This window comes from Ctenocephalides felis, unplaced genomic scaffold (genome assembly GCF_003426905.1).
Source record: "Ctenocephalides felis isolate EL2017-DRISC unplaced genomic scaffold, ASM342690v1 CF-g0.4_SCAFFOLD_01604, whole genome shotgun sequence".
NCBI lineage: Eukaryota > Metazoa > Arthropoda > Insecta > Siphonaptera > Pulicidae > Ctenocephalides > Ctenocephalides felis.
In genome coordinates this window covers 29,904,075-29,976,163 of record NW_020537758.1, presented here as the reverse complement: position 1 = coordinate 29,976,163, position 72,089 = coordinate 29,904,075, and the positions used below count along the sequence as shown (strand labels likewise).

General features: G+C 28.8%; 2 protein-coding genes across 2 annotated transcripts; both read right to left on the bottom strand.

Annotated features, from left to right (window-relative positions):
- Positions 1-31,529: 31,529 nt before the first annotated feature.
- LOC113373628 (ATP synthase lipid-binding protein, mitochondrial-like) lies at positions 31,530-33,488 on the bottom strand. Its single transcript, XM_026613912.1, has 3 exons — positions 33,450-33,488; positions 33,099-33,360; positions 31,530-31,693 (listed from the first exon to the last, which is right to left on the bottom strand). The coding sequence occupies exons 1-3, from the start codon at positions 33,486-33,488 to the stop codon at positions 31,530-31,532; spliced, it is 465 nt and encodes a 154-aa protein (XP_026469697.1).
- A 5,664-nt stretch (positions 33,489-39,152) lies between these two features.
- On the bottom strand, positions 39,153-44,786 carry LOC113373627. The gene is made up of 5 exons (XM_026613911.1): positions 44,708-44,786; positions 41,535-41,649; positions 40,619-40,826; positions 40,347-40,382; positions 39,153-39,488 (listed from the first exon to the last, which is right to left on the bottom strand). The coding sequence occupies exons 1-5, from the start codon at positions 44,784-44,786 to the stop codon at positions 39,153-39,155; spliced, it is 774 nt and encodes a 257-aa protein (XP_026469696.1).
- Positions 44,787-72,089: the final 27,303 nt, after the last annotated feature.

Sequence of the window (72,089 nt, the reverse complement as noted above, 5' to 3'; positions counted from 1 at the left end):
AATTCCATGTGAATGTCATGCTTTTGCAAAAATTATTTTACAATCCTGATTAAATACGAAAACTTTTGACGAGACTTGCCAAAATACTTAACTACAATAACTACAATTTTTTGAAAGGGCCTTTCAAAGTGGACCAATTTGGAAACTTGGGTCTATTTTGTAGTTATTTTATAACGTGGTCCTAGTAATAATATCTACTGTTACTTTTCTAAAGTTGAAATAAAATTAACCACAATATTAGGTCACAGATTCAAAAAAGCTCTATGCTGCACTTAAAAGCTCATAATCTTCAAACTGCATAGTATATTGTTTTCTACTTTTTTTCGTGTCACAGTCAATATCACTACGTTTTGGCTTTTTTTTGCAGGTTTTCGTTGTTTTTTCTCCTTTTATTCAATAACGTCTAAATTAATTACGTTGATGAATATCTACCAAAATAATTCAAATCAAATTCAATCAACACAAAACGAATTACTGCGATTTTTAAATAATTAAGGGATAAAACTCTGCGGTTTTTAGCAAATCGATATCTCTCAAATCCTATTTTGTTTCGAAAAAGTATCTCCTCAGACAGTGGTCGATTTATGCTTTTATCTAAACCAAACCATCTAATTGAATCTGCGCCCCGATGCATCTCGTACAACGCAACGAGAATATTATCTGATTGTGTAATTCCCGATTCGTCTGGCCGTCGCGGCGAGATAAGAGAAAACATTGATAAGAAGTGAAATGAACGAACCCTCCAGGCTCCCAAGTGGGGATTTTGAACGATTTTGGGGAATAATAATTGACCGTGACGTCACAACAGAATTAACTGCATACAGGGACAGGATATTATGCAAGGAAACACAGGAATGCATCTAAAAAATTTAAAAACAAAACTATAATACATTTTCTTTGCCGATTTGTAGCAACATGAGTTGGCCATGGATTACTAGTTAATATAGTTTTATACATTTTTACAAAAGTGTGTTTTGATAAATTAAATTTATACGTTGGCGACTCCGAAGTGATTTGTCTTATAAACTTAAAGAAATATGTTATCAATTTGTTATCTGTTCCTTTTTTACCTCATAGGCGGGGTAGAGAGGGTCGACCATAACGTTCAAAAATATAACAAATCTAATGTTTTGTTTTTGATCTAAAAAAATTGCGAAATGATAATTAATCGATTTGGAAATACAAAATTCATGGCCACATTTTTTTGCAAAGATCACAATGTATCTAAACTTGGTCAGGAACTCCTTTAGAAATTTTTATCAGCAAAAATGGAATAACTATTAATTTATTTATATCTTGTAAAATCGCTTTTTTAACTTTATTTACTTTTTTATTTACTATTTTCTTATTATTTACATCTGCCAGTGTGAAAGTTTAGGTGGCCCTCTTTAAACCAACCACATATAAACTTTTATAGAGGTCAAAAAACTGTTGAATCTAACTTAAAAGTAACAATACATCTTGAAAACAATCAAATATTGCATACCTAAATATTTTATTAAGGTGTAAGTCTGAAAAAATTACAAACGAAAATACTTTTTTTTATAAATTCTTATACATGTTCATTTATCTTGTGATAGCGATGTATGAAGGTTGAATTAATATAAATTATAATATTAGTACTTATTCATTTTAATAACAAATTTTTAAACAAAATTCGCAAAGTTACCATTCTTAAATAGGAAATAGTTAATTTAGTTAATGCAGAAAATTCAACTAATTTAGAAATACAAAAATATTACATAATATTAATTTTGTACGAGTCATTTTATTAGTTGTTCCGAAATACATTCCCGTTCCTATATTCTATGCAACTCACGTCAAACTCGGCGGTGTGATTAATGCAATGCTTTGTCGTTCAGTTTTCTGACAGAATAGGGCGATTAGCCCCTATGTAAAGGGCCCTTTGTTACGACAAAGATGCATATCAGAGGCCTCACATGACCCCCGTGTTTTTCATTCTCAAAGGACGTTAATCAGTCACTACTGATCGTACAGAGTAATGGCGAAATAGCAAATTAACTGCGGGAGGAGGCTGGATGAAAAAATCTATCAAAATTGGCAAATGGAATATCGATTTTATAGAAACCTAGTGATAAATGATACTTTATTAATTTATGTATTCATAGATTTTGCAATCGTATCGAAATTGACGAGTGCAAAACAATTTGTAGGTTTTTCTGTTATATAGTATTAAATTTCTGAATTAAATCGGAATACTGACAGTGCCTGATTGTTACTCTAATTATCTTTTTAGGTTTTTTTATTATGAGGAATTAAATTTCTCAAATAAATCGAAATACGGTTATCTAAGTTACGTTTTGATAGAACTAAAAGTATAATTAGAATTTTTACTCAAGACATTTGTCGAGATCAACTGTGCTCTCCACCGGAATTAGCGAGTGATGTACCATTACTGCCGACCATATAACGCCCCATGTTAATCCAGTGAATTCTAAAAATGATTCCCAAAATTTATGTAAAAAATTAACGAAAACGTTTAAGGAAAAGCAATTTCTAATCTTTAAATTATTTAAGATAAGAAATTATACATCATACATTTTGAAGAAGAGTAAATGTAAACAACATTCTGAACAGTATTGAAATTAAAGCCTCTCAAAAAAAGAATCTGCAACGATTTACTACAAAATATAATATAACATCTATGAAGCCGCTATCGCAGGATAGCGATCCTTCTCACGCAGACAAATAATATATAACTGTAACAAATGTAGCTGAATGTACTTTGTATAGCTTGCTATGAAAAATAAATAAAAAAAAAAAATAATAATTTTTATTAATTTATAAAAATTGCCTTAAAATCATCAAAAAATGCACATACTTTGTAACTTTTTGTAAATTATTTAAATAGAAAGTCAATAAAATTTATTAATTATGATAGATATGATTTAAAACAATAGAAGTCTATTAAGAAACCGCCAAAAAGTAAGAAAAAATTTCTTTAATAAATTTTGAAATACGTTATTTTTTCTTAGGAATGTGGGTTTCCTTAGTATGTTCTCACTTATTTTAGATCGAAGATCATCATTTTTCGTATTTTATGCTAGCAGTTACTTCAATAGTAGAAATTATAATTTTATAATAATTTGGTTTGAATGATCTATCAAATATCAATAAAAAAATTATGCAAAATATTTTATGGATGTTTCACACCAAAACGGTCTTATGTGGACAAGGTTCGCTCTGGACAACGTGATATCGTGCAGTGTTGATGGTAATTTTTACTGAAAGTCAAAAATATGTGTCCTTTTGAAAATAGCCCATTACGGACACTTCTATGTGAAATGGCAATGAAAAATTTCTTACACTATACTTCACTGAATCGAGTTGGAGTTTAAGTCAGCTCACGCATCTGCCCTAGGGAAGTACTATCTATTAATTTTTTATCGTAAAATTAGTATGAATTATATAATATCATGGTATATAAGTATAGATTACTAATCTTTTTATGGAATAAAATAGAGTAATTTCATCTGAATTAAATGTAATATAAATTTTCTGCTCTTACTGCACATTAAATCCTTCAAATTGAGCCGGCTAAAATATCCTTCCTCGTCGTGCATAATCGAAGTTCTACATCGTTTATCAACTAGGATTACGCGAAAAGCGCAAATGCCTAGTCAAACATTTTTCAGATACAGCAGAATCATTCCTAGCGCAAGAATCCCCGATACTAATAGCAGAGGGAGCGAGCGACGGATTCGAAAGTCAATTGCGTGTTGCTAATGCAGACGGAGGCCCTTTTTTAATTGAGCGGCTCCATTTTAGGATGCTCAAGCTATAAGGAATCGCGACTGAAAATTAGAATTGCGAACCCAAACTAGTAGTAGTAAGTAGTTCATGGCACAGTGCCTTAAGGGGGTTGTTCGGTTTTTATTTATTTTTTTTCGATTTTGAGATTATTTGATATTACGACAGCTAAAAACCTTAGAATTATTTAAAAAAAAAATCATCTCAATATCTATTTTTTGACGAAGTTATAGATATATATATATATCACTATATGTATGATCCTCTGAAACCGTTTTTTTCATCGCTCCGGAGCTATTGTATGCCAGCTGCTCTCTTTTTTATTATAATACCTAATGCACATGACCTTTTTAATGTGTCAGCATCTTTGAACACCATGGTGTATTTAGTACATTAAATTAAATGGTCTATTTAGTACATTATATTAAAAACTTTAAATACATTTTTCTCGAATTGAAGTCGGATCGACTTGCATTTTTTTTCAAACTGTTTGCGAAGCTTCTCGCCCCAAAAAAGGCCTTTTTTGACACTTTTTTTAAATAGCTGCCATTTTTTCCCTTCTTGCTCTTTTTCTTTCATTTTGGTTTCAAACTTCTTCTTCGACGTAGTTTCTTTTTTTTGTTTCAGGCGATGCGCAACGGATTTATCTGTGGCACCGCAAAAGAGATCGATTTTGCAAGGCCGACTTTGTCGCCCCCTGGTTAAAAAATGACAGCGAAAAAAAAGAAAAAGAAAATTTCTTAATATTCTATGATTTTGTCATTTTTGTTTAAAAAAAACCGCATGTCTCTGTGATAAATGCATTTCGAGGAAAACAAAAACAAATACCTTGCATTTTTTGTAAAAAAAAACGAACAACCCCCTTAAGGCAAATTGCTGGAATTTTCCGTACTGTAATTGAACATTCGCGAAATAAAAATAGTCGTAATATTGAAATAATTTTAGTTGATAATGATTTCTTTTATTATTAATGATTTCTACTTAGAACGTAGTATAAGTGATGAATAATTTTGCGACTATATATTTCGATCACCTAAACCCGAATCATATAACATTATCCATCTTCTCGAAACAATAGTAGCATAATAGCTTAATAACATACATCTCGCAAACCCTCAGAAAGGAATAAACAGCATTTTTATTTACCCCGTAAACAGAATTCAATGGTCGAAGTTTTATTATAAATATTTAACGATCGCATCTCGCGCAATATACGGTATGAACGTGAGACCTGAGCCACATGTCTACGAGTTTCTCCCTTATAGCGCCGGGAAACAAACCGACTAATAAAAAGCTACCGTCCCGCGAACACTTCCGAGGAAATTGTTACTTGTAGTTTATTGAAATGCCAAATTCGATTAGTTTAGGAACACGAGTAGTATTTATTCATTTTTTAAAACATAATTTATGATTATTTTAATGTTGTGGTGTGAATTCTAATTTTTAAGTTTTATTATTATACTCACACAATCAGTAACAATATGTGCAAGCTCGCTTAATGATTCTGAATGAAAAGTACTTGCAAAAACCATATTCATTTTATCTTTTTATTTTTTCAAATTCGACCAATTTTGAAAATTTTAAATTTACAGTTTAACAAATAGTTTAATTCTAGAAGGCTTGGGGCAATCGTGGTAAATTTTTTTAACTGTGGTTCTAAAAATTATATTTACGATTGCGAATCCAAAGTTTAAACAAACAAAAATAATTAAAATTCATTACAATAACCGAAAAATGATCACAGAACCAAAGTTCTAAGTTGCAGTTCCAAGCTTATAATTTTTAAACTACTACTATTGGATATAAAAACACTTTTTTATAATTTTTGTCATGATATTTTCGATCAATATAAATAAATATATATTTCTTAGTACTTAAAATGTTTAAAATCCCAAAAAATATGTTATTAAAATATTTTCTTCAGATTTATTACTTTTTTTGCACTAATGATTAGAAATTGGTTAATATGCCATTTCAATATAAGCAAATAAGCTCGTGAAACAAATGATGGCGAGTTTTTAACATTTATTACAGTTTAGCTTTTAAAAAAAGGAATTTCAGTCAATTTAAATATTCAAATTATATGACATTTCCTGACCTACCCTTAGGTTATATAATTCCAATAATCCTAAAGCAAATATGATCGAAATATTCAGTCATTTACACGCCCTTTTATTATGCACTCGGAAATGAATATAGACGTAAATGCAAAACGTAGCAGGGGCAGTGGCGTGAAATGGAACATTAGAAAATAATCGTAAAAGTAAATAAATCAGTTAGAGAGCATGACTAATTTAAAAGCCGTGTAGTTGCTTTGAATATATTTCATGATTATATGGAATAACCTTTTTGGCTCTAATGTTGATTACAATTCGCACGATGCTTAAATATGAGGAGTATTAATCCAAATAGTGACCGGCAGCATATATAGTAATAAATTACAAAATATTTGATTAACCGCATTTTCAGCTTTGTAGATAATTACAACGTTTTTAAAATTAGAGCAATATTTTTTTTGTCATTATAAACATGTGCAATTCTAACTCAAAATGTATTACATAAGTTTGGTAAATGTTACAATATTTTAATAATATATTATGTTCAAATATTAAAGTGATATAATATATAGTCTAAAGTCTGCTTGTTTTAAATAAATGTGTAAAAATAGGAAAAATACAGAAAATTTACTTTGGGAGTCATATGTACTAATAAATAGAATTTTGTTTAAATACTTGTTTGTCAATATAAAAATATACATTAATAGTTCAATGCAATACTTTTCTTTTTAAGTTTAATTCTTCAATTACTAGTACTGGTAGATACATTCTCTATAATACCAAAACAGTTTGATGTCGATTTTTTTACAGTAAAATGCAAAGGTCAAAACCTAAGCATAAATTATTGCTTTTAGAATGGGCTATTATAATAGAAACGTTATTTGATAAAACTATATCGAAATATTATATTATAAGTTTATTTATATATAAGTTATTGCTTTTAGAATGTGCTATTATAATAGAGACGTTATTTGATTAAACTATATTGAAATATTATATTGAAATGTCTGCCATTCTGCGTAGTTTTAATTATAATTAATATTATTTACTTCTCTGGGATAATGGAAGACATAAATTATAATCTCTTAAAAAACATAACTCACAGGTCGTTTAGCGGTTAAGTTATTTTTAGTTCTATGGGCTCATGAAAAACAAACATAAATACTTACAAGACATAATACAATTAATTTTATGACTTTAGTGTGTGCCTTATTGTCATATACAACACATACTTTTAATAAAACGAATGAGTGTGTATGAAAGATTTGAATAGTATTAAATAACATACTCTTATTTATTCATTTTTGCAAATATTTGAAAGAATATATGTCAAAATCATAAAAATGCATGTTCCATAAAACTCCTCACATAGAAAATCATTTACTTGAAAGTTATGAGTCCAAAATCGCATGTATATGAAACTGCAATGAAAAATTATGACACAAATAAACCAAAATACGCTACCAAGAGTCGAATTCATCAGTTCGAATGACTTCCAGGCGACGAAGCACATTGAAATTCATTAATCATTCTTATAATTTTCCGAATCGAAGTTTTCGTGCATCATTAAGTCCACCTCCAATGCACCCTCAAAGATGGTGATTCGATCCATTAGATCGAAAATAACGCCAAAAACATGACGGATAGCACATGGCAGGGTTCAACGTGTTACGTTTCGGCAAAAACATTACGGGCGCGTTCAGGGAACACTTGCATCTGTTAGTGGCCATAAGCGACAATGACGCGGAACTTTTAGAAGTTTATGCTTTACAATGCATTTGATCGGAGAATGGATGAATCAAGTGGGTACAATTCAGAATTAATTTTTCACGGTAAAGAGATTGTTTGTGTGCTGATTTTTATTGTACACTTGTGGGCTTGTGATCGCAACATATGTTGCACCGAGATGGCATTAAAATCAGATGACAACGAAAAACGAAAAAAGTGCATCTGGAATTTGAGATAGAACTTTTAACCTTTTACAAAAAAAGATTTTCGAGCTTTTGGAAATGAGAAAATTATCATTTAGTATGAATGACAATTATTTATATAATGGTTATTAGATTCAAGGCTTTAATAGACCTGTTCTAAATATCTATCAATAAAGATATTTGACATCGTGGATATTTCAGAGCAAAACCAAATATACATTTTCTAGTTAATTAATTTTATAAATATTCAATTCACAACTAGCTTAGAGTGTATTACATTATTTTCATCAACTGACAAAATTTCCACCAAGAATCGATAACAAACAAATTTCTCCATCAATTGCCTAATTATAGTGAAGACATACCGTACAATAATTTCGGAGTTGTCATCTCTTATCTCAACATATAATTATTAATTATAAGATTATTGACTATTCCCTAAAATTTCCAAATATTATTCCAATCTATTTAACCTTCTCTATGTATCTAACTATATAATTATGTATTCACTCACATTATTCACAGGGTGTTCCAAAACTTATCGTCAAGCCGAAACTGACCTTAATAGTCAACTTTGGTCCTTAACAGCGAAGTCTGGTCCCGAAAATGTTATTTACGGTTACAATAAAAATAACTGAAAAATGATAATTTTTCTGCCAATTTTAAATATAAACTAATAATTTAATTTTATTATATTTCTATTAGTATTTAAAAATTATATGATCAATATGAAAGTAGATTCAAGTCTTTCTTTTACAGTGCTTTCTGTGATAGTTATGCAACTTCAGGTAAAAATGCATAAATGTATCCTGTATTGCATACTTGATAGTTGTGTACTCTCTAATGAAATAATTTTTGCAATAACTTTGTCGTAACTTTTACCTTTCAACATGCAACGAATTCAATTACGTTTTCTTGATCTAGTTTGCACTGTTTGATTTTATATTATTATTATTCAATTCAATCCTGATCACGAAAATTAGTGAATTAAATTGGAATTAGGAAACTCATTAATTTATGCAAAGGAGTGCACTGTACAAGATTCTCAGTTGCTCAAAGCATTACACTTTCGAAGTTGCTCCAGTTCTTATATGTTGGATAATAGTGGGGAAACTATATTGCTTTTACAGTTTCGATAGAATGTGGATAAATAGCTCATTTTAACAAAATTCTACAGTTTATTTTGGGTAGGACGGGGCACAAAGGTCAAATTTGATTTTGAGCAGCTATTTTAAATTCCTAAATTATAATGTTTTATATATGTTTAGAGAAACAATGGTTACTACTTTAAATTACGCTTCCGCTTTCACTCAATTGTTATTTTTTGAAAAAAAAAACATTGAAAAAAATCATTCCCATTATTATAATTTTTTAATTCAATTAGAATCTACTGAATTCCAATGTACTAAGACCATAAATTAAATTTTCTCAATAAATATTTTTAATCAATCGTCTTGTACATCACTAATTGTCGCGAACATGCAACTGCATCGCCTACTGTGCCGAATTAACACGGAGCAGAATTGAATTTTAATTGGTCCATTATCGGGAATCGATAACCGGATATAGATTTCATCTCAGAAGCGATGTTGCACACAAATTGCGTAATGTGATATTCAAACACAAGATACAGCATCCAGGATTATTAATAGTTGCGCATGCATGTGACACTATTTGCCACGGTTGACTTATTTGCGAAGTGCATATGCAGATTTGAACGTTAGTTATTTTCGAAATATTATGACTGAAATTACTGTTAAGAACTATTTTTGATTAATAGAATAGTAAATAGAAATTGTTCATTATGTACTTATTGAAATATTGTATATTTACTGTCAATTATTTTATCTCAGACGTGATATCATGTAAAAACAGCATTCGGGGGCATTGCTAAAACGCACGCTCTATTGTATAATGAAATCGCTATACATAAGAGAATGATTACCCACTGGGTTGCCTCTCTGGGCTATATGTGTATGTATGCGTATATGAACATAATACAAATCAATAAAAACCAATATGATAACATGATGATTGCTATTATAATATTTAACAAATGTTTTCATCAATTAAGCAGGTGATCAAACAGCATCATTTTTGCACAAAGTCTACTCTCACCCCCCAGGGATATGTAAAAATCATTGTTGGATTCCAATCTAGCAAACAATCAATGTCGGAATTTCAATTTGTTACATGAGATTGTCAAAGCAATTCAAAAATAATTATCAAGACTCTTCGGTTACGAGGGTACATTTGCACATGTGCTATCCTATTAAATCGTCCGCTGCAGGTTTTTGTGAATTAATTACCGATCAAAATTTGTTCTTAATGGGATGAATATTTAAACAAGTATTTGGATTGCAAAGATCTTTTAACATTTAATAGAAATGTTTTTTATTCAAATAACAAGTTAAAAAAGAGTTTTACAAGAGATAATTTTAATACATAATTTCGGATGAATATTTCTTATGAAATACTAGATCAAGATTACATACAGTGTTATCTCTGTTAAATATATTAGGCATGCGTTAAATAATATAACTAAAATTTTTGTAAAATCTTTTTAAAATTAAAAGTCAAGCTTGGGATCTGTTTGACTCCTTGCCGTCTTATTTTACCCCGGGTAAACAGAACTAGATGATAAATTTTGGAAAAACAGAAAATAAACATGTTGAATTAGCTGGAAGTTCTACTGAACATAGTCAGATAGTTGTTCGTTTGATGTGTGTTATTTGTTGTGATATAATTTGTTTGGTTTGTATATATTATATATATATATATATATATAATATATATATATATATATATATAATATATATATATATATATATAATATATATATATATGTATGTATATATACAATTTTGTTAGTGCTATTTTATAAGTTAACCTTCAATTATTCATATGTGTTTTTGTAGCAAAAATTCGATTTCTTGCAGGGTTTCAATATAGAACTTCCAAAAAAATTCCACCGTTTTCCCCGTCGTGTAAGTACTTTAGATCTTCTTTATTATTTCGGGTTCGATCATAGCTCAGAGCATCTTCTGGAAGCGGGTGCTCCGCTTGATGCGTTGTGTTGTAAAGCTATCAAATCGATTGTGTGCGGTGAAGGGTCTCATCTCCTGCGCGCACTTCTAAATTGCAATGCCCCATCGCTCTCACTTTTACATCACACAGTAATTTACTCTAGTACCACAAATATATTCTCAAACTTTTTCTAATATATTGCAAATTAAACTCTTTGGATGTTAATATTACAGGTAATTTTTACATTGATTTGATAAGCTGATTAAAACATACTTCATACTATAGTTCAGCTTGTTTGCATTATTTGATTTCTTATATTTTCATTATTTGAATTATTATATTAGTATTATGTAAATTTTAGCCCTTACTTTTGGATCAATGCACGGGACATCAAAATTTATTTTAGAAATATGGTTTCTTCAGCAAAGTATCTTATTTTGATCCCTAGTATCCGAAAATCATATGTGCCTTAGCAACTTTTTTTAACCCATACAAATGTGACACAATTTTGTGTATACATGTTACACAATCTCCAAGCTGACAACATGTTCCTTTGGAATAAGCTTTTTTATAATAAAATATTTTATTAATTTTTATGTTTATTTTAATTTCACAATTATTTAAAATTTATCATAACTCGACGTTTTATCAATTTGTTGTTTCATAATTTTTTCGTGCAATTTCGTGTGTATTTGTATTTTTTTTTCAAATTTATTTGTATGCACTGGAGATGGGTCAAATCAAGACCCGAAACGTATGTTTTCTGAATAAAAACATTTTCTTTTAATAAAGCTGTTTTTAATTACTGGATGGATGCCCAAGAACAATTTTATCATATATATATATTTAAATATATATATATATATATATATATATGTGTATATATATACATAAATATATATATATATATATATATATATATATTATTTCTAATTAAATATTAGTTTAGTAATTAATTTTGTTAATTGTCATTGACAAACACATGTTAATTGTCATTGACAAACATACTCGTCTTGAAGGTGCGTTATAATTGATGGTATAATAAAATATATATAATGTTGGTATAATAAGAATAATATGTTATTCTTATCTAAAATTCAAATTGGAGGTGTTGCAATAACATTTTTGAATCAAGCAAACTTTCTATTTATTTCAATTTATATAAGTTACAAAAAATTTAAACTCTTTAAAGATTTTAACCCTTATTTTTAGATCAATGCCGGGACATCAAAATTCATTTTAGTTATATGGTTTCTTCAGCAAAGTATCTTATTTTGATCCTTAGTATCCAAAATTCATATGTGTTTTAGAGACTTTTTTTGACCCATACAATTCGACCCGCTCTAATATATATTATATCTAATTAAATATTAGTTTAGTAATTAATATAACCAGTTAATTGCCATTGACAAACATACTCGTCATAAAGATGTAATAATTAATGGTATAATAAAATATATATATATATATATATATATATATATATATATAATGTTGGTATAATAAGAATAATATGTTATTCTTATCTAAAATTCAAATTGGAGGCGTTGCAATAACTTTATTGAATCAAGTAAACTTGCTATTTATTTAAATTTATATAAGTTACAAAAAATTGAAACTTAGCAAAAAAGATTTACTGTACCAATTTTTAACATAAATAAAATACCCCGCCGGCGTTTAATTATTTAAATATGTAAATTTGCCTTTTAAACATGAAGGATTTAACATCGCCTTTCTGCGGCCAAGTTTTTCTTGTCATATTTTAGAAGCGGTTACCAAAAACTTTAGGTGTCAAGGGATTTGCAAACAAGCAGTAGCGGCGGTATGAGGCGACGGTGTCGGTTAATGTATAATGCAAGGTGTCCCGGCTCGCGCGGATGGCTAAGTGCCGCCCCTGGGGATAAAAAGGTTTACTCTCTAGGCAGAAGGGAAAATGGTGAATTTGCGGGGAGCGAAACCTACTAATGAGATATCGAAAGGGAATGCATCGATGTGCGGAGGGGTGTAGTCACAATTTTGAAATAATAATAAATAAAATATATTCCTATATTATTTTGAACGCAAATAATAATATTATTAAAATAATAAATAATACAATTTGGTATTTATGCATAAATCTTTTATATGCATCAAATAAAAGGCAAAGATTTAGAAGTTAATCTTTAATTTTTCCAAACGTTTCGACATAGTATTTTATGTCATCATCAGTGGAAATATGGTCTTACATCAGTAGCTAGCGCAAGGAACATAATTTTGCACTATCATATATACATTAACTTGTTTTTTTTATATTATTTTGTTGAACAGAGCATAGCAAAATATTTGTGAAATATATATATATATATATATATATATATATATATATGTTGAAAATGTTCAAATTTGATGTTGAAATGTATGATTGATTTCTTGGAGGGCGTAACATCAAGTAAAAAATAAGTAAGGTAAAGATTTTTTTAAAACATCTTTATTTTTCCATACGTTTCGACGTAAAATTTTACATCATCGTCAGTGGTTCTACAATTTAAAAAAAGAAAAAAAAACAGAATATAATAATATTCAATTTGTAACGTTACTTTCTGTTTTTTGAATAGAATTAAATTGTAGAACCACTGACGATGACGTAGAATTTTACGTCGAAACGTATGCAAAAATAAAGATGTTTTAAAAAAATCTTTACCTTACTTATTTTTTACTTGATGTTACGCCCTCCAAGAAATCAATCATATATATATATATATATATATATATATATATATACATATATACATATATCTTTTTTATATGTCCATATATATTGAAGCTTGCTCTAATATAACAACTATCACAATCTAAACAATCAACTTCATAAACTGAATCGATAACTCTATCAGACGGAGATTTTTATTATAAAGAAGAAAAAATAGAACTTAAAATATTAACAATTGGAGCTGTATTTTATTGGTTATTGGAAAACTCCCAATACATAGGCAAACAAATGAATCAACTCTAAAATATAAAACGATGTTTTCTGAGCATATAATTGATCTCAAACGTTCTTTTAATTTGGACCATCCTATCATTTAATATAAGAAATATTTTTTTTAACTTTGAAAAAAATAGCTGAAACTTATTTTATTTCTCTAAATTGCACTTGTGTCAAGAAACGAAATAATTTATTTCCTTCAGCCCTAATTCCTCAACCTCTGTAACTATATATTTAAAATATAAAATGTCTACATTGCTTAGTCATATTGTGTGTTTCCTCATGGACACACGTCCATGTTCTAACTTATTTACCAAGCCGTTGTTTATTTCTGCAACGTTTTATTTTCAGTTTACTTATTAGTGTGCCTAAAATTAGTTCAAGGTATTTTTCATTAGATTAGTTGTATCAATTGTATTTTTGTTAGTTCTTCTTTGTTATGTTAATAGATGTGTATCATTTTTAGCTGGTCTCAAAACGTGTAATCAAAATTAAATATTTCTTTTTCTTTCGACGCTTTGGCTATTTTACTACAAATCAATATGTATCAAAGTCGAACAAAAAAATCTCAATGGTATGTGTATGCTTATATGTTTGTGTTTGTGTCTGTATGCTTGGTCTGCTTATAGAATTGATTCTATTTCAATGTTCAATTATGTTTTCTGTTTTCCAGTTTCACGATGATAGTTCCTAGTTTCTGGCTACGTCACCCGCTGCGTCCGCGACTGAGACGTGCTAGGGTTGTTGGATGGATTTAAAATTCACCCTGCGGGAGTCTCCCTTGCGGTGAGTAAAGAGTGTTCAATTCACGCGCGCTTTATACACTTTGCTCCTATCCGTCTCCGAGCAATACTCGTGTGTTGGCAATACTCCGATGCGAGTTTACCGCAAGAGGCGGAAAGTAGCCGCGGGCCAAGAAAGAATCTATGAATACGTAAATTCCGTAAACATCAATACGCCCCCATAGATATATCGTACTTTAAAATAATACGAAAGTTTTTTCTTTGTGCGCCGGAAGAAAAAATGGAACGTAATTGCATTGTGGTGTACGTATACAACGTAAAAGTTTTGTGACTCTGTTCAGAACTTATACGTCGACGCAACGTTTGAAGATATATTTTGAAGATATATTTTGTTATGCTCACATGCATATATATTAGGGTGGTCCTTAAAATGGTCATTTTCGAATTTCCTTGCTTCCAGGGGCTCAAATAATTCCAAATAGATAAAAAACAATTCTCTGAAAGTTTCAGCTAATATTAATGATTAGATAGAGCGCAATTCAATCAAAGTTTTTTATGGAAATAGCATGGAAAATTTTTCAAAAATTTTAAAAATGTTTTTTAGATGTAATTTAGCGTACAAATTAATGAATAAAACTCATTTATTTGTCGCTAAGTTATACCTAAAACATTTTTTTTTAATTTTCAAAACTTTTTCCATGCTCTTTTCATACGAAGTTTGATTGAATTGCGCTCTATCTAAACGTTAATATTAAGAGCTAAAACTTTCAGAGAATTGTTTTTTATCAATTTGGAACCATTTGAGCCTCTGGGAGCAAGGAAATTCGAAAATGACCATTTTAAGGACCACCCTAATATATATATATATATATATATATATATATATATATAAATTATAGAAAAATTCTGATGGATAAATTCTAAAATAACTAGATTATGTAAAATTTATTTTATTCATTTGCTACGTTTACATAAGTTCTGCTCAATTGATTATTTTCGAGTAATTTACATCGCATTGAATCTGCTAATCCCAAAGACATCTTTTGATGTTAACTTTAATTTAATTACATATCTATTCCAACGAAATTTAAATGAATTCATAAGTTATTCATATCTACGTGCTGTCCCCTTCCTTTGCCCTTAATGGATTACTCATGATTGACGTAAGTGAATGTGTAACTTCATCTTGGGCTATGGTGTGCATGCGCCCTTTTAACTTCACTCCTGGGAGGTTTGAAATTCCCGGTAGTCTATCGGGCCTCTAAATTGAATTAGTTTATAAAAAATAACACGTGACCAACTAAGTGCAGTTTGGAAAGTTTTATTACTATATATAATGATTATTATAATTCAAAAATTAGTGGATTCTTCAAAATCGTTGGTTTTGTTCATGTTAAAGAATATGAGCGGCAATATTCTATAATTAAACTATAATTAAAAATTAGTGTTATCAATTGCTATAGGGTAGATCGAGATTTGAAGGTAGGCGAGAAGAAAGTCTACACAATTATATCAAAAACAAGTCAAGAATGGTTTGTTTCGCAATACTATGTTCAAGTAGAGGGCAAAAAATGTATAACTAGCCATCGCCTTAAATCCACTTCAATCGAACGACGTTGCTATTATGAGATAAACAGTTGTTATTCTGGTTTTAAGCACAGATGTTCAGTTCAGGATATCCAAACATGGTTTTCAAGTACGATATTTAATTGTTTGATAATATATATTGATATTTTTATGTTTGATTCAACCATTTTCTTCATATAGCGTCTATATAAAGCTTACGAAGGACTAGCTGAACCTCTACTCAGGCAAAGATGTAAAAAATATGAAAACAGAAAATCAAGTTAAAAATTGCATTGGTTAAATAATGTATCCATAAAACCCTTTTGAAATTAAAAATAAGTCTGAATCTATTTGCTCTTTGTCGATCTATGGGGGAATATAGCAAAAACTATTTCTTTAATTATTGATTGACTGGACCATTTTTTCATAGAACGTCTATATAAAGCTTACGAAGGACTAGCTGAACCTCTACTCAGGCAAAGATGTAAAAAATATGAAAACAGAAAATCAAGTTAAAAATTGCATTGGTTAAATAATGTATTCATAAAACCCTTTTGAAATTAAAAATTAGTCTAAATCTATTTGCTCCTTGGCGGTCTATGGGGGAAGGAATGTAGCAAAAACTATTTCTATAATTAGTGATTGACTGGAAGTTTTACTAAACATAGTTCAATAATAGTTTGTTTGGAATGTTTTTTAATGTAGTTTGTTTGGTTTTTACAGTAAATTAGTCTGAAAGCCAAATTGGGAGTTTTTGCTTCGCTCAACCATAATCAATTTAGTTTGAAATATCTTTGTTGTATATATATATATATATATATATATATATATATATATTAATTTGAAAATATGAACAAACAAAACTCTTTTTTGCACTAATTTATTAAATAATAATTTTCACAAACGTTTCGAAACTAGGTTTGTCTCATCATCAGTGTGTTATAATTTAAAATTTATTTTTTTAATTAATTTTTGATTAATTTTTAAATTATAAATTATAACACACTGATGATGAGACAAACCTAGTCTCGAAACGTTTGTGAAAATTATTATTTAATAAATTAGTGAAAAAAAGAGTGATGTTTGTTCATATTTCCAAATTAATATCTATTATCCACTCAGAATACATTTGTTATATTATATATATATATATGTGTGTGTGTGTGTGTGTGTCTGTATATTAATCAAAGTGAAAGTATTATTGAAAAAATGTAATATATTTCCCAACTGTTCCTTTTCAAGTTGATTAGTTACTACGCAAGATTCAAGCAGTTTGTCAGAGAATCGATTCGAAGTTTGGAGTAGCATATGTGGATATCACCCTCATATGAAGATCTTAGTCTTTGTTTCATCGGAGGAATTAAGCTTTCTTCAGTAGGTATGTCTCCGTTTTGCTCTGAATAGACACGGCGCGACGAGCACGAGCGCCGCGTGAATTCATTTAAGAACAATACCTCATGTGAAGTGTTCCGCGCTCTGCCTCACAATCTACTACCAACTAGTTACAACTAATAGCTGCCTCCTAGCACTTTCGTGAGCGCCCCTTTTGTCTTTTGCCAGACGGACTCGCAATAATGAGAAATATCTGTTAAGGAGTCGACAAGACTCTACCAAACTCTTGTTTCAAAGTCTTGTATGAATGGAATGTACGAGTATATGGTGTCATAACTGCTTGCTAAGAGAGAAATGTTGTCTATGAGGAAGCTATTTGATAACGTTGTTGCTGGAATATATGAATTTATATTAAGAAAAATCATATTTTGATGTATTAGTCTCAATTAAACATACTCTATCATGAGAGTCAAGTTATTCAATAGAAATCAGTACTAAATTTTAAATACATACTTAAATTTTTAAGTATATGATGCAAATATCTGAATGTGAGTTTCGCGTCAGTTTCATATTATCAGTTTTTATGAATATATCGATTGAGACGTTTACGTTGTTGCTAGAAATTTCAATTTGATAATTTTGTATTTTGTCGACTATTAGTGTAACTTACAGACCTAAAGTTTTGCTTGAAAGGTGTAAAGAAATTCGTGCAATTTGCAGAGGGCAAATTTAATAGTTTGTGATCTAATTTAGTGTGCACACATTATGTAATTATGTACTCAGATTTGTTATTATTCAAAGATTCTTCAAAAAATCCACCATACGCACGTACACGAATTAATCATTTTTTGTTCACAAAAAATACCATTATTTTAAATTAAAACCTCAGTGTAGATAGTGTAGATATAACCTCAATTAGTTGTCTGCCTGTATTTCTATTACAATTTCATTATTTTAATATCCTGAAATACATTTCTATCAGAGTCTCAATTACTTTATTTATAAATTGATTCAGTTTTTATACACACAAACAAGTATCTGGTCAAAAGAACATCCTGCACTAATTAACATCATAGTCATGTGAAAAAAATCAGATTTTTTCCGTTAAAGCCGAAAGCAAGCCGCAACTAACTAGACATTTTTAATGAATAAAAAACTTCGATGTACGCGTATCGGATATTTTCCCGGAGCATCAAAGGAAAATATTTTCAATTAATATTCATATGGAAATGGATGTCTTTATGTAATATTGAAAACGCTACATGAATAACGCTATGCAGGAATATAAAATGAATAGCAATACATACAGCTCTTATCTACTTGGCGTAGCTTACAAAAATTTAAATATGTCATCTTATGTAATTAACTGACCTAGAAATTTATACTTGAGATAGATATGTACTTAGTACTAATGTGTATATAACTTAGTGGAGAATCCAAAGCACCTTAAAATAAAAAAATGTATTAGACACCGTGCTATTAATAAAGATTGGTTTTCGACAAATCACTTTTTCACACTTTTTCTAAGGATAATCTTTAAAATGACAAAATACAAATATTGTTCTAAGTTTAACTTGCGACGGCAAGTGCACCAATGTTTCATTGCCGATACTCAGAATAATTCCAAACTATTGAGATATTATATTTCAAAACCAAAGTTTATTAATGGCACTAATTGAGCTTAGTCTAATGGGATTTTAATTGTATAAGATAAAGATATTTTACTATAAAATGTAACGAAAAGTTGCAACAATGTTGAAGAAAATCATCTCTATGAGAATAGATTTCCATAAATTCATCTCCTTTTACTTCAATTTCGAATTATCTACATTGTGAAGCTTTGACAATGTAATGTACACAGAACAGTTTATAGTCTAGAAAATAGAACGCCATCGATGTTGATAGTAAATTATGTAAGTGGTTCCGTGCGTTTATTCTCAGCAAACTTTTACAATAAAACTGCAATACAACGAAGAATAAATACTTGCTCTTTTGCAATATGTTCTAGTTAAACATAATGTCAATTTTGTATAAAGACATTGACTATAATTATATCTTTACAGATTTTGAAATTAGTTAAAATATCTAAACACGCAGACAAAAATATAGTAAATAAAATATAGTTCATGCAAATCATCGGTTCTTTTATAAACAATTTGAACAGTATGAGTATAATTTGTTGTTATTTAAAGTCGACCAGTTTTTAAAAATTTAAATGTATTATTCAACCAAAAGTCTTAATTGTTGAAAACTTGGGTCAACTGTGTTATTATTTTTGATTGTGGTCCTTCAAATGTTTTTTGAAATTATAGTTACGAATCCAAAGTTTGAATGGAAAAAACGATAAAGATTTATCACAATAACTGAAAAATGGGCATTTTTATTTTGAGGATTTATTTATTCACATATAATAATAATTATAACAACTAGTGGGATGTACGGCATCGTGCCTTGAGGCAAATTGCTGGAACTTCCCGTACCGTAACGAAATGTTCGAGGAATACTGAATGTTTTCAAATAGATTATTATAAATAAATATTGTAACATTGTCTAATATTTATAAGAATTATATAAACTGAATTGCAAAGTTGAAATTATTTATTTAAAGTATATTAGAACTATAATCAAAATTAAAAATAAAATTTAAATTATTTTCGATATACAAACATTTTTTTTTTGGAAAAAAAAAGTTGAAACAATATTGAAACAACGGATACTCCGTTCTCTTAAAAAGTCGATTTCTATTTTCTGCGCTCTTTGCTCCGTATCTCCAAAACGGCTGGACCTGTCTTTGCCAAAAACTAATCACTCTTCTCCCTATCAATAGAAATCGAATGTTTTTTGAACCATTCAAATCGGTTGATCCGTGCGCCCGAAAACGAGACTGGAAATTTGTATCCATACATACACACACACACACATCCATTTTCTTCTTACAAAAAATTTAGTATTTGCAAAGGGGCTTGCTTATACACAAAAAAATCAAATATTAGCGAGGACAACATTTTCTGGTCTGGCCTAATACTAACTGCGCCCTTGGCACCAGCATCCAGAGATGCGGCCCTACTTCGTTTATCTGCGTCCATGATTTTCCGATCTATGTATCCATTTCTGCGATATATCCTCCTGCACTTGCCAGTGTATATTTATTCAAACATGCGACAACTCCGGTAATGAGATGCAAATAACCGCTGCGCTCACAGAGCAATAATTGATATAAAGCTCAATACGCGAACTAGCGATGCTCGCAAATGGCGAATGCACCAATGTACCGCGGGCGAAAGCTTTCAGACCATTCCATTTCGATGTGTTATATTATATTTACGGTCTGTTTGATAATAACCAACAACCAGCCACCTGCTTTGAATAATCGCGAGATGTGAATTAAAATTATTATCAGTATTTTGCATTCATTATACTTGTTAACGCACCTTAACTGCATCTAAACAACTCTGGTGGCTTTTAGTTTTAGTCTACATATATGGATTTGATATATACAGATATAAACGTATGTTATAGTTTTTATGTTTTGGCAACTATAGGTAGAGCAAGATGTTCTATATATGCCTCAAATGTTTTTAGAAATTGCTTCAATATTCACTTGTAAGAACATATCCTATTGACCATAATACCATTTAAAAAAAAATTATAATTTAACCCTTTAAATACATAATGTAATACTAATACGGTAAAACATGAATTACTTACATATAAACTTACAAAGTTGTGGAGCATTTTACATATAACCATCCAAAGCGCAGCTACTTTTTGCGTAATATAAATAAATTTATATACAAGTAACGGCTTGAGATTTTCCTGTATCTGAAAGACCAGAAAGCAGCTTCTTTTACATTTTCGCACAAAACCAAACATTGTCTGTTGAATTAAACATGATTTCTGAAATGTTAGCGAATGCGGTCTTTGTCGGCTTCTTCTCTTTTCGCATAACTCCGTCCGTCCTGCGTTATTTGAAACCTACTTATACTTTTGCTTGGAATAGAATATTTCATATAAGAAAACCGAAACAGATATACCTACCTGTAGCAGATATATTTTAAAATTATGAAAGATTTCTTATGAGCTGATTTTGATATTTGAGCTTTTTATTTTAATCACCAATTATTTTTAGTTTGCTCTTGTAACTTTGTTTCAGATTTTCTTTATATATATTTCATAAACTTTGTTTTATTATAATATTTTATAAATATTATATGATGGTAATTAATGTAACGAAATAGTTTAAATTAAAATCAGGTGAGGCTCATAACTTATAGGTTAGGAGAACTACGGACATGATATGGTGTTTTGGATTTTAATAAACTTTATTTATTTAATGGTATTATAACCAGCCCTAATCGTTTTTACTCATCTTTGGTTTACTGACTACCAGTAAGATAGTGTTTTAGCTAAGTAGGAGCTATAATGATATATTTAAAATTGATCAAAATCACTAATAATTAATTTTAATTGAAATTATTTTGAATATTGATAAATAGATCCCCAAAAACATGAGAAAAACATCCTTAAAATAAACTTTTGAAGACGCGAAACATGTTTGAATTGATTACTTCGATGAGACGGTGACAATGACGCTCAACATCTGATATCTTATTCAGTCGCGGGCACGTTACTAAAACTATTCAATTTTTAAATAAGGCCTTTGTGTCATATATTCAACATTAGTAAGAGTAGCAAGATTTTGCAAATTTTGCTTTGTGCAAAGACGCAGAAAAAATATACTTTATTCAATATTTTACATTAATTGTGCCGAGAGTAATTAATTTTACAGGCCAAATTTTCTATAATTGCCTAATACATAAAAGTTTTACAACAAATATAATCTAATATTATTCAACGAAACTGCGCATTTATGTATATTATAATATCAATATACCAAATACTAAATTACCATAACCTATTTCTGGATAGTGCGAATATACGTGTATGTTACTTCCGTGATAACAATGCCACACTATACCTAACCGTACTTATTGAAGATTTGTGAGGCGAAACCAATCACCAAACAATGCCTGAAACCCACCGCAAAATATCATAAGTAACAAAGAGCTTTGCTCGTCCTTAGATATGTGTCTGATGTAACTATCAATGTGCCTCAATCCGAGGAAATCGAATAACCTTGTACCTATTTCGTATCTCGACCAGGATAGGAAACCCGAAATATATACAAGGCTTTGAATAACTCAGAATTATGGATCTGTGAAATATATGGTAGATGTTGTTTCCTTACATGTGTGGCTTCGAAATTAAATGGCATTTTAAAGTAAATATTTAATATGGTTAAGCCAAATTATTGCATTTTATCATACACTTTGATACTGCATACAGGGTTAGTAGCAAAACAATGCTATCTGAAGTAGTAACTTCTGAATCACTTAAGATTATTAGTCTTTGTGCTTTCATAATATTTCTAATGTCAAATAAATGTTGCGCTTTACAAATTCAAACTTAATGTATAAGAAAGGTATTATGAGAAAATTGGACGCTTAAATTATTTTAACAATTTTGAAAAACAATGGCCAAGAGAGAAAAGCTTACTTCCAAAAAAAATACAATATCTATTAATTCAGAGCATCAACATCATTATCAAACATTAACATTGGCCGTGAGAACTGTTGTTTAGTTTACTAGACTTTAAACCGATTTTTTTCAAAATTAACTATTACTTCAAACTTTACTCCAATTTATTTCAAAATATCCGCAATTACTCATTTCATTTTGAATAGTTAAATAACTAAACTAATCAGCAACGCTACCTAGGTATCATGTTTCTGATTCTACGGGATTTTGACACTTTTTTCATTAACAGCAATGACTTTCCTATGAGGGGTTTATGTTTTCGGATACGAAATAACAAGAATTATAATAGGCAATTCACACTGGGCCGAGCTCATTAGTTATTTGAACTCCAATGAAACTCTCAAGTTCTCGCTTTCTTCATTTCCAACTTGTTAGAACTTAAACGCGAGTAAGAATATCGTGTCCATTAAAGAGGATGAATTTTAAACAGAACAATGTCATTAGCACAACACTGAAAAGGGGTGCTGGGTTCATTGAAGAACAACTCTGATAAGAAGTTACATTCAACTAAATAAACCAAAAATAAAGAAATATTTCAAAAATTTAAGTTGAGGTTATTGTGTTGATAGGATTGATCAACATTAAGTTTTTATATGAAAACATAATATTTAACAGTTGCAGTTTGGTCATTTGTTTTACATCAATCACATCAATCATACAAAAAAATTTTCGACAATTGAGACAATTTACTAACAATTTGTGTCAGATCTTTTTCTGGAATTAATATTGACAGTACATATTCAAGATTTTTTTTAACTCGTATATAATTTCCGGTAAAATAGATCTTGACAAAGCGTTGTCATGGCAACTCTATATATTTTTTTTCATATACCTACAATGGTAGTAAACATGTAAAAATGCTGAGTATTCGCTGTGGTATGTCAATATCATTTGAAGTTGTAATTTTATTTTACCGGATTCTTTTGTTGAAATTATAAGCAATTCAAGTACGTCCACTTTAATATTCAGTTTAATTTTTCTTTATTTCGAAACAAATCAATCAACCTAATTAAATTTTATCATGATATTAAAAAGTCATTTTAATTATTTTAATTATTGATTTATCAAGAATTTCTCTACACCTTGAACTTTTTTTGATATTCCTTGGCCACAACAGTCATTTACATTAATATAACATTCTTTTGTAATCACAAATCCTTTATAAAGTTACATAATGAACTTGAAGTGACTTCCCTGTATGGTATCTAATCTAGTACTCGAGTTAATCTCTCATCATTATTCATATATAGATGAATGAATTAGTAACAAAGAAGTCGATTTGCAAGGAAAGAAAGGATTTTTTTAATTCTGTGATCTTCTCATCAAAGGAATTTTAATTTCAATTTAGCTTATTATGGTAAAATTAATCGTGAATAGGATGTGTAAAAAGAATTATGGCTGAAAATAGCATGTCATAACATTATATATATATATATATATATATAAAATAAAAATAGCATGTCATAACATTATATATATATATATATATATATATATATATATATGAAGCAAATTGATTCACCCTCACAAAAAAATTCTGGGGAAAATTATCATTATTGCCTCCGGATATCAAGCGATGATTTATTCTGCGTTTGTTTCAATGCTCGTTAGGGTATTTCTGTGATACATGTGCATCAAATATATGAGTAGAATTCTCTGAGGTGAGTGGCAAGGGTGAAAGCAGAAAACCTTATGATACAAATATAACAAAAGTGGGTAAAAGGCATTCTAAAAATACGTGACGAGGGATTTCTTGAAGCATTTTTCTGTAGATGTTTGATTGAGTGTATCAAAATCAATTTTGGTAATTTGGTGTCTAAAATAGTAAAATGATGAACGTAAGAATGAGCATATGTATATAATGGATATTGAAATAATGATGATTATAGACCCGAATTAATCCTACTATTGTAAGTTATCGACCTTTTGCATATTACTACATTTCGCACATCAATTAGCATCAAGCTTTGCATAAATTTCAGAACCTCTCTAATTTTAATAACAAGTTATTATAATTGTTTTTGGGTGTGAAATAGTCAAAGCATACCGGAATTGGCAAATCGACACTTCAAAGACCTAATCTCTGTGATTCATACTTTGTTTGTACCTATGCATTTGTAGATTCGCCTTGATCATTTGAGCGTTTGATGATCGTGTGTGTCCCTATTCGCAATCGTACACAGGAACGAGATTTCAGCTCATTGAATATGTTACACATCGTACAGGGCATTTGGCATTCACACCTTACAAATTGATATTAATTCGAAGCATTGAGTTCCAATACAATATGCATATATCAACAAAATTCATAAAATAATAAATGCACAATAGTAGCAATATGTAAGTATTCTTGAAGCAAATCGTCATTATTGTAAACACTTTTGCATTAGTTTCACCGTACAAAGTGTCCAAGATTTTGACGTCAAACCAAAACGGAGTATTGAACCTAAATCTCCTGAAAAAAATAGAAAAAAATCATACGTTGTTTGGAAGTTATGAGCTTGTAAGTGCAACCTAGAGCTTTAGTGAAATTATGACCATTGTTTGGTTATTTTGGTTAATTCTTATTAAATTTGTTCATTTAAACTTTGGAACCACAACCGTGAATACCACATCTAGAACCATAGTAAAAACAACACAACAATTGCCTCAAACTTTCAAGAATCAAGACTTTTTGTTGAACTGTGGTATTTGAAATGTTTAAAATCGGTCGACTATGAGAGGTCCTTCTTTGAAACTATGTACTAAAGTGTGTAGCAATTTAATCAGGATTCCAAAATAGTTAAATATAAGAAAATTATATTATTAAAAAAATTTGTATATATAAGTAGAACCCGCAAAATGATATGGTTTTTGCTAGTGCATTTGATTTAATTAAAATATTTATAGCACGCGCGAGATCCGATGTGCGAGAGAGAATAATATTAGCGAAATATACTAGCAAAAACATGTCATTTTTTGGTTTTTATTTTTCAACTCGAAATTGTTTGATAATACTTTTTATTAATAATTTATTTCTAATAATATCTTTATTTTTAAGTATTTTACAATCCTAATTAAATGCGCCTACTCTTGATGGAACTTGCCACCATACTTTAGTACATTTTTGTGATCTCTCAAAGTCGACCGAAAAAATTTTAAGTTAGTCCAACGCGGACTGCACACCAATCACATAGCATTTCGACAGTTTTTAGCATTATTTCATATGAAAAACACAGCGTCATAAGCATAGTCTTGCCATAACATTGGTCTATTTTACGGCAGAATTGACCCATTAATGTTTGATACCTAACAAATATAAACAAAACTAACTTCATGGTCTATGCGATTTATAGAGAATATCCATAGCCACTAGTCAAACAGTTTAGCAAATTTTAACGCGTAACCTGTCACAAATAAAAAGTCGGAAATATCATATTAATCATTCAATACCTGTGAATATTTCCAAAACCAAATAAATTCGATAAAATCTTTTAAAAGTGGATTACCTAGGCGCGATTCGCAGCTCTGACGGATGTTTATAAATAACGTCGACTGGACGGACGACGGGGCTTGTTAAAACAGGGTATAACAATATCGTTACTCTGAGTTACGGCTTAATCTCACGCACACGATCGCACGTCCCGATGTGAAATAACATTCACTCAGCATTTACCACGACGAACCGGACATATTTTTTTATCATAAAAGGTCGTTTCGGTTTATGGGCTTTCAGGATAGCGAAAGCTCTCAAAAAGACACCATGAAACACCAGCGGAGTGATTTGATATTAATTTTTTTGTTTACTATAACTGCTATTGCCAGCAGGATACCAATAGCTTCTGATGAAATTGATCTTTCTGTTGTGATGAAATAAATATAAAAATTTAGTGCGGTATATATATATATATATATATATATATATTATATTTATTATATTTTTCCACATTTTTTTTAAGAAAATAAATTTTAAGGTTTCGTCTTCTAGCATAAGTTTTTCAAATATAGAAGAAAGCAATGATAATGATGTTTTCTCTTGAATGTATATTCCAATCATTGTTTAATTACCCTATGTTTCAAAAACAATAATTCCAACCGATTGGATTTAAGAACAAATTTCAAGTCGAATTGTTACAAAACAAGGAATAAAATGATCCTACATTAAATTCTGTACCACCTTCAACATTGTTATAGGACTGGGTAGTAAACGTTTCAATAAATTATCTTTGCCAATTAAAGAATTAAAGAATAAACAACTCTATGAACCAGTTAATACAAGTTTCAAATAACTTTTTTTTATTTTTTCAAATCTTTTATTTAACAGCATCGATGATGACATAAGTTATGATTTCTCAGACACCTTTATATTATACCTGGTCTCTCTGTGAAACATATTTTGTTATTAAGTAAATTGAATGATTAAATAAATATATATATATATATATATATATATTTATATATATATATATATATATATATAAATATATATATATATAAATGTTAAGTTAAGAGCTTAGACACAAGGTTTTACTTCATGCAACAATAAAGTCTTCAAAAGTAATGAAACTCATTTTTTTAACTCAACTTTCTATTAGCAATGTTATTAAGTAAATTAAATAAATTAAAAAAACAATCTATGCAAAAATTTGTTTACAATCACAGTAAATTAACTAAAATAAATAAATAAGTAAGTAACTAAATTCAAAGTCAATCTGTAAGCATATGATTACAAACTATTACAAGCATTTTATTTCATTTCTATTTTTAACATTTTTGATTATGAGAAGTTTTCATATTTTCATCATTATAAATTGACCTATTATGTAACACCATTTTTAGTTCAAACTATAAATTTCAGTTAGATTTTTTTGTAAATATTTGACATCGTTACGGACTATCATGATTAGAGGTCTCTTGTTACCAGGTTCAGTTTATCCTTAACGAGCTGTTTCGTTTCGTGATTTCCGAGAAAATCTTTTGAGATTGCTTAAACTGTTTTACGTGCATGAAATAATGTCAATATTCACGAAAGTTTCTTTTGTGAATCATTACAATTTATTTAAGTTTGAATATTTTTATTTATATATACAATGAGAGACAACAAAACAAATTACATAAAAAGCGGATCAATTCATAGCTTTAACCCCATGTAAATTGTCTTGCCCTTGGTTGCAAATAATAATATTATTATTGTATGTCAAATTATTATTTAAGAGAGATATATTTTTTAACTACAATTTTTATAAATTTTGGGTTATTAGTGTAAATGTGGCTAGATTGTTTATGAAACAATTGTAAAGTTGATTTTTATATCATTAAATGTTAAAGAAACTGTTATTTTATAGTTTTTTTTAAATATGTAATTTGCATTTGCAAAACATAAGATTTATTTTGAAGGGCCCAAAAATTTTTTACATGCTTTGTGCGTTTTAAATGTTTTATGACGCAACCCTTTTAACCCGGACTTTTCCGGAGTACCTTATTTACAATTTTGTTTCCAGGCGATTCCCATGAATCCAATAAATACGTTATTAATAATATAATTTTTGTAGTTAGTTTTAATTTTAAAATTCGAAAAGTTTTTATATTATACGTATATACAATTTTAAGTCGATAAGGATATTGATTTGCTTTGTTGCGAGATATGTACATATCATAGAAGTTCGCGGTTTTCTTTTAAGCTCCTTACTAACTTTGCAATTGTAACATATCGAATTTTCTTTATGTTTAAAGTAAGATATTAACTTAGAACTCTGGTATTATCCATAGGAAACTTCAATTCCTTTCCTAATCCGGCTTCGGCGTTATTTCAGAAAACTACTAACAGTATATCACGATTGTTGAAAGCTTCGAGATATTTTTCGGATTTGGAGCTTTCAAACGCACAAAACAGACACTCTGAAGAAGCTACATTTTCTTACTTAAAAGTTTTTTTATTCCGTTCTTATGATAAAAATGGAATTACATAGTCATGTAAGAAAGCAGAACCTATACAATTGAGCTAACTTGTTATCAATTTTATTTCAAAGATTTTGTTATATGATACATCTTGGAAAATAAACTACAAATAAAGCCGTAACTCATAACCGTCTAGACTAATTCGATTATCAAGATTGTATGTTCATGATTATATGAGAAGGGTCGAAGATCATAATTTATTTATAAGTAAAATGAATATAATTTTAGGGTTCTGTGAAAATATTTGCTGTACGTTGTAATCATATCTTCATTAACGATTAATTGAAACCTATAATTAAGATATCAAGTTGAATAAAATAAATGAAATCAAAATATTCCATTACTACGTATATATATATATATATATATATATATATATATATATAATTAATGGAAGAGACACATGTTAATCAATATATATATACATATATATATATATATATATATATATATATATATAGGTTTTATATATTCCATTTTATCATTATGCGTTGAGTTATTTATATCAGTTGTTGCATTGTATAGATTTATAGATAGTTTTAAAATTTTTCAAATCTTCGAATACAATTGTATAAATAATTTTATAAATTTCAAATTACTTGCGTCTAATAATATTTTTCATCGAAAAATAATAGAAATATAAATTCTCTAGATTACATAATTATGCTATGTTACAAATCTCACTGTTGAATAATTGCATGAGTTGGTAGTTACGAATTGTCAAAAAGCTATGTCACTACTGTTCAATCCAGAGTTTCACGCTATATCAACTTTAAAACCTAACCTTCAAATGGCACAAATATCAAATAATATTGTTATCATAAGTGCAATATTTTTTTTTACTCATGATAAAACACGTGTGAAATCGAACTAATGTTGTATTCTGATGTTTGTACAATTTGTAGACTAGGATTTAAGTATTAAATAATTATTTTATCGAAAATTGTCCCAAAGTGACTATTAACTATCATCTCTGTTATAGTTTTTATTAATAAAAAATTTAAATATATATTTTGAGAATATCCTAGTTCTTTAATTTATTTAGGAGTTACTTCCAAAATCAATCGCTTTGCCTAATATTTGGAATAAGGTGAAGCAACGTATTGTAGTTTGTTTGGTCCCCCGTCAAATAAATAGAAATCGTGGGTGATTGATGAATGAGCTATGAGTAGGATACTCTTATTACGAACAGCTGTGTAGTTCGGAAAATTTAAATATTTTAATAATAATAGGTGTAATGTATATGAACTGATTTTTTAGATCATCTCAGATTGCCAAGAACCTTTATATATTTCATAAAAAAAATAATCCAAACATTCAGATAAGAGCTAGGATAAAATCATTAACACTACTAATTAATTGCTCCCATGTGTAGCTTTTACCATCGGCCAAGTAAATAATAATTGATGTACTATAACATTTAATTAGTTCAGTTTGTGAATTATAATATTTGTACTTTTAGTTATACAAAAATGATTATGAAAACTGAGTCAATGAACATTTGATTTTCTCGGCTACGCCATCGTTTTAAACTTTTCACGGATTGCTCATTGTAATTGACTTTTGAGGTTGGAGCGCCTGCTTCACAGAATGACTCGGACAAAACTTCGTAATGGCCAACATTACAGGCAGTTTCCGTGATAACGGTCCAACTAGCTCAACCGGTTCCCGAAGCGATGCGCGAATTTTAAACTGATAATGAAAACCAATATTTATGCATGATATTAAATTTTGAAAGTTATGGCGATCTTTTTATATGACGCTGCAGCTTTGAGCTAGGATTCATCACGAGATAAAATTACTTGTAATAGATACTATATTAATGTATCTAATCTATGGGGCCGATTCTGTTGCAAAAATATCAATAATGTTATGGCAAGACCGTGTGACGTAGCGCTTATCATACAAAATGATACTAAATACTGTCAAAATGCCGTGTAGTTGCTGTGCAGTCATGCGTTTTATATAGAAAACCTAACCTAAAAATGCACAAATGTCAAAAAAAATAATGTTATCATAAGTGCATTTTTGTGATGTGACATAATAACATATACCTAAGGGAAGTGAATTTTATGCGTAAAACACCAGGTCGCACAACAAATGCATAGAATTTTGAAAATATTCAGTACCATTTTTTCTGAGAAGCGCTTCGTAACATAGCTTTGCTATAATAACATTTATCTATTTAATGGCAGAATCGCCCCCTATACCTATATATCCATAAATACTATACAATTTCTGTAAAGACTCAAATTCATTATTCAACTGCATCAATATTACGACCAACTTTTTGAAACTTTTCAACCTAAGATATCTGTAACATTACGTTACAAATTCATCCAAAAATTGGCCTTTAAAATGAATTTACACTAAATAAAATTACTCATTATAAGTAATAAATCCATGTTTTATTAGAGAATAGAAATACATGAATAAGGTTTATTACATTAATGAAAGCTACAAAGTAGTCGATTAACAAAGCAATTCCATGTTAAATATACGTAGTATTCCACGTGTATCTAGCATATGTCTTCTGAATTCGGTTCTTATTGATTTCATCTGGCTTTTCTGATTTATCATGCATTTGACATGATAGAAATAATCAGAATGCAAACAATAGAAGAAATGCCAACATCAGGCAGAACAATCCCATAGCTTCGACTAGTGCGAAACCCAAAATAGCATAAGAGAAAAGTTGTACCTTCAGCGATGGATTGCGAGCATAACCCAATATCAGGCATCCAAAAACTGCACCCATCCCGATGCCTGGGAATATAAATGAAGTTGCGTTAAATTTTGAAATAGTTTTACAAGATTAGTTTGATTCTTCTACATTTACAATTACATTATAAAATTGGCAAAGATCTGCAGAGCTGTTTCTTTGTAATTAATTCTTAATATAAATGAAAAGCTATAGAATATATATTCAAAACGAACATCCTGAAATATTGGAGGCTTATGAAAAAGTTTAGAATAATGGTCTGCTCATTTAGGACATACAAGCGAGGGTTTATGCAATACAATTAATATATAAATAAATATAATTTTGTTCGAAATATATAAATTAAAAATCTTATTGATTTGTTTTAGGCTAAAACTTGGGATTTTATTAAATTTTCTTTAAATAGCTGAACCTCATTTCTTATTGATTAAGTCGATTTGTTTACACGTGTTGTAAGTTCATGCAACTTGCTTTAAATTCCACTTGCACCTAGTTCATATTATAAATAGGCACGAACATGATTTTCAATCTATATTTTTTAGTTTCATAATTTAATATAGAATATTTATTTACTGAAATAAATTCACTTTATACTAAATTGCAAAAATTTCAGAGAACAAATTTCAGATAAATAACAAAGAGAAAATTTTTAAATTTAAACTTCTAATTCAAAAGTTTATTAATAAAATCTATTAATTCCACATTTTATTTTATTAACTTTCCGTAGGGTAAGTTTATAACTTAAAAGTAAATATGAAGTTTAAATTTAAAAATTTTCTCTTTGTTATTTATCTGAAATTTGATCTCTGAAATTTTTGCAATAAATTATTATAAAGTAAATTTATTCCAGTAAATAAATATTTTATTATAAACAAAAACCAAAAATGAAAATTTTTACATATCTTCACACTTTAGAGGTTTCTGAACATTTTGGCATACCTTAAAAAAAATGCATGTGTGTGTAGGTGTGTGCGTGTATATTGGTAGAGACAATTTTTCGTCGACGATTTCGGGCGTATGGATGAACCGATTTGAAAAATGCTTTCTGCTTGTGTTGACGAAACAATTGCTTTTGGGAAAAGAATTTCTTTTAATTTTTTTTTTATTTAAAAAAAATATTTTTTTTAATATCGAAAAATTATTTGTTTTTTTTATTTTCGTTTTATTTTTCGTTTTAATTCTAGCTAAAGTTTTAAACATCACTTATATATAATATTTTAATTAATGATATTAATAATCTATTTGAAAACATTTAATATTACTCGAATATTTCATTAAGGTACGGGAAGTTTCAGCAATTTGCCTTAAGGCATGATGCCAAACACCACTAGTTTTAATTTTATTTTCAATCGATTCTACGGTAAGTTCAAAAAATTTGCATAAATAATAACATCAATTATTTATCTGCTGCGTTTTCTATACCGAAATTAATAATAAATAGAAATTAACCTGCGCCAGCACATCCTATAGTAGCTGCCCCGGCGCCAATGTATTTGGCAGCTTGGTCGATGTCGCGTCGGATCGCCGTGTTCGAGATTTGACGCCTCTGATGCGACAGCAAACTAGGAACACAAAATCGCTTATCATTCGCACTATTATCGGTTGTAACGCTATTCGGTGACAAATTGCCTTGGCTATAATTCATTGACAGGACGGATGCGATTGGTTTGATACGAACTGAGCAACACTGATTGAAGCTTACAGCCTGAAACTGTGGGGAAAATAAAAAAATATTAAAATGAATTCGTATTACAAAAATAGTATTATTGTTATTTGTACTTATATAGTCTATTTACTTACTCCGATACACGCACGCCGAATAATGTTATTTGACATCATTTTTGCACTAAAAATTATTTTTGGGTTATGAAAAGTATTTTCAGATACTCTTACGTGAAATCACTTTTATTTAAGTTAAATCACTTTTGCTTATAGCAAGAATTAATTCAGGCTTACAATATTATTGTTTTCGTATAATATTGAAGTCAGATACTAGTAATTACTAGACGCTTATAAATATGCTTTAGTATTTTGTTTTAATCGAATCGATCAAGTTGAAGTGATATGTCAAATTTGTTGAGCAAAATCGCAAGCTTTTAGTATTACCCGATCAAGGAAAAATATACTTGCTAACTTCAGAGATGTAACAACTCCTTTTTTCAAATTCAAATTAACAGAATTGTGTAAAATGTATTTAATTGAAATATTCAAATTTAAAATAAAAAAATTAATATTTTATTGGGTAATAAGAGTAATCATATTATTATTAATATTTATTGATTATTATAACTCATATTTTAACTTTAAAATTAATTAATTTAGTTTTCTTTACTAGTAAAAATCAAATTAACAGTTTTTGAGAATATAAAAAGTTGTTTGTTTTTTTTTAATTATAAATTTAATTTATGTGGGTACAGATATATATAAATTATAATTAATCAATAAATTATATAAATTCAATTCTTCAATAACAATTAACATTTGGCAAATTTGATGTATTTTTCAACATTTTATTTCGAAAGTTTTCGCTTTCACCAAAAACTAATCAATGCGATATTTTATTAATATTTTGAATACAAACAAACTTATAATATCTTTAATTGAATAGAATAAATTAAATTATTTCATTTAACACTCTTCGTTCTACTTAGTGTTTTAAAAATACATTTTTTTAAGTCTGGACATCAACTGTAATCAGCAGGAACAAAACGCGCCGCTCATCAGTTTAAATAATTCCTATGATGAATTTTTATATTTCAACCTTTTACTGTAGGCTTACAATATTTTAATAGGATAATTTAAAGTTTAAACTATGAACCTTATTCATACAGAAATTTATCAATAGAAAAAACTTTCAACGATAAAATTTGAAGAAACGGCCTGCTCGCTCTTTATTTAGGTGTGGACGTCAACTGTAATCAGTATCTTGCATACTTTTATTGAATCATAAAGTAAATGAAATATAACATAAAATTATAAGTATTGAATAATAATTGAATGCAAATGGCTAATATACTTGTTTACAATCAATAATAAAAAAACTATTCTATATGTTTCGAAGTAAAATTCTAAATTATCTGTGGATCTACAATTTGGAAGTAAAGAAAATGCCAAAAATAAAAACTAAATATAAACAAAGGAATTTGAATGTAACAAATAAATAGTTCAATTGTTATTATGAAAATAAAAAGGAACAAATGCAAATATATATATGAACAAACTCATGCATGTGATTCACATGCATGTATATGCTCGTACACTCATTTGTCGAAAGAAATATTTTGATATTGTCTATATCAAGTTACAAATAAAAACACAAGTAACTAGACCCGATATAATCTTTCCTTTTCAGCGTGGTCAACAATAAAATAAATTGTTTTCGACTATTTCACCGTACTTTGGAATTTCCAAAAAGGTCACTTAACATTGATATTTGCGGTGTAGCATGGATGTAGATTACCAAATCTCGCGACGGGAACGAATGTGTTTTACATAAATCCCGTTGGATAGAACTCGCTATGCCATTTAATATTAAACGCGTTTTGGAGATAAACTCCATTTGCATGCTGCGTGCGGAATGCAAATCATGAGCCCTGTATGCCCCGTTCCCTTCGAGTATTGGTATGTGTTAATAAATCATGTAGTAATATTCGAAAACGACGTTCGGTTGAGAGTACAGATGCGTTTATAGTACTCGTTTACGATATTCTGCCGAGAAATTGTAGTAAAATGGAACGAAAATGCAACAGCTTTAAGAATAGTTCTAAAGGAAAATACAACTTTGATGGAAAACTGTTTAAAATGAGTGTTTTGAACGCTCAATTGAGTACTCATCTTTTGTTGAGTGGTGCATCGGATAACACGGGCAATTTAGTCTATATTATAGTGACTATATATGAAATATATCACTCTGATGATTAGACAAACCGAGCCTTGAAACTTTTGTAAAATTCAAAATATTCGACATTTTTTTGATTCCACAAACGCACATTAGAGTCTCTATTATGAATGGTTTAAATAAGCAGTTATTTAATTTTCTGTACACTTTAGTAAGCTTTTCATGCAATTGTAATAAACCCTAAAATTCAATCTGACATGCACTTGTTTTTTTCCTTCAAGAAATAGTGCAAAAAGTAATTTTACTTTTTTCAAAAGCGTTTTTAATCATTTTCTTTTAAACGTTATACAACTTTCATTCGCGCAAACACTAATTTTCTAAAAGATCACACATTCTTCAGCCCTCTACGACAATTCCTCTATTTCCTATTCTAAATTATTATTGATTTTGTTTCGGTAATATAGAGATGTTATATAATTGTAATTTGCAATTCATGAAAGTTTAGCTGTGAACCTACTATAATATAATTTACTTATGATCATAGATAAATAAGTATAAATAGATGGCAAACTCGGCCGCTTTGATGTTACATCAATTATAATTCTTTCAGCATTCAATAGATGTCGCCACCAACTGTAGCACGTAAATTTACCATCAGGTTCAATTCTAGATAAGATTTATTTGAATATATAATATAAAAACGATACTCCTGATTATTTTGACTAAATGAAATTAGAACAAAATATATGCGTTTTTAATCATTTTCTTTTAAACGTGATACAACTTTCATTCGCACAAACACTAATTTCCTAAAAGATCACACATTCTTCAGCCCTCTACATTCATATTCTAAATTATTATTGATTTTGTTTTGGTAATAGAGATGTTATATAATTGTAATTTGCAATTCATCAAAGCTTAGCTGTGAACCTACTATAATACAATTTACTTATGATATCTATCTATATATATATATATATATATATATATATATATATATATATATATATATATATATATATATATATATATATATATATAATATATATATTTAAAACTAAATACTTAGATTGTAATTTTTATAAATAGAAATTATGAAAACTATGAATGAGCGAATGACAGCAGTTTTTAAAAAGTAGATATAACTTAAAGTCAAACGTGGTTGTTTCCAGTAGAAAATGCATTTCTAGGTTCTTTTTCTAGAATTGATTCAGAACTTCTGCCACCACAATTAATAAATTTAGCGAAAACAATTAACTTCGCGAACTTGAACTTCACGAAAGACACACTATTAAATATTTGATAATCAGCAGTACGAAGCATTTTGTTTTGAAGCTAGTTGCAATGTTCTAAAAATGTATTTTATTTAAGTGTGGACGTCAACCGTAATCAGCAGACACAAAGCGCGCTGCTCATTATTCTATCAATTATAGAATTAATGAATAAAAGTTAATATTGTAGTCTGTCAGAACTAAACATCTATGCAAACGGTCTAGCCATTTCTGAGAAAACGTCGACGATAGGTCATATTTTGGATTCGAACTAATCAGAATCACTTAAAAAGTCCAGACAACATAATATTAGCAAATCGGATTTTCTGTGGGAGTCCCAAACTTCTCTTTCTGGGAGTTAATAATATGAATTCTTGAATTAGAAGTATGTATGAAATTTTATGGTTATTGTGTCAATGTCATCGCAGGAAAACAATATGCACAACTTGACTTCGATATCCGCCTTGTCCGTTCTGCAGCATCAGTTTAAAATATATCGCCCGGAATGGCTGCTACGATTCCAATTATAGATAGTGAACTGAACCGCACCGTTTTCGATCGTTTTAAACGGCGGGCTATTTGAAAATTTATTCACATTGAAAATATGTTCCACCTGGGAAAGGAGGAAGGTGGATGCCGTATGTCTGGACTAACGCTAGTTTAATAGTTCAATTAAAAAAACAAACGGAGCGACGCGTATATGGGATTATGGAGTCTATAAATGCGGGTTCCCAACTTAAATTGTTTGTGGCTAAATAACCTTTAAGTACAGTAATGCCAAAAATTAATAACATGAAATTATTATTGTTGAATGATTATAATGTTTTATAACCACAGAAATATACGGACTCAAGGGCTATTATTATATCTATTGATTTTAATAGCTACATCAGGATGACAAAATGCTAAGTGTAGTCTGATTAGCTAAGAACATTCAATTACGAGCATAATAAACATTTGTATTAAAGTTTTATTCTCTTGGTGAATTAAATCATCACAATCTTTGAAAGTGATATAAATGCTCCTGATATTTAGCTATTTCCTTAAATGTGTCCATCAGTCGGAAGTACCATCTAGTGATGAACACATATGAAAATAAATGTTCTAGAAATGAAAGATATATCTATGACATGTAGCTTATTAGAAGACCGCTGCGGAGAGTCAAGTTTTTTTGCGAAGCTCTCGTGGGAGCTATTCGTCTTCATCAAACCCTCAACTTCGGACGAAAGCAAGATTGTGCGAATGAAAAACTCTTTGGCCGAACGATTTACTAAACTTTACGAAGCCATGAAGTTTAACGAAAACGGAGTGTTTATAAAGATTGTTACTCTTAACCAAAATTGCGTATTTAGAGAATTGAGTTACAGCAAAAAAAAACTTTCGAATGCATAGATGATACGAAATGAATTCATCCAGTCAAGATAAATATAATTTATCAACTCTCCATTAGTTTGAACGTTTACAATTTCATTGTGTGATATTGAGAAGATGATATTATATATATATAGAGGAGAAGATGAACCTCGTTACCTTTTATTTAATCGTACATTGGAGGACCATGTTCCATATTTCTTACATAGATTTGTTTTAAATATTTAATTTTTATTTATTAAAAGCAAACTACGTAATTGTATGTTTAAAAATATCAGTTCGAATATTGATAATCGACTATATATAGTCACCTTAATTTTCTTTATCGTTGTATATACTACATCATATTTTTTAGTATAAAATCATTTATACTAATCTTAAGTTATTTGTTTTGCAATATGTATATATATATATATATATATATATATAAATATATATATATATGTATATATATATGTATATATATATATATATATATTCGTTCAAACCCATTTTACTGATTATCTTCATGATCTTGCGTAATTGAGGCATTAAACAAACCCTCCACAAATCGTGAAAAATATCGTTTCACTACTTGTAGCTTGTTGGAAATATCCACTAACTACATATAGCCATTAGAAATACATTAATAGAAAAGCTAGATCTTGCTAAAAGATATATTGCAAGTAAATATAAAATGCAATTTTCATTTCCATCAACAGCTCATGATTAATCATCGTTGCATTATTGCGTGAATTAAAAGAGGTATTTATAAATATCAAATAAAAAGGATTGAATAAATTTATATAAATATATTTAATAAATAATTCATACAATTTCTATACCTAATTTTTGTGAAGAAACCAAGAGAAACACAGCATAGTTTAGGCAGTTTATGCCACGTGCAATATCACATTGTTATTGTAATATAAAATTAGTTAAAAATAATACTTTCAGGTAGGTAAAGAAGATTTTTGCCGCCAAACAATTACTCTTCAAATAAAATTAGTCACCTATAACTAACCAATTACATAATTTTTTGATTTATTGAGCATCGACAGCTTGTTGTTCAGCCAGGAATAAGGTTTGGTCTTTTTTCACAAGTCGTTCGCGTAACTTTTGGCACTTTTGCATATCTTGGATCTTGTCGGCTGGACAGGCAAATTGAACTTCGCGCCATACGCAGTGTCCGAATTTGATGGCACTTGGGTTGCAAGCATTTGGGTTGGTTCGTGGTTTGCTGGCCTCTTCTCTGGCCTCTTCAGCACACTTGGCAATAGTTTTATCTGCCATGGCTTTCTGCCATTCAGCGCCAATCAGTAACTCCTCTTTTACATATTTAGTAAGATCGGCCAATTTCAGGTCACCATTATCGTCGATCTGATAAAAGACAAATGGAAATTTATAAATCATTTTTAAATAAAATTTTAACAGTACTTTTAAAAATAAATGATGGTCAAATAGTTTAAATCGATCGTATTTTAATAATTGTATCATTTTGATATCGCAATATACTTTTATTGAAAACTTGTGAGTATTGTTTCATTTATTTATTGGTCCGCTCAAAAACTACTGTAATATGTAATAAATAATAATAATACTTCTATATAGTCATAACACATAACATAACATACATTTGCGTGTAACCATCTATGTGGTATGTCAGTACTCCACTACTTATAAATTATTCAGAGCTTATTTAATTCATAATTTATGTGAAAAAGCAATATTTTTTTCAAAAAATAAACACGAAGTGTGTTAACAAACGTGAAAAAACTAATTAATTAATGAATAACTAATTGAAAAATTGTGATAATTTTCTGGAATTTGAAAAACAATATAAAATTTAATTGAAAGTATGTTTTTTTGATCCTCGGATCGAGTTCTGACACTGCCTTTATGTAATACTGAATATGAAGATGATCAAAATAATATGATATATAATGAATATTGAATTTGTTTGAATCTCAGATTATAATACTTAAAAATATGGTAGAAATAATATGGAGATTGAAATCAATTGGAGTTGTATTTTGAATATTGAAAATGTTAAGAAATCATACAATTTTCTACAATTGAATAAAAAAATATGTAGAAACTAATAATAATAAATGAAAAAACTATAGTTGCTAAAAGACCTATTGGCACGGAGCCAACAAAAATTTAAAAAATATAATGGTAATATAATAGTAGCATAAAAAATTACATCTATTTATAATTTGTTTGTAAATAACTTACCAAGTTTTGTTTCTTAGCAACGCACTGCATGACGCACTGAAAAGATAAAAATAAGTAATGTATAATATTTATAATATACAAAGCAAAAAACGAACATTTTTCTAAATATTACAATATTGTTACAATAATCAGATCAAGAGAAAAGAATTAATAAACAGATCGAGAAAAATCTTGCATATGTCAATTATCTGCATTTGTTTTCACAAACATGCTGAGATGGCGTATTATCATTATTCATTTTAGTATTTATCTATCTCATATTTTTTGCTTACCACAATCTCGGATTTTGTTTTATTCATTCTCTCGCAAGAGAAAATGTCCATCATGGGTTGTTGTTGTTCATCACCGGCTAAAGCTCTGCTCTGTTTGGCTGCAGCACGAACTTCATTGAAACACTGTTTTTTCAGTTCTTTCATGTGCTCGGAATGTGCTTTGATGTCATCAGCTTCAGAACAACAAGAGCTTTTGTGGTATCTATCTCTGCAATAAATTATTGATAAGTTATTTATAGTGAAAGGCTAACTTGAAGAATGATTTATTTAGAGACAAAAATGGTTACCATATCTCCATATTATAAAATTGACATTATCATCATGAAAGCTTTGGACTTTTGAACTAAAATCCTCCTTTCTTAAAAAAAAAATTACTTGGAAAAAAAAATAATTGCATTATTTGAGATTTGGAGATTTGTATGCCATCTTCTTCAGTCTCAAGAACTGCTGAACGCAAATAATAATAATACTTGTAATTAATACATATATTTAATTAGTATGAAATTTAATTTTTTTTCACTGATAACTAAGCATTTTTCAATTAAAAGACATAAAAATTATCAAAATGAAGTAAACATTGTGTTTGGGAATACTTCAAAAATATAATGTTGTTATAAATATGAAACATACTAGTGTTCATTTTTGGGGTAAAATAGTAGGATTGCGGATAACAAACACATTTAAACTATAAAGATTACATATGATAAACATAGGTAACAACAAAACAAAAATCTGTTAAAAAATGAAATGAAAATATAGTTAGTTATTTGAGAAAATAATGTCTCACCTTCTATGTTTATATAAGTGAATTTTTGTTATTTAAAAAATTGTAGAGAAAATAATTATGAGTCAAAACTTTAAAATTAATGAATATTTTATAAAAAAAATTGAAATTCAAATTTTTGATTTAGTGTACCTTCCACGACATTTCTTCTCTTCATCTTTATTTTCGGTTTCTCTAGTAACACGATGATTGTATAAAGCACCTTCAATATCAAGATTATCTTCTAAATCAGCCTGCAATAATTCATCTGCAAAAAATATTTTAACCGTAAATAAAATTATGTGAATATAAACGTGACAATTCAAAATAACATTCGATTGTTTCCAAAAAAAATTTTGGTTTTATTAGCCTAAATTGGGGTAAAATTATTTATTTCCATGGTTAAATATGACAAATTCTCGCAGTATGCTTCCAGCAAAATATCCAAAAATTAAACCCCCGTTTAATATCGGTGAAACCCGTTTTAAGGACATCGGTTTCCATCCACACTTTAAGATATGTGTTTTGAGCAGCGGCTTAAGTACAAATTCTCTTAATTTACATAATTTTTTTTAATAACAAATATAAATCATGTCATATATTTCTAAGGTCCTATGAAATATAAAAAATGTCGATGGTCCTCGGCGAAATAATGGTATAAATTGGGATGCAAAACGTAAAGCTGAAGAATTTTCTAAAAATCTCGGCTATCGTAATAGGAAAGTTCTAGAAGAAAAACTTTGGATCAGGTCGTTAGGAGGACCAGCCAGTGGTCCAGAAATTTCGAGCAAGGATTTCACCATAACGCCACCATGTGAGAGGTAACACAAATTTTTCCTCATAATTAGAAAAAAATAAATAACATTTTGGCTGGTAGAAAAATATCTATGAAGATAAATGGCTAAAAAATTTGCTTTTATTTGTTAATGAACAACATGAATGATATTTGCTTGAACTGGTTTGGCTGAGTTAAATAGTAAAGGCATTACATGTATAAATATGTGTAAAATAACTGGAACACAAACAATCATTATATAAATAATTAGCAAAAAAGTGGAATAAGCAAACATCGAAGCTGGACAACTGTGTTGCTTATTATGTTGTTTGTTCAAATAATTAAATGATTTTAATAATTTTGTGGTAAGCAGTTTTCAATTCCTTCCGAAAATATCTGAGAATTTTCAAGTATACAAGAGCAGAATATTTCCGAATTATGTCTTGTGTATTGTTTCGACTCGAGTTTCATAAAATCACAGCAGAAATGGTTTCTTATTATCATTTACAGAATGCATTTTTTTATACTCAGATGCTGTTCGGGGAAAAGCTTTTCACGTGCATGCCGTTTTCGAGATAAGAAAATTGAAGTGCCATGTGGCACAACGTACAATCCACGTTTACGTTCAACTATTGTACCAGTGAACAAAGAAGAGCCTGGTTTTCATTGGGACAGGTTGTTTGAAACCAATAATTTTTACATTTAAAAATATCTTGTTGTAAGATGTTAATTAATTATAAGGTTTACTGATTACAAATCAAAAGATAATATAGGACCGGGTATATATGATGTGAAAAATTCAATACAACAACTGTTGGATAAAAAGGTATCAACTCACGGCCCTTACCAATTGTTTACTGGAAAAAGAGATGCATCGACCATAAAAGGTTTACAATGTTTTCAGAAAATTGTCAAACATAAAAACTAATATTGATGTATATATATATATATATATATATATATGTATATAATAGGTTATCTAGCTTGCAAAGAAGATTTGTCGCGTGATCATCAGTATCAAATTTTACCCACGGATTTGGATAAATTGAAAAAGCGGAAAACGTATGGTGTATTTCTCAAAGGCAAACGATTTGGCCAAAAGGTTTCTGATAATATAATTAATACAGAAATTGATTTAAATAATTATGATTTCCTTACAATATATCCAATTATCAAATTGTAATTGGTATATCATATGGTCCCATAAATAAATTATATTTTTTTAATTATGCAAGTACAGTAATATAAAATGAATAGTTTAAGTTCCAAAAGAATGAGAAGCTCTAAATTGATATTAATATTTAACAACGGTAAAAGAATATTCAACTATTTTATTATTAGGCACTTCTTCGCATAATGTTGAATGATGTCGCGATGGTGCCAAAGAACCCAAAAGATCCTGGCCCACAACATTACAATCCGCCACCAAATGTGGGTACTTTAGGGTTACCAAAACCGGTAAAACCATGCATGTACCCTTTTAATATATCGTCGATATCTGCACGGCCAATTGTCCATCGCGAAATGATTCCTGGACCAGGCAGGTAATTAATTTGATATTTTATAATGGTAAAGATTTCTACCTTTTAACCACATATGATTATTATCATATTTACTATATTTGAAAAATAAAATAGGGTTATTATAATAACGTAGATTTTTATGATAAAAATCAGCCGAAACTTTGCTTATATCATAAGAACCTAAATTTGTTCCCAAATTCAAGTAACTAAAATTATAATAAATTGGGATGATATTCTATCTTTTTTTCTTAAACTTTGAGAGAAGTTATACTATAATTCGATATTTTTGCAGATACAAAATGCTCGTTACTAAAGAGCAAAGAATTGATGCTTGTCCAGGAAAAGGACATAAGTATGTTTTTCAATCTGTTGTTAAAAGAACTCAAGGAGCGGCTATTAAACCTCCTTATAATTCTTTTTGATTGCTTACGATATAATATCATTGTAAACAAATCTTAGTAAGTTATCTTAACATACTCTCATGATTTAAAGCAATAATAAAGAATATACGTATGACAAACCAAACACAATTTATAAAAATAATAAAAAATGTGAAATTCAAAGTTACAATTTTGAATTAGTAATAACAACCATTATTATTTATTAAGATATTAATTACTATTACTTTGTTCATATATAATAGAATTAATTATTAGAGAATATTACACATGAATTTATTTATTATTTATTATTTTAGTTTATATTTAGATTAAGGTAACTTAAACTACCAGGTTGAAAATGATTAGTTAAAAAAACGTATTTTATAATTTAAAATAATTAAGGCAAATAAATAAGTTATTCATAAAGTTTGAGTTTACTACTGCTAGCGTTATTTATATTTAATCAATATATGGTTCCCATGTGATAGTAAATTGTAAAAAGTTGTATATATATATATATATATATATATATATACATATTGGAACAATTTTTAGGAGATCTACATATCACAATTAATATTATAAAACTATAAAATCTAATAAATTTAATAAAAGTAAGTCATCTTAACTTATGTTCTGTCTACTTACTGTAGTAAGAGTCCTTAAAGTCGTAAGCAACGGCGGCTCCTACTAAAACTACTGCAAGAAAACAACTTAAAAAATTCATTTTATTATCTATTATTTAGTATTAAACTTTTAATGACTTTTCAAATTAATATTATTTTATTTAAATAAATTGTTTTGCGAACGGATAGATCGCGGCGACTGTTAGTTTGTCGATGGCTAACAGTTCTTTTATATACACACCGGGACGATAGTGGTGGATCTAACCAGACACAGATCAATCTATTGATCTTGAGGAACACATATAACTCGTTTATTGTTAGATGCTAACATGGATTTAAAGTCCGCTTATCTGATTTGATTATCATCAATTTTTGTTTTGTTTGCTCAAATTTGGCTCATGAATTTCTATTCGCAATGGATCGATTAGTTTAGACGCATAGACAGTTAGAGCTTCATTTTTGTATAATGATCGATTTATTTTTTATAATGCCTATTCTCCTGAATTTATTCACTATTTTACATGTAATCAACGTCTTGTATAGATAAATTAAAAATAACTATAAGATAAATCAAGTTTCAATTTTACAATATTGAAATCTTTTTCATAATTGATATTAGTTATTTATAATTAATGTGACATAAATAAGAAGTAAAATATAAGCAGAATACTCTGTTGATTCGATAATTTGACTATCAATACTAAATCTGTCCTCTGGTTGATAATAATGAGAATTGAATTATAAGGCAAAATTTAACAAAGACTTATAAGAATGCTAATATTTGTAACAACACACGTCTATACCTTGTTTATAGCATTGAAATTATTGGATAAATATCAATAAAATTTTAGGAAAATTTAATCAGACACAATAATATACAATATGTTCAAAGACGAAATTAGAGAATTATTCGACTAAAATTTTATGAAGAAATTATCAATAGTGTTGACTGCCTTTCGAAAAAGAAATTCAAATACAGTTTAATATAAATATTATCAAAATTTGTTCATAATTGATAATTTAGCACAGCAAGTATTTCAGTACATATGTATATATATATATATAAATATATATATATATATATATATATCAAAGTAAAATTTCATTATTTCACAGATCATAATGAATCAGAAGGCACGTCATAATAAACCATTTTATATTAATTTATAAATCTGCAAAAACGTCTTTATTGTCATGCTCGCTGAACTCATTATATTTTTTTCGACTACTGTCAGCGACAGCATAGAATGAAATGGTCATTAATAATTTTATTTTAGAAAAAACATCTCATTAAAATTGATCGCGAAATTTGAATTATTCAGTTATATGCTTGTTTTTAGGTTTCAATCTTTCTTTCTGATCATATAGACATTGAATTTATTTTTTGTAATGAATAATAACATCCAAAAATAATTTGTTAATAGAAATATTTGTGAATTACTAAAATATAGTTTTATATAATGCTTTAAATCAGATAATATATCCTTCAAAATTATTTTTTTATAAAGTGAATACCCTAAGTTAATCGTTGTATATTAATTGATTTGCATAATCTCACATCATTATAGTAATTTGCAATATCAGTATAATGCAAAAAAACTTTTTTGCAATGTGACTGTTCAAATATTTGAATGATGATCTTGACTTGACGTCTTACTGAAATATATTTTTTAATTATTCTACTTGTATTTCATGCTCAAATAAAGGGCAAAAAATTAGCGTAAATTATTATATATAAATATTCTATACAATATGCAAGTTGTTTTCGTTTATTTGGTTTTTAAAAAGTTGTACTAAGTATTGATATATAATGGACATTTCTAGAAGGCACTAGAGTTTACTTAATTAAGAACTAATCGCAAATTGTTTCTCAAATTAAATATTATAAACTTCAAAGGAAATCTGCATAAATTATTGAATTACAATAAATAATCGATATAATATAATATTATACATCGAGTATCTTACTAAATATATTCTGTGATTTTAAATTATTTTGTAGGATTTTAATTTATTTTACTATTTGTATGCAAATACAATTTCTAATGCTTATTTGATGAGTTAACTTTTTTATGAAACACAAATTATAAAAAAACATATAAATCGCGTGCTCGATGCCTTCTGGAGTTTTAATTGACCAGTGATTTCCTCAACAATTACCGTTCTGCTAGATTTGTATTATAATTTTGACTTATAATTTGCTTAATTGCATTATTTTTTTATTTTATCAAATAATTATTATGTAATGTAGAGAATTAACACTAATAATGACTTGTAGATTTACAGATCTCTGTTATTGAAAAGTCATACATAATGTGGTTTGTTTAATTTTAGTACTATGAAATAGTTTATGTTGTAACTCTACAGTATAACTAAGTAAATACACAAAAATAATGGAATCTCTAAGAAAAGAAAGATCATCCCCAATATTATACTGGTATAGATTTCTGGAAAAATTAACTCACCTTTTAATTAGAATCCCATTTCTGTATTATTGCACAATTTTTTTTTTTCAAAAGTCATGCATTTTAAATATATTTATCAATGCAGGTTTGCATGCAAAGTAGACACAGGATAAAATCAGGTCGTTGATTATTGTCACGATGGATTTAGATATTTATCTGCAGGAAGCAAATGTGTTAAAATTGCACAATAATTCTTTTGAAAGCATTAATTTTGCCATGTAATGGGAATGTAGAAATAATTAAAATGAATTGCACTAAGTTATTAATGATGGTTTATTTATGATAAAGATTCATTATTACTACTATGAAAACTATTACTCTAGGTCTTTAGTTATTTATATTATAGCATTACCAAATTTGTATACCAGAGATTATCAGTATTTATAAAATTATTGTTAATTTTAAACTATAATGAATTGTCATAATCAAACCACATTTTACATAGTATAGCTCTATTCATTTTATAATGCTTGGTAAGGAACGAGGCTGCAGCATGTCCACAAACAAATCTTCTTTACAGAAATTATGAATCCCAACTGATTATTTTTGATTTCGAACATTTTAAATGTTCAAACTCGGTTTAGGATTTCTTGCAAAACGTGGTTATGTACATTACTTCTAGTTTTAACAAAACGGCTTGATCTTTGTTAACCAATCATTGCGAATACTTACGGAGATGGTATTGAAGTTCTCAAATTACTGCACCCATTTTTGGGAAAACGCTGACGAAACGTAACATTTTGGCTCTTATGGCCAAAATATATAAATATATATTGGCACAAATATTAGCACAAATATATAATGACTTAAAACATTGAGAAAACATAGCAAAATGGACTTTCTGACAAAAGCAAAACAACTTCTACTTCTGAAAGTTAATAAAATCCATATGTTTATTGATCTTATGTCCGGTCATTGGACTCTATTACAAACATACACTCATAGATATTAATACATATATATATATATATATATATATATATATATATATATATATATTAATAAGCAAGTGTGTGTAATCAAATTATGAATTACATGCAGCTAATTGAATACGTCTACTACTAAATCTTTTGTCTATTAACAGTTATTGTTCAATCGCAGAAAATTGCCAATCGAACCGACTCTTGACACATGATTGCCTCTTAATAATCCACGTAAGATAGTCGTATCTCTCATCTTACTTACCGTTGAAATCAAAGAAAAGTTACCGAACAATGATGCTGAACTATTTCAAACGGATCGAAGGCCAAAGGTCAAATAGTTCGACGCGTTTGTGAAACAGATTACCTACGCGCCTCGATATGTACTCGAGGAGCCGTTACTTTTGATTGCATGGAGGTACTCGATTCTATTTACAATTGTAGGCAATATTCTCTATAAATCGTTTTAAAATCTATTTTCAGACTATTGAATGAATGTGCTAATAAGCGACTACCTGCATAGTTGTAAAGTGAATATGAACTAGCTTTTTATCACAGCTAGAATTGCAAGTAAAATATGGAGGTAAAATACCTGATTAGTGTTAAATTCGGTATCTAGACTATCAAATGATTTTTCTAATACGCGACTACCCGCACATAATTATCACTGCAATTTTCTTATTCTAGAAGCTGATGGTAGATTTATAAGTGATAAGTATATAGTATATCTCTATATAATAATATAGAGGTAAATACCCAATACGTTTTATATTCGATATGGAGTTGAATATCTGATATGTTTTAAATTTGGCTTTTAGGCTATTAAATGAGTTTTCTTGCATCGACTACCTGTACATAATTAACCCAAAAGTCGTATGATCATAATTATCTTCTTATCACTGCTAAGATTATATGAAGTATTATTAATATTTTGAGTATTGAGTGAGTTTTTGCAATAAACTTTGTTTACTCTTGAGATATATATATATATATATATATATATATATATTTGAGACTTCTTGCAAGGTAACTCGTTTACTTTATTACCTATGGAAATAAAATTACACTAGCTTTCATACTTCCTAAGATTAATTAAGCGAAATTAATTTAATGAAATTATTATAATTGTGCCTTATGTGTGTTTACACAATTTGAGCAAACATGGATTATCTAAGATTGTTTTAAAAATGTCTTTTAATAAAGGTGACTTGTTCATATGCTAACCTTAGCTACTATAATTTCTTACATTTTATTCTGAAAAATGATAACAATCATATAAGAACTACTGATTTGCGTCTTGAATGTTAAAAAAGCGTGTTTTAAGCCTTAGATTCTATTTAATTTGAAGATGTTAATGTCTATCTGTTTGACTATACAAACGTTTACGTTCTCCATGTTGTTCTTCTTACGAAAAAATGCATTATGAATTAATTACAAATATTAACACGAAATGCAAATATTATTTAAATTATAAATCTTCCACAAGCTACATAATGAGCTCTTCATTTTCAAATGTACTTTATTTAACCATCTGTCATTTACTATCTATAATTTTATCATTCGTAGTCAAAAAACCTCTTGAAAAATTAATGCAAATATGTTCAACACCAATTTTGTTGACTAGCCAAATGTTCTTGTTCACTATCGTCAATTATCCAATTATCTGACATATCTCTTAGCCCAAAAACATGTTTAATATTCAGTATGCCTAGAAGTCTTGTCCACAAAATGTATATGAGAGAGACTTGTTTCAACAATATAAACAAGGATTCCATTAGATCATGTTCAAACAGTTAAAACACTTCTACCGTTATTTGGGAATCACCAAGAACAGATTGTGAATGGAGAAAGATTTCATTTCGGCGCTTTAGAGCCAGCTGTGTTCGATCCCAATCTCAGCCGAGCTCGATATCAAGCAGTATAATTTGAAATTATCACTTCAGGCTACGATCATAAATATAATCTCAAATGAAAATCAAATATATTCAATATTCAAAAAAATGTATGCAATTTAGCAATAGACAGGTGTAATAGTGCAGTATTTTAACTATCATTAAGAACTACCATTAGTAGAATTGGTTATACTACTTGATAATACAAATATTTGCGACAATTACAAGTATTTAATTGAATTATACTACACTCAAATCATCAAACACTTTTGTAGTTATCTATACTTACTGTAAAATCTAACTACAATAAAAAATACAACAATTAATTTTATTCACATATTAAACATATATGTTTATGTTAATCATATAATTTTGATATGTGATTTTGTAATTTTAGTAGTGTTTAACATATTGCAAATAATAAAAATTAATACTACTCACATTTATAATAAAATTAAATGATCATTATTGAATACTACTACTATCATAATTTACTACTACGCTATTCAATGTTGACTAAAATTTGAAAAATTGTCATTAATTCAACGTTTCTTTCATTTGTGGTCTATTTTTTACACAAATATAGAAAATTATTCTCACAAAGCATTGGATAATTATATAAAAATAATTGTAACAGCGTTTTATATACATGTACTATTAAAATGAACATTTTCGCACCTAGCAATTATAATATTTTTTGCAATTTTATGGAAATTTTTCATTGTATGGACATCAAAAGTACATACACGTTTAATGACAATTATTTATTTTGCCATTTTAATTATAAATTTCAAGCAGCATTCACTACATGCGGATTTGTATGCCCTGGCTAAAATATTCGTATGAGATTCAATTATTTTCATGTTATTCTGATATACTGTTGATTATAGAAGACTATGCTCGTTAAATTAACATAGATAATGCGTGTATATAGAATATAGAACTTGTAAAACAACGTTTGAAAAACGAGTTCAAAATTTCGAACGCCGTTTATCATTCGAACGATTGTTCTCGTACAGTAATACACGATTGACCCTGATTCGAGCAATAACTATCAGTCATCGGTCATGTGTCTTTTTTTTCATTATGTCGTTCTACATGTGCTAATTGCGTGAAATATTAATTTTTACTCACGACCAGTTATAATATGTATAATAATAATGTATTATTTACAATAAATGGTTTCTTATAGCAAAATCTTTGCACAGTTTTCTCTATGTTATGTTTTTTAGCAAATTTCTATTTCTACTGTTTTTGCAATAAATTATTATCATTGTACTCGCTTGCAAATATATAATAGTAGTGAGAGTTTTGTTATTAAGAAAACATATATAATAGCGCAGAGATGTTTTTTGTTATTTTGCCGTAAACACTTTCTTTCGAAGAAATAAATTTTGTTTTAGTATTTAATAAATAACATATATTTATACTGATGGGCATATTATCGGGATAGCTATATTGTATTACAGACTTCCCTTGGTGACATACCATGGCACAAATAAGAGCACATTAAACATATGGTATTCTCAGTTCACTTATTTTATTGGACAAATCTTGTTTTCTTGGTCAATGTGTTGGCAGTGAATTAACTGTAAAAAAGCTATCTATGGTAAATATCGATAGGTTCAATGAGCGTTTATTAATATTAATTATAATCACAACAGTCAAATAACAAACCTCTAAATCGCGCAATGTCAAAATAATATTAGTTCTTACAGCGTTAGAGTAGCTCTTATTTTAAACTGCTTGATATTACCTCTACATTGGGAAATAAAATATAACATGTAACCGAGAATAACTACTATAGTTACCGTAAAAAAATTAACAAAATAATTGATTTTACCAGATGTGTTATCGAGAACATTCTCACAAATTAGACTTTTCATTTTGTTCTTTTCTATTACAAGCTATGTTCAATTACGAGCACACTTCTGATTTATGACCAAAGTTTATATGAATATGGATGTCCTTTGTCAGCAAGTTTTTTCACTAATTTTTAACTTTTTTTATTGTCATAATGTTGAAGTTGAATTCTCCCCGTCAGAAAAATGATTATTTCACAGCAAGTTCATATTTTTTAACTTCCCATAGGGTAAGTTATAGTAATCGCAAAAAAATCGACAATGAAAATTATTATATGTATATCTTTACGTTTTAGAGGTTTCTGAACATTTTGGCATACATTAAAATAAATGGATATAGGTGTGTGTATGTGTGTGTGTTTGCGTGCGGATACAAATTTCGTCGACGATTTCGGGAACACTGTTCAACCGATTTCGATTATTCAAAAAACATTTGATTGATGTTGATAAGGAGACATGCTGATTAGTTTTGGGCGAAGGCTGGTCTAGCTGTTCCGAAGATATGGGGCAAAAAGTGCTAGAAACGGTAACTCAGTTTTCGAGAACAGAGATTCAATAATTTAAAAAACATTTAACTTGTATGGACAAGATGAAGATCTGATCAAATTTTTATGAAGGCAGGTCTAGCGGTTACGGAGATCTAGTAGAAAAAATAAAAAAAATGCTATTTGGCGGTCAAAAATGATCATTAGACATATGCACATCAAATCATTCAGAGATCATCAGAAACTATTTTATATAAATTATATTGAATAGTATTTTATTAAAAAAAAAAAACTATAAATCTACGTAGTTACAATTTTCTTCATAAACATTGACATCTTTACTGTAACTAATATTTATTTGAATAGTGCTAACATAGTGTGTATGTGCTGAAGGACCATAAATTAGACTTCTAGTCTTAGGGTTTTCTATTATATGTTATTATAGAAACAAACTGATTTATGTATAAGTAAATATTTTTTTTATTTAATTTATTCTGCAATCTGTTTTACATGAGCATTAACATTAAGCAGAGATTGCTAACAATGATTATCTTACAATGTAAATCAGTAGATAGTAGCAACACCGAGCGGCGTGTCTACTAGGTGTAAGGACTAATTATCTATACTCGAAGTATTTGCTGTCACTTTTTATTATATGTGCAACTATACCCACGAGAGGCGATTTTCACTTGAGGTTATATTTGAGATCTATGACCTCAAGTGGAAATTTGACATCAAAGTTGCCTGATGTCAGGCTTGGCGGTAGCGGGAATCGGTCCAGCGAACATGGTACTAGTTGGTGCTAGCCCACGCTTTAACCGATATCGTCACCGCTGGCCCTAAGTAAATATGAATATAATAATGTTTTGTCGTCGAGTTGCTTTACTAATTTTGAACTTTTACATCGTTATGATATTGAAGTTGTACCCTTCTCGTTAAAAACTTCCCTCCAACGTGCTTGCTTCAACACATAAAGCAGACATTTTCTGATAAATATTTTAATATAATTGTCAGAAACTCTAATATCGAAAAGCTAATAAATATTTATTCTCAAGGAAAAACTAAATAATCGCAGTAACAATTATTTTTAATTGAAATGTATCCGTTTGTGGCATTGACATCTTCATCGTAACTATTATCAATTTGAATAATTTTTACATGGTGTGCAGATACCGCAGCCGAATTTTGAATATCGGCATCTCCGGAGTTAAATCGGTGATTTAGTGTGGATGTGCATTGGATCTGGTCGGCTAATGCCCGTTCTAGTATGACTAATAGCGCGTGTAGTGATTTGATTTACGCTCTCGTGTTTTGCACCGCGCGATCTGGTGATGCATCGCCGGTATGATAAATCAAATCGGAAGCACACGACCGAATGTCAGTGCTTTGGATGCTGTTTTTGCTGAACAACTGAACTGTTGTTCATCCTTGATAATAATTAAACGTTATTGGTAATTTAGCATTTAAATTAGTGATGCCTATCAGGGCAGATAAAGGTTTTGGTGGAACGATTTTTATACAAGGCTTCATGGATATACAGCATGTCTTCATTGAATCCTGAAATATTCATGATAATAGTCCAGTCATTTAAGCTTAAATTAGGTAAGAATCTCGGAATTCGAGATACCCAGATGTAAGCCTGTAAATACTTCTAAATTGACACCCTAAAGTTGTCTCAAAACCTACATATGATAAGTTGTCCATATGTAGGTTTTGAGATAACTTTGAGATAACTTTAGGGTGTCAACATACAAGTATTTACAGACCTATAGCTGAGTATCTCAAATTCCCAGGTGAACTTACTATAATGACTGGACTATCAAGACAATAAAAAGGTTGCAATGTTGCGTTACATTTATTCTATTTTACATAAAGGTACATTGTGTTTTTTAGAACTTCTGTCCTATGTGCTGTTATGCTTGAACTTCTTTTATTCTGTGATTAGATAGGAACTCATTGAATAGCTCTATATTTGATAGATTTGTATTATCATAATTTATTTAATAGCAACCATATTCTATGTTATTAGCCGCAGCAATGCCTGAAAAAATGTTAGAAATCCATATTTCCATGTGAAAATGCATATGACCACTATCCGATATATATTGTGTGTGTTTTTTTTAAATATCAGTGAGTCTTTGACACATTGCAATGCTGCTGTATATTTAATATTAAGTTGCAGAACAAGAGTTTATGAATTCTTGCACACAAAAATACTTTGTAAGATACCACTTTTGGTGCCTCTTTTGCACTTTACTATGCTGGATTAATAAAGAAGTCGAAGAAAAATTAGCAATTGATTATATATATACACTGCATCTTATTTAATAAATTATTCATTAGTTTGATAAAATTATGATTCAAATGGCAACGACTGAGTCAAGTTGGAATACTTAATATAAATATCGAATATCTCAAGTTAATATGCTTGTAATTGCAGTGATCAAACCAAATATATGTGTGCTGAATAATTATAAAATTTTTTGAAACGAACAAAATTAATATAATAAAAGGTTATAAATGCATAGATTTAGTCTATTAGTTAAGCTTCTTGAAAGTCATCTAGATTACAAACATCTTTTCAATCAACACAAAAAGGGTATACCCATTCGTATCCCTATTTTTGTCTTAACATTACATATGGTCATTCATAATTATTATTTTTTTTTTTGTATTTTAAAAACAAGATTGTAATTGAATCTTGAGAAATAAAAAAATGAATGCATAGAATGTCAAATGGAATAAGATAGATAATTATGACAACATTCAAATAATCCATGTAGCCAAAAGCAGAAGCGAGGTAAAATACTTTGGCAGTTCATTTATATCCAAATGTATTAGTATGAAAAAGATGAACTAATGTGTAGAATAAGGCTAAAAAGTGTTTGAGATAAATACATTTTGAAATAGTTCGGTGATAAATAGGGAGCTTTTAGCTATTTCTAAAAATTTCAATAATCATTAATAATCGCAAGGTAATATCAGCTGTTTTTCTAAAAATAGGAAAATATCATATATAATTACAAGAAACTTTTTATTTTGAGGTCAAGTAGAAATATTTGCTATTCATAATTATAGGTATATTTGGAAAATGTTTAGATATATTGAATCAATCTATTTATTGGCAAAAAATCGTATCGACATGGGTCAAAATATGAATTATCCGTAAATCTCTCTCATGAATTTCAAATCTATCCCATTTCTGGATGTAGCTGCATTTAATTTCATGGATCCGTTCAAAGAAATTTCGAAGCGGTTGCGTAGCCAGTAGAGCGTTATCAAATTTATATGCAGATGTGTATTTCATACAACTCCCGGGACAACAAAAAACTCAATATTACATTAAGCCAATTTCCTACCGAGGTCGAGAGGTGCGGGCGGAGCCGCGCATTGCCCGAACTAACGGCCATTCATCATATTCGAGCAGACAGTTATTAAGAGACTTTAATATCCGTTCCGCCGAAACTAAATACGTATAATAAATTGCTAACACATTGCGGCGAAAAGGGGTGACTGGAGGCTGTGACAGAATCCGATGATTTTGGAGGTGTTGACAAAATAACCGAGCGCAGAGTAGGTCTACGAATGACCCTGAAAGTACCAAGATTAAACAAGATGCAAAGAAGAATCTCGACTGATCTTTATCAAAAACTAGTCAGCGTATATGCGGATATCTAGTCAAAGGCAATGGATATCTTCTATATGTTTTTATCGGTCCAGGTTTTGTGAAAACGTGGACGAAACATCTGTAAAGAAAACTCAAAATTCTTAGTTTTTTCCATATATCGCAACTTCGAATTCCGCACGGTGTGGCCTACAGGCAAGTTGCAAATCAAAATTTCAGAAAAACTGGAAAATCTCTAGAAAATTATATAAACACACTTAACCATTTGTATACCATTTTATTCGTAATTTTATTCTGCATCTTTCGTACGAACAAAGTTTTTTCGTATCTTTTACGGTTTAGATAGTATAGTTAAAGTGCAAATTGCGGTTAGGTTAGAGCAACACTCCTCACGATTCGATATTTCTGTAAAGAAAACATATAAAGTATTATACATCGTTAGAAAGGTCTCAAAATTCTTAGTTTTTTTTCATGTATCGCGTTTCATCGAGTTTTATCTAAAAATTGTCTCGATAGGATTCAGATTACCTTTAAAGTCGGATTTACTGACAAAACATACATACATTCGGGTAGTTATTAAATATGTATATCTTTTAATTTTAATAGTAAATTAGTAAATTTGAAATATGAATTTTCTATAAAATTATAGAGCACATCTTACGCGTTTTTTTTTTCATATAAGAAAGTGCATTGATGCAGCAGAATAATATCATGAATTCAAGTTTTTAATGTTTATATTTTTTTAAGTTTTATGATTTGTATCAATAATTTTAGCCTATTGAAATAGCATATACATATATCGTAATATACTAAAATTATACACTTTGAAATAATATATTAAAATGCAGCAGCATTTTTTTTATTATAAAATGAATTTTATTAAATCTTTTAATGAAGTTTTACATATTTCTTAGATTTTAATGAAAATTATGAAAAAGGGTTTATAACATAATGCAATTGCGAATTAATGATAAAGTACAATTATATTGAAATGTATGATGATATAATGATTCTTAAGGCATATCAAAGAAGGTCAAATAGTTTTTTTAAAATGATTTTTTGCGTATTTATGAGTTTACACATAAATTCTAATACTTTTATATTGAACTATTTTGTAGAACTGACTTATTATCTGAAAATTAAATTTAGAAATCGTTTAAACATGAAAATATTAATGATAAATATAATTGTCTTTGTGTTATTTTATAATTTATCATTGACAACAAAATCATTAAATGTGAAAGATATAAATGAATATAAAATAATAACGAAGTGTTTTTGATTTCAAGTTACTCTTGAAGATTAATAACAATCATAATGAGCACTTATTTACAACTTTGCACCATGATTAAATATGTTCCTCGAATTTATCGTTAGTTTGCAATTGACAATTATGTAAATATTTCTTTTACAATCATTTGTAACAGATTAAAAATTATTTATTCATTTGTAATTTTCTTCTTAGAACGCAATAGCATGAGCAAATAAAAATAATGAAGGTCAAGTTCAATGGCAAGTCATTGACTTTGGATGTTATTGATGAAATTGGCACTAACGAATTGTAGATTTAACACACTGATGTTATTATGTAAGAAGTTCTAACAGATTAGATTGTGAATGTAGTAACTGTTCGACTTAGAGCAAAAAATCTATTGCGATAAATAATTCACTGCAAAATTGCTTTGTCATTATTCAAAATAGACTACATACTTCTAAAAAACTGTACATCTAAACGGCGTACATATTTGTTTGTTTATGCCAATATAACCTCGACTTTTTCTTAATTAATATTTTTTGCAAATAAATTTCTTCATAAATTTTGTTTAAACATATCTTGTTTTGCAGAATTTTCAATAAAAATTCATATACAGAACGACACACATTTTAATTACGCTTTTTGCTTGCTACCGTAGCTTTAATTTCTCGTATATGGAAGAGATTTATTTTAATTATGAATGTCATTTTTACACAGAAATGAGATTCGTTATGATTTTAATGAAAAATAATGACAGTGCTTATATTATACGAAGTTTAATTGAAGAGTTTTATGTAAAATATGGTTATAACTGGATATAAACATATCTCTATGAATATAGAAAATTCTTTTAATTATTTGTCGTTTATCAATTTTTTCTATTCAGAGCTAAAAATCAATGCTTTTTTCTATAAAAGCACAATTTTTAAAAATCACAATCTTCAAAAAATATGTGGATTCTTATATTGACTTTAAAATGGCGTAAAATATAGCAAATACGTTAATTTTTTAATAAAAAATTAATCTCATTTGACAGAACATTGACTTATGGATTTGTACGACATATTTTGAATAGAATGGACTTCATTTTTATATAATAAAAAACTGTTTTTATTGATATATTATTAATTGAAATTTTTCTTTTTTTATTCAATGTGTGTTTTATGTTTTTCCAATAAATTTGTGTGAAGTATCCACCGAAAACAAGTAAAATGAAACGTATAGAAATCTGTTTGTTTTTAGAAACATAATTTAGTTTTATCTTCATTATCTGGATGAATTTTACCTTCAACTTTTTCCTTGCATTATTTATTTTATTTTCTTTCTGTGTCACAATTACTCTACAAAACCACAAAGCCACATAGTAGTATCCAATCGCAATCAATTCAATAAATCCTTCATTTTTTTGTTTTGTAAGTTAGGAAAATGCTCTGTTCTTACATTAGCAAAGTTTTTTGTATATTTTTATGTGGTCATTATATTTTTACTGCCACGAATGTAAAAAAGTGCGATAAGGAGTTTATTACGACCTCGATGAGAGATGTAGAACAAAAGTCGTTACGTTGAGGGATTAGATGTAAATTTGATAAAATGCTGGAGGTAGTACCTATAGTAGGACAATCAGTGGAATAAATCACAAATTAAGACAAATAATTTATAAATATTATAGGATAGAAAGATAAATATCTGTCTAAACTTAACTAATCCTATGCTAGCCAAACCATAATTCAAGAAATATAATGTATCTGGAAATAAAAAATAATAAATCAAAAATTAGATAAACAACTTTAACAGTTCATCTGTGATCTGGGTCACCAATTTAGTTAATTTTTTAATTAAAATTAAATATTAATAATGAACGGCTATAAATAACGAGATATTTTTTCTCAATTGTTTTACATTCACACATTCATCAAATTTTCTTCTAACAAAGACCAACTTGTATTGCTGGAATATTGTTATTACAATGCATTCAGGGATTATAATTAGATAACAACATAATTTACTGTATACGATATATTTTTGTAACAGATTAAGACTATTTTGGCATGTAGCTTGATTTCAAATTAAGCTCGTTTTTTTCTAAAGCTGATATTTACAATCTAAAAATTACCAATGTATATAAAACATAAAACAAAAATTGACTATTTTTAATATTTGTATCTTTGTACCTATATATATTCCAAACTGCTCTTCTGAGGATCGTAACGAGTTATGAGATGATCTCTCGCAGGTATAACGACAGAGGAAAGACAATAAAAAAATCGCGAACGAAACGCGTAAATGCTTTTCTCGAAATTGCGAAACAAGTCATAAAACGTCGATCGTCTTGAATAATGTCTTCTTTCTGGCGGGTCTTGCTCGCTTTTGATATATTTTGCAATATCCCATTACGAATTCCGTAAAGTATTGGTCTGATATTATGTGTAGATGTCATAAAATTTGGATGTTATGTGTGTGAGGTAGAGACAGGTTCATGAAAATAAATCAAGGTGATATACCTACTATGATCGGATTTAACTTGTACTTTTATTAACTTTCTGAAGAAAAAGTTGCTAGTTTTAAGTTTCCTCAGCTTTTCAAGTCATTTTGAATCGCTTCAGACCAAAATTGGAAAAATTATATTGAGTAGATTATAGCCAAAATTTTTGTTCACGTGTTAACCAAAAATATTGACAAAATATTACTCGTAAAGTTTATCTATTATATAAAATAATTGTTATCGTATACACGTAAAAAAATTATTAATTAAGAATAAATTTAGATATAAGTAAAAAATACTGTTGTGTAAATTTCATATAAAGATTATATTCGGTATTCATTATATGGATTGATCGATTTATAGATTGATTTATGCATGCATTGATTTAAATATGAATTTTAGTATTCTCGAGTGTGTTAATGAAAGCCAAAATATAAACAAGGAGAACTATAGCATTCGTTTGAATTAATTAATTAATTAATTTGTTATCAATTACGTTCCCGAATTGTGTACTTAATGACTGCGATTTGATTGCATATTAATACCGTACCGCGAACAGGGGAATCTTCATATCGATAATTATAAAGCGATAAAATCGCATTGCTAAACAGTGAGCTTAATTATAAACTCGGTTATTGTGGAATATAACATTTAATTTGTCCCGATGTATAGAACTAAACCGCTATTTGCCTACATGGTAGTTTTGTCAATTTGCATTTTAATCAGGTGAATTGAAAATGGATTATATCGGATGTCGATCTAAATCCATTTATAATTATCATGTGCGATTGGTGTTTTTATCCCCTGATTAATATTTTATTGTAATAATACCCTCACACACACACACACACATATATATATATATATATATATATATATATATTTCAACATTTTTGGACGAATTGAATTCCAGCATAACATTTTGGTGGCAGTGGTATGTCAAAAAGCTTTTTGTTATTTGAGCTTGAAAATAAAATATAGTAATTTTGATATAGGAATTTTTTGCTTTAACTACAACTTATATTTTAAAGCTGATATATTTTGAATTCTGCGTAATTGAAATGTAATGTCAGTATTATTATTGGCAAGCAGCAATTATGATTTAAAGATGGAAATAAACTTTAAATTAATCAAAATTTAAATAACTTAAAATTTGAACATAAATGCTGATATGTATATGCCAGAAATCATATGATATAGCTAAGAAACTGTTTGTTATTTGATCTTAGAAAGAAAATATATTAATTATGACTGAGATCACTTTTAGAAATATCAATTCAAATATAACTTGTTAAATTTTGCCTAATGAAAATGCATTACCAGCAATATTATTGGCAAAAATAATTATATATATATATATAACTTTTGTGTGTTGCTAAATATAAATCGACAAAGGAAAGGAATTTGCGAAGCGTATAAAATCTGGTGTCACGTGACCGGATATGACGTCACTTGCAGCGGCCGGAAAACGAAATGAAAATCCGTAGCGGCCCCTGCAAATGAAAATCCGAACTCGATGGCGCAGAAGTAACACGCATTCGAGACAATTCAGCTACGAACTCGAAACGTTCAAGTTCTGCGAACATAAAATGAACTTCCATTATGGAAGTGTTATCAAAAGCTTCGGTGCCATTCGTTCGGTATAAATATTGCAAGAGTGCTTACCACATTTGCTAATGGTGTTTTGGCATTTTATTTTTAACAGTCATATTTCTAAAATGCTATACTCTTTCATTTTATCTAAACAATTGGTTTGACATTATTTATTCCCTATAGGGTAAGTTATTGCAATAGCAAATGTTTCTAAAAAAAATATCACATTTTGACGTTTCAAGCCCTACTATACAGTCCACTCCTCCAGGACGGTTGTGATACGCATACAAATAAATTAAAAACTGTAGGTAGCACCAAAATGGTTTATAACGACATTTATTGGCAAAAATATGTAACATTACAAAACATAATCATTGCTTTTTAAACAAAGTTAACATGTGAACTTCAAGATTGTTTTCTTTTATTGAATCTGCTAACTCCAAGCAATAATGGATACTTGTTCGAACAAACATACAACATTTTTCTCACTTTGAACCCTATATCAAAATCAGTATGGTTTAGCTGTTATGGCGACTGTCACTTTCGCACCCTGGCACAACCGTACTCAATCTTCCCTACAATTACAAAATATTAAAAAAAATGTAATGGTTGTATATATTTTTAAGCAACAATATTGAGATTTAAAACACTACTATTTTTAATATTTATTTTTTAAATTGTAATTGTTCTAAAGTCCAATCAGAATTCTGCGGTTTGAACGCTTCCATTCACTTATATGTTTTTCACAAAACGTCATGTTCAATAGTTTTTCCTTGAAAACTTGGAAAGCATAAAAATTGTCATTTAGTTGAGAGCTGAAAACCGCATTGCGAGAATGGGTAATATCTTGAATACAATGTTTGTACGTTCTAGCAGGAAAACTGTAGTGAAAACTTAAAGCACAGAATATTGGAACGGGCGACGAAAAAATAAAAAATAGTTCGTTGGCAAGTTCTGTATGTAATACGAAAATTTCACATATATCCAAGGTTTTATTGGTTGAATTAAATATTGAAAGGAAATGATTCACATTCGTTGTTTTAGATATAAATTAAGTAGCTTAATTTAATTGTGTAATGTTAAGTAAATTATTTGATTTAAATATGTTTTGTTCTATATTATGTATTCAAATTTTAGCAATACCTAATATTATTTGTCTCCTCTAAAGTCAATAAATGCCAAATATTATATACATAGAGTAAGTACCTGTTTGAAGATAAAATTTCACTTACACCTAGTTTATTTTACACGATATCCATATTTAAATCAAATTCCGCTTCTATTTACCATTCCCAAGCGTGCAAGGGACAAATCATAAACAAATACAATAATATCTTCGGACGACCCCAATTTTGCACGGTACCAATTACTTTATGGAGGTGTACCGTTGTTATAATATTTGTTTTTTGTTACAGAAAGCGTCATACGATGCAGGGAAGTTATGAATGTCGAAGTCGCCAGTGACTAAATGCATACACAAAGAAGGATAGGGTGTTTTACCCCTTTATTCGCCTCGGTGCTCATTTGATATAGTAGCAGCCATACAGAAAGGGTGAGTTTTATATCTAATGTTTTGATTAGCGATTCTGTAACTGCGTTTCTAAACTTTTAATTCAATTTATAAATATATGGTCTTTATTAATTCTATAATACTAAGATACTATAGAATCTAGTTCAGAATCTTATAAGATTCTAAGATAGCAAGGGTTTCAATCATTTATTGATTTCTCGAAGGCTTTGTTTTTACGAAAACTTTGACTTGATGTGTGTAGCTAAATATTTTTGATATTATTCTGAAAGTCTATAAAAGTTAAAATCTTTTAATATCTTTAAATAATGATATTAACTGTTTAATTATAAAATGTATGCAAATCAAGGAAGAATAAATTATTTAAGAAGATGACGGAATGATTAGACAGACATCAGTAACTCTTTATAGTTTGCACAGTATTTATCGATTTGTTTTACGTTAACAATTTAATATACTTTTTCTTTTATTATTATTTTAGTTTTTTAGATATGGATAAGTGATATATCGCGAAAGTTTTGTTTACATTTGGCAATCACAGGTATCATTGTTTGGCGTCAGGAAATTAATGTAACACAGTATATTTTGGCACCACGCATTGTGGGCACGTGTCTCTATATCGTACATTGTTATGAATATCAATCCGGAGCAGTTAATGTACCGGCATTAACGTTGACTCGAATTAGCTAAGGGTTTAATGCAACACGAGTACAATACAAAATACCAAATTTCATTCAGGAGGTTACCCTCTGTACTCTGAAAATTTATTTTGTTTCCATCCTAATTTTGAACCTGTCAGATTTATCGAAAGCTCCATTTAGAAATAACACTTTCTTGCACTAATGAAATTAAAAAGTTCATTCCTGCATCAAGTGTTATTTTTATTATTTATTTACTCAGCATCAATCAGAACTTTAGATTATTAGTCTAAGTGACAACACTATTAGAAAATCTATGGATTGTCTCAACTAATGAACAACACAAATTTCTTATATTTTTTCACGGGTAGTTACTTTTTTCAGACCTTTTTCTAATATAAAATTTCTATTGATCTTATGTACCTACTCATTTGTAACTTACAAAAAAATGATAGGTTATAATTAATCGCATTTTTTTTCAACCTAACGCGCATAGGTAGGTAAGATATTCTTAAAGTGTTCATTAGATTCCTTTTTAAATGTCGACATTGAATAATATTTTAATAAATGATATGATTATTATTCAATACCTTACTGACGATATAACTCCAGAACGCACGAACCGATTTCGACGATTTTGCATTCGTTGGAAAGGTCTCGGACTCCGTGAGGTTTATAGCAAAAAAATTGAAGAAAAATTTCAACAAAAAGGCGGATTTTTTTTCACGTACAGCGTCATTTCGGATGCTTAGCATGTACTACAAACCAATATTTTAAGTAGATGGTGCCGGTAGATACATTGTTTGACAGTTACTCATACCCACTTTTTTTTCAAATATAAAACAAAAAAAAAATTCTTCATCTTCTCAAACCATCTGGTGGCGAAACGGAGTTCACTGGGTTTGCTAGTATTTAATAAATTCCATTTCTATTTCGAAAACTTCAGTATATTTTCTTTTCTTTATTCTTTTTAGATACTGTACTTATTTTCTTAAACTGATTTTGAAAACTAAAGTCATCAAGTTATTTTAAGTGAAACCATTATCCTATCATCATAAAAAGTTGTATGCTCTTGTAAGCATTTAAAAAATAGAAATTATTTATGTTATATTTTTATTTTAGAGGAAGAAATTTAATTTCTTCGAAACGTCATGAACTTCGGATTTTTTAAGAATAAAACAGACTTGACTTCTATGTTAACTTCTTCGTTTATAATGTTACATCGTGCGAACTTTAGTGCGGGTCAATAGCAAAATGAATTCTCGCAGCATACTCTCCGAACTCGAACTTATTGAACTTAGAAAGAAATCAAACTCTGATTTATGTTCTTTAAAATAACATTTCCAAGAGTTTTAATTGTCTGTCCTAAAAGATTTAATTACTCGACTTTCTCTACGCTTTTAGTCAGCAAACGGAATAGTTTTCTGCTATTTCTCGCAATATATTTTCACTGCAGATAAAAATAGAAAATAAATTATGTCGTTTTAGTCACTCTGACAATATAGCAATAATTATCTAAAAAAAGTTATAATAAAAAATTATTATGAAAATTTTAGAATTTTTTTTATCATAATTATCCGCTGGCTGCAAATTATATTTGGAACTACTCAGTATAGACAAACAAAGCCTTTTGAAATAATTATTTATTTTGATTTTATACACTAACAACTATTGCTTGAACTATTTATACACGACTATTGACTTATTTTCTATAATTAAACTGAAAACTGGCCCGACCCGACTTCATCATTGCAAAGCTTTATATACTAATGATTAGTATACAGATCTAGAACATTGTTTATAAAATAAAGTCTATATAATTGTGTAAATTGCATTAAAAAATAAGAAGTGTAACTTAAAAATGAAAATATTAATTACATTGTATAACTTACATATTTGCACTCACATAAGTAAATTTATTAATGCTCATGTTATCTTAAAATGCATTAAGTTGCTCTACTTGAGATTAGTAACTAAATTTTTAATACGAAGTTACACTTCTTATTTTGTAATGTAATACACTCAATTATATACACTTTATTTTATAAACAATGCTCTAGATCTGTTAAATCAATAAGAAACTCAGCTTAGGGCATAAGATTTCGTCAAACCGTAATTTATATTATTGCCAGGCTTTGCAATTAACCATCATGGAAGCCATACAATTATTCATTTTACCTTCATGTCACCTTGACAAATTTATTTAAAAGTTATTATTAAAATATGTCTCTTTTATTATCTTTGTGGTGAGACTGACTTTAGTTTAGTTGTGTGTTTAACTTGGGGCACAGATTGTGCAATGTTTATGAAAGGAAATCGCTTCTCCGAACAAACAGACTGGTGCGTCTTCTGGGACTACTTAAGGAGAAAGAAACTTCAATCCTTCGCAGTAGAAGAAAGAAAAACTCACGTCGCGATTAAATGTTCCGATAGACTTTAGGTCTGCGAAAATTTCTAAGAAATTTCTCAAATGATTCAATCATTAAAAGGAAACACATATGTAGTTCCTAACGGGAATGAAAAAGTTTATGCAAGTGAAAATGGAATTAAATGCATATGATCGAACTGGCTTTGCTTTATTTCAAGTCGGTTTTGGAATATTTATTTTGTTCTTAATTTTGTATGGTGCTATGTTCAATCCCTCAATTTTTGTTATATATAATTTTTAATTTTTAATTCACATTTTATCTATTCTACATAAAATCTAAATATTATTTTGTTGTTGTAATTATTGAGTTCTCTATTTGTAGTATTTGTTAAGTTCTGCTCCATTTCCTATATGTCCACTTTTGCTTAAGTTTTTCCATAGTTTTGTTAAAATTCTATAACTATATTTTTTCATTACTTGTTTTAAGTTAAACCACATTTTTCAAATACTTTTTAACTCACAGATTAATTTTGGAATTAGAATCTAAAATTAGATTTAGACTTTCCATGGCTGGGAATTCATATTTTGCAGACGAGTAATAAATAACTTTGGCGGTTATGTAGAATATTCTAGAAGTTCGTTTTAGAAGCGTTTTCTGATAATAAACAACGGCGACCACAACAACGAGATGCCGACGTCTTTTCACTCCCACAGGGAGGATATTAGTTACCAAACTCTCTTCTGCAAAAACCTCCCGAAAGGAAAACTTAGACAATGTATAGTCCTTGGCAGAGTCGGTACTAATACAGTTTTCCAAGAATATAATAATGCAATTCTAGGTTTTTACTGATGCGTTTAATATTTTTGAAATGAGGAAATGGGTACGATATGAAACAATTTCAGTAGGTGCCATCAAATGAACGAAAATGTCTGTTCCTTAGCACCGGACACTAAGTCATTTCTTAGTGCCGGACAGTAAACATATTGATATTTCTTGTGAGAATTTATGTAATTTATGCCAATTATTTAATTTTATTCTATATGAGTGCTAACGGTCACTAAATTAATTACCTACATTTTTCGTATTTCCAAGTCAAAGAATGAAAAGCAGCCACATCAGCTGAGAGCATCGGTGTGGTCCAGCCAAAAGGGTGGATGAATAGTGACTTTTTTTTTGCAATATCTTAGAATATTTATCAAAGACACATATGCAGACATTCCAGAGCGTGGAGATGGCTAGATATGTGATCAATGCAGGTTATTTTGAAATATCCCATACTAGGTGTGACTGTTTAAAATCATATTTTTTGATAGCAAAGCTTGATTGATAGTATTAATTATTTTTAGCAAAGATTGCGGTGTTGTTAATTTAGTTTGATTTCTAACTTTGTTATTTAACATAAATCATAATTTAATAAATATTTCGTAAAATATTTTTTGCTTTATTTAGAAATAACTTTAGGTGTCCGCCACTTGGGGACTTCCCCCTACACAACAAAAAAATTAATTATTGGTATATTCGTAAATAAATTTTAACTAGTATTGCAAATTATTCTCTCATTTTTATAGAAATATAATTATTACAAAAAGGAATAATCCTTGCTAATATTTTCTCCGACCCATTCCCTCTCTGCCCTAAAGAGGTGAGTTTCTTATACCGCGTTATTCTCGCGCAACAAGAGCGCAGGAAACAAAATAACAAGCCACACAACGTCGGAGGTTATTACAGCAAGCAAAGGAGCCGTATTTAGAGTTGATTAAATTTTTAATAGATCTTAATTAAGATTATAATAATAGTAAATTAATTTTTAATGAATGCACCGTACAACCGTAGGATGCCTTTTTAATAAAACCGATGAAGGAGGGATGAGAGATTAGGTTGTATTTCGCGTGTATAGGCATCCGGAAAATGAGATTCAGGTAAATATATACTTGCTGCGTTTAATCACGATTAAAGATTTGTATTAATTTTCGGGGTGAATATATGAAAAAATAAAAATAAAAAGCAGCGATACTTCTAAAGCAACTCAAATATGTTTTGAAAGAACGTGGACTCGCACTAGGTAGTTCGGCCCAACCTCAGCCATTTGATATCAAGCAGTGTTATATCGGATTTTTACTTAAGGTTACAAATATTACTGAAGATTGCAAATATAATCTGATGTGAAAATGGTTCTCATGGCATTACTGCAACATAAACATGCTTATCATTATTATATATACATATATAATAAAATTATAAAATTCTTTAAGGCAATAATCAAATGAAAGATAATTTTTAGGGTTTTTCTAATTTTCAAATGTTTCTAGAGCTAATCTTGTGTCATCTGCAGCGGTGATTTAAACTAGATTTACCTAACAGCATATTCACAAATGCACAGCCTTATTGTTGTCAATTTAGGTTGAAGGATATAATATATAAAGAGGAATATAACTGCTATTCTAATTGGAATGCATTTCTATTAGAATCATTTACTCGCCTCGTTTTCTTATCCTACGGTAATTGAGAAAAATATTTCTCGTTTCATCTTTATTTGCATACAGCCTTGACTTACTTTGTGAATATTATTTCATAAGGGCGGGTAATAAAAACAGTAACTAGCGCGGTTCATGCGAACAACGGCAACAACCTTCCAGGATAGAAATGAGATTTTTTAATTTAAGTTTTCTCCTTGATCGTTAACATTATACTCATGGGCCGCATTAGGTGTTTGAAAAATTGTAAGATATGATTAACATCGGCTTTGTTTATTAGGTCAGTCATTCGCTATATTAGTTATAATATAGTATAATCCTAGGGGGTGAACCACTCTTGTTTTAGTAGGTAAAACTTAAGCTTTTCCATAAAACATTTAGTGAAAAACATTCAGACTGAAAGCAGGATGAAAAATCATTCCATTACTAAAGTGACTAATATGAAATAGGAGTCAAGGATATGTGAGTGAGAATTTGGGGTTTTGACACAATAATTTTATGTACATACACTTGTATATATAGATATAAGTTTCTGGGTTTGTTCTGAATACAAGTTTTACCTTGTGGAAATAATTCGCCTGACATGCTATCAAACGTTAAATAATATACTTCTCTCTAGAAGCTGCACGTAAAAATTATTTTCAAATAATAGTATCACATCTTAACATATCAATAGTGTTATGTGTAGCAAACTAATAAAACTTAAATAGCACGATTAATAAATTTTTCTTTATTTTAATAATCGATATATATATATATATATATATATTTATATATTTTAAATTTTAATAATAAATTAAGACTTTTAAGAGTTGCATAATCCTGTTATTTCTATGTAATAATAATGTTATAGCAGGCAGTGCATCGATTGTGGTCTCTAACCAAAATATAGTTTTATTTATTTTTGAACGCAATAATATGGTAACCTTACTGTCGTCCTTCGTAATTGTCCCAGTGCCTCAAAAGCTCTTACTTGGAAGCATATTACCATCTACATTTTCAAGTTAAAATCCATATTATTTCTGCATGATATTAAGCAGTTCGAGATATAAAAAACTGAACTTTTCTAGTTTAAATGTTTGTTGTACGCGCAACCTAAATGTGCGTGAATTACTAATTGTGAATGAAATATACTTGGACAAATCGTGTTAATTTTTTATTGTTTTTTATTATTATGAAACTATAAAATATTTTACTATATTAAATGATAGATTGAATGTGCAAACTTTTAATAAAACTTGCCAACATAATTTAGTACACTTTTTTAAAAGTAAGGTCTCAAAGTCGTACAATTTTAAAAATTTTAAATTCATAGTTTAACAAATATTATTTATTCATAGAAAACTTGAGGCAATTGTGTCATTAATTTGGACTGTGGTCCTACAAATGTTATTTACGATTGCGGTTCCAAAGTTTAAATGAACAAAAATAATAAGCACTAACCAGAATAATTGAAAAATGATTACAGTTTGACCAAAGCTCTAGACTGTACTTGAAAGCTTATAATTTTCAAACTACACAAGATAATTTTTTTTCTAAATTTTTTCATGATAGTTACGATCTATACTTCCATCTCGTTTTGGCTTGACAATGACTTCTGGGATATTCTGTATATACACGTTTGTGTGAATTTATATGTACATTTATATGTATTTTTTTTTTCTTGTGCTCTATAAAATTACATGTTCATAACAGCGTTGTACCGGAAACTCATTAATAAAATATGCAATCTCATTTAATATCTACAGTCCTTCTATTAATATTTATAAAGAAAAACAACCCTCATTCTTTTTTCTTCGGCTTGGAAAATAATATCGACTTTACGTTTTAGCGCAGTCTGTAATATAAAACCGATATTTTTTTAATTAATTTATCTGATAGTATCTATTACAAAAACACAGTTTGATTTATATAACATGTGCAATGTACTACTAAATTAAGCATCAGATTTATATCATTACTATTCTTGCACATTGTTTGTTGATTTTACTCTTTTTTGCTTTGGGCGTTCTATGTATATTCAGTTTTTTTCGCGACGCCTTTTTCATTGTTCGGGTACGTTTTTTGTCAATTCTTTTCCCATCAAGCTGAGTGCATTTTTTGCAGCGCGAAATTTTAACAAAAGTAGCTAACTCAATCTAGAAGCAATAACTTTGCCACGGAAAGCGGAAAGATTCCGAAACGTAGGAAGTTTTCGTTGTATAGAATAATAAAGGTATACGTTAAAAATATACTATTGTTGACAGAAGTGAATAAAATTTTAATATTTTTAAAATAACATTCTATTCTATATTCTATATGACTTTCCTCTCTTTGAAATTTTTTGGAATAGGACTTGTAATAGTCATAAGATATTTGTTTATTACAAATTTATTTGATCTTCTGCTTACGGATTAACTTTTTACATAATTTACAGAAATGCATATTCAAATTTTAAAATAAGGTAGGGTATTGTGAAAATCTCACTAATTATATTACAACTAATAAAACATATAAAATAAACAACTATCTGACTATCTTCAGTAAAACTCCCAGCAAATACATCATTATAGAAATGTGTTTTTTGCTGTTGTTTATAAATTTGTTACTTTGTCCTCTTTGCCTCATAGGCGGGGTAAAATGAGACGGTCAGGTCTAATGTTTTATTTTTATAACAAAATAATAGCTACATTATAATACACCTTATAAAACATTTAAATAATGAATATTTAAAAAATATATTAAGGTCTTGCAAAGATGCAAGGAGATAGCTGGTTATGCATCTTATTCTCTTGACTTTCAAATATTGTTGTTAAAAAAATTCTAACTTTACCTGTTTTTGAGATATTGATGGCCTGCGGCCCTTTAAGCCTCACTCTAACCTATATATTTAAAAAAATATCATTGTAATTTATTGAGGTTTACATTCGAATTGCATTAATAATTTTAAACCTGGCAACAATCATTATTAATATAATTATTTTTAATTACTATTAGATAATATAATGATTGCCATTGATATTAAATTTATTTGGTTTACAATTAGATACAAGGTTTAGGAATCAGTGATTGCTCTCAAAGAGTCATTTGTTCGAATCTATCGCCGCAGCTCCAAAAGAAACAAACGTGATTTTTTTCGAAGGCGCGACATGCGGTCGCTTTATCGTGTTCGGAAAAACCGCCGGCAGGAAATTAATTGTATTCCCAAAACAATGCTTTCATTTCCACAACGCTTTCCGTCTCTTTGAGTGGCTACGAATGAGAAACGCGTCGAAAAGTTCATTATTATTTTATCCTTAAACAATTCACGAAACATCACTTTAGATACAAAAACGACAGTAATAAGAAATCGTACGCCACATATTTCTACTACTATCAAGATCAAAGATTTGCTTATTAACTTCTGATAATTTTCTTAACTAAATAAATTCTAGCAAATATATGCTAAAATACAACTTAATGTTGTTATTCTTGTTTATGTCATTCTGATTAAGCAAGATAATATTACATATTTTTTCAATATTATCGAAATATTGTATTTGAATATTTGTAAGTTTACGTTTTCTCCAGAAAATTCGTTTTTCTAATTCTGTTTTTCGACGTTCCAAGTCATTCTGCGTGGTTTGAGACCGAAATTGAATAAGCTTTATGATATGATTCAAAATTTGACGTTACGCCAAAGAATTCTAAACAACTGCTGAACTGATTTCAAAAATTTAAATGTCATTAAATATATCTCGATAGAGACATTATTAGTTTTGCGCGAAGATCGGCCAAGCAATTTCTTTATAGTTAGCAGAAAAGTACAAAATTTTGGGTCCACGTTTTAGAAAAAAT

Excerpts from the sequence above, each read along its gene's own strand:
- LOC113373628 (XM_026613912.1), bottom strand. The coding sequence starts at position 33,488 with ATGATGTCAAATAACATTATTCGGCGTGCGTGTATCGGA. Across the intron at positions 33,361-33,449 it reads TTCGGCGTGCGTGTATCGGA|TTTCAGGCTGTAAGCTTCAA; the intron begins GTAAGTAAATAG and ends TTTTCCCCACAG. Across the intron at positions 31,694-33,098 it reads TATAGGATGTGCTGGCGCAG|GCATCGGGATGGGTGCAGTT; the intron begins GTTAATTTCTAT and ends TTATATTCCCAG.
- LOC113373627 (XM_026613911.1), bottom strand. The coding sequence starts at position 44,786 with ATGAATTTTTTAAGTTGTTTTCTTGCAGTAGTTTTAGTAGGAGCCGCC. Across the intron at positions 40,827-41,534 it reads GAGAAGAAATGTCGTGGAAG|AGATAGATACCACAAAAGCT; the intron begins GTACACTAAATC and ends AATTTATTGCAG. Across the intron at positions 40,383-40,618 it reads AAACAAAATCCGAGATTGTG|TGCGTCATGCAGTGCGTTGC; the intron begins GTAAGCAAAAAA and ends TTATCTTTTCAG.